The sequence below is a fragment of the Mauremys mutica genome, chromosome 4 (genome assembly GCF_020497125.1).
Source record: "Mauremys mutica isolate MM-2020 ecotype Southern chromosome 4, ASM2049712v1, whole genome shotgun sequence".
Lineage (NCBI taxonomy): Eukaryota > Metazoa > Chordata > Testudines > Geoemydidae > Mauremys > Mauremys mutica.
Window position 1 is genome coordinate 45,999,485 of NC_059075.1, and position 72,089 is coordinate 46,071,573.

Sequence of the window (72,089 nt, forward strand, 5' to 3'; positions counted from 1 at the left end):
GCCCCACTGTGCTGCCGGAGATCGTAATTGAAAGGGATAGCCTCTAGGATCGACCAGTCGATGGCGATCGACCAGTTGGTGACCACTGATCTAGACCATTCCTGACAGGTGTTTGTTTAACCTGCTCTTTAAAATCTCCAATGATGGAGATTCCACAACCTCCCTAGGCAATTTATTCCAGTGCTTAACCACCCTGATGGTTAGGAAGTTTTTCTTAATGTCCAACTTAAACCTCCTTTGCGGCAATTTAAGCCCATTGCTTCTTGTTCTATCCTCAGAGGTTAAGAACAATTCTTCTCCCTCCTCCTTGTAACAATTTTTTATGTGCTTGAAAATAGTTATCATGTCCCCTCTCAGTCTTCTCTTTTCCAGACTAAACAAACCCAATTTTTTCAATCTCCCTCATAGGTCATGTGTTCTAGATCTTTAATCATTTTTGTTGCTCTTCTCTGTACTTTCTCCAATTTGTCCACATTTTTCCTGAAATGTGGTGCCCAGAACTGGACACAATACTCCAGTTGAGGCCTAATCAGCACGGAGTAGAGCGGAAGAATTACTTCTTGTGTCTTCCTTACAACAGTCTTGCTAATACATCCTAGAATGATGTTCATTTTTTTGCAACAGTGTTACACTGTTGACTCATATTAAGTTTGTGGTCTACTATTACCCACAAATTCCCTTCCACAGTACTCCTTCCTAGGCAGTCATTTCCCATTTTGTATGTGTGCAACTGATTGTTTCTTCCTAAGTGGACTACTTTGCATTTGTCCTTATTGAATTTCATCCTATTTACTTCAGACCATTTCTCCTGTCTGTCTAGATCATTTTGAATTTTAATCCTATCCTCCAAAGCATTTGTAACCCCTCCCAGCTTGGTATCATCCACAAATTTTATAAGTATACTTTCTATACCATTATCTAAATTACTGATGAAGATATTGAACAGAACCCAACCCTGCAGGACCCCATTCGTTATGCCCTTCCGCATGACCGTGAACCACTGATAACTGCTCTCTGGGAACAGTTTTCCCACCAGTTTTTTACCCACCATATAGTAGCTTCATTTAGGTTTCATTTCCCTAGTTTGTTTATGAGAAGGTCATGTGAGACAGTATCAAAAGCTTTACTAAAGTCAAGATATACCACGTCTACCAATTCCCCACTATCCACAAGGCTTGTTACCCTGTCAAAGAAAACTATCAGGTTGGCTTGACATGATTTGTTCTTGACAAATCCATGCTGACTATTACTTATCACTTTATTATCTTCTTACAGGTGTTTGCAAATGGATTGCTTAATTATTTGCTCCATTATCTTTTTAGGTACAGAAGTTAAACTGACTGGTCTGTAATTTCCTGGGTTGTCCTTATTTCCCTTTTTATCGATTCGCAATATATTTGCCCTTTTCCAGTCTTCTGGAATCTCTCCTGCGTTCCATGACTTTTCAAAGATAATCACTAATGACTCAGATACCTCCTCAGTCAGCTCCTTGAGTATTCTAGGATTCATTTCATCAGGCCCTGGTGACTTGAAGACATCTCATTTGTCTAAGTAATTTTCAACTTGTTCTTTTCCTATTTTAGCCTCTGATCCTACCTCATTTTCACTAGCATTCACTACGTTAGACATCCAATCACCACCAACCTCCTTGGTGAAAATCAAAATAAAGAAGTCATTAAGCACCTCTGCCATTTCCACATTTTATGTTATTGTTTTCCCACACACACACAAATTGAGTAACAGGCCTACCCTCTCCTTGGTCTTCCTCTTGCTTCTAATGTATTTGTAGAATGTTTATGTCTCTAGCTAGTTTGATTTCATTTTGTGCCTTAGCCTTTCTAATTTTGTCCCTACATACTTGTGCTATTTGTTTATATTAATCCTTTGTAATTTTACTTAGTTTCCACTTCTTGTAGGACTCTTTTTTGATTTTTAGATCATTGAAGATGAAAGACTATAGTGGAAAAATAATTCTGTTGTTGGGAGGGTGCACACTGACATTTAAATTCAAAGGCAAAATGATAAAACAGGAGTCTGTGGTGGTATACAGAAGCTAGCAATTAGTCTTGGACCTACACACATGTGAGGTGCTTGGTCTTGTTAAGTAGATGTATGCCATAGACAGGGGCGGCTCTATGTTTTTTGCCACCCCAAGCAGGGCAGTCAGACGGCCTTTGGCAGCACACCTGCGGGCGGTCTGCTGGTCACGCGGATTCGGCGGCATTTCTGTGGGTGATCTGCCAGTGCCACGCCTTCGGCATGCCCGCTGCCAAATTGCCGCCAAAGCCGCAGGACCAGCAGACCTCGCGCAGGCATGCCACCAAAGCCTGCCTGACTGCCGCCCTCATGGTGACCGGCACGCCGTCCCCCGCGGCTTGCCGCCCCAGGCACACACTTGCTGTGCTGGTGCCTGGAGCCGCCCCTGGCCATAGAGACAGAAAGATAACAGAGAGCCGGATATGAAAGTATTAGTGAAAATGTAGTCACAGGAAATGTGAGCCTCCCAGTAATATACAAGATATGGTTAAGAGAAGATGGAGAAGCTGTGGTAAATGCTACATGAAAAGTTCCACAAGCCTTAAGAAAGAGGCTAGAAGAGGAGCTGCAAGACATGACAGCAAATGGCATCATTTGGAGAATGGAAGAACCAACAGATTAGGTTCACTGCTTAGTAACTGAAGTGAATCAAGGAGGGAGACTATGGCTGTGTATAGTCCCTCAGGAGCTGAACAGAAACATAACAAGAGAACACTTTCACTTGCACACAAGAAATGAATCATTGTCTGAGATGGCAAAGCCAAATTCTTCAGTAAATTAGATGCATCATCAGGATTTTTGGTAGATCCCCTTGGACACTGAGAGCTCCAAGAGCTGCACTTTCAACCCACCTAAGATTGCCTTTCAGAATATGTTCAGCTTCAGAAGTATTTCACCAGACAATAAGCCACATGCTAGAGGGTATAATGTGTGAATGTATACAATGATGACTTAATCATTTGGGGCAGCACTACCACTGAACATCAGGAATGACTGAGGAAAGTACTGGAAATTGCAAGAGCTAATAATCTTAAACTGAATAAGGCCAACAGTCAAGTTCAAACAATTAAAATGAAATACTTGGGAGAGAGACTGACTTCAAAGGGAGTCTTGCCAGATGGATCAATTCAGACAATACTGAACATGCCAAGATCTGATGGTAAATAGGAATTACATATTGAATTATGTCAGCAAGTTCACACTAAGTTGTACAACTCACCTCAGACACCTTTTCTGCAAGATCAATGTCTGGGCATGGGTGCCAGAGCATGAAAGAGTTCAATGATTTAAAGCACATTCTGACATCAGCTCCAGTGCTGCAATGTTTTGATCCATTGAAAGACATCAAGCTCTTTACATATGCCCAAAAAGAAGGACTGGGAGCAGTATGTCATATCACGGAAGTGATTGAGTCTCATATATACCTAGGGCTATGATAGCTGCAGAGATGATGCTGGCACAAATTGAAAAAGAGACACTAGGAAAAAGAGGCATATGGTGAGCAGGTGTGGAATGTGTCAGTGAGCTGAGAGCAGGCATACCAGTTGAAAACAATTCAAACTAACGTCATTATTCCGAATGAGAGTGAACAATCTGTTATAGGCAAGGACTTGCCTAAAGACGGTTTACAATACAGCAGATCAGAAAGATTGCTGAAATGTCCTAAAAGATTGATCGAGACATGTTAATGTTGTGTTAGAACAACCTGAAATGTTGTTGTATTTCTAATATTTTGTTAGTTTTATTTAATAGTGTTCCGAGTTCAGAAAAGATATTTAGAATGGGATCTAAAAATGGGAAGATGTGACGAAACCCCAACCCTCTAAACAACGATATACTTTAAAGTCAGGGAACTCTGAACTTATTTCTAAGACAGTGTCCAAGTCAAGAACTCCAGGATCCAAACTTATCCAGAGTTCTGTGGTGGGTCAGACCCGGTCCCCACCTTTCACTTAACTTCAATGGGCTTTCAGTCAGGACCTCGTTGAAGGCTAGACTTCTTGCTCAACATACCTATGATCAACAGGTTTAACAGCGTTAAATAAGTTAGATAGCTTTAAATTGAATACATCTTTGTACTTTTAAGGGGTTTCAAAAGCACTGGAGGAGGCTCAACACACAATGTTGTAGATTTCTCCCTCCCCGCTCCCTCAAGGATTTTAATCCACTTCTTAGCAGGCTGTGATAGAAAGTCTGTCTGAATAGGCTAAAGTCAGGTTCTGTACATTTGCTGGTTCTCTAGCAATTCAATCCATCATAAAAGTACCTCACATTTGATTTCTTTTGAGTTTCAGTCCAAAAACTTAAAAGTTAAATAAACCTGAAGTTAGTCCTCGTTCTTCTGCCCCAACTCAAACTAACTTCTTTCCCAAGTGGAAAATGTTGGGTAAGCATGGAATGTGTGTGATTCAAGAAGGGAATGAGAACACAGGCAAAGCCCTGGCTGGGATGATTTAGTTGGGTTTGGTCCTGCTTTGAGCAGGGGGTTGGACTAGATGACCTCCTGAGGTCCCTTCCAAGCCTGAGATTCTATGATTCTATGAAATTCCTGCTGACAGTTACACCTGTGTAGCCTTATTGACTTCAGGGAGAACAGATTTTTTGCACAAGAATAGATTTTGGTCCCTTCTGCTTTTTCATACCTGGTATAAACAGAATCTCATTCACTTTCCTCCCCTAAACTCTGAGCACTTAAGGGGGAAAAATAAGCAAGGTCTGCTTGATTTACACATGCAAATGAAACAGGAAGCTTTCCCTTCATTCTACACCCACCTTAAACAAACATCAGATCTGGTGTAACAAGGGTGTCACTACAGCAGCCTTGGTTGGACTGTTCTTTAGAAAGATCCTTAATAGTGCTTTTAATATGCTGATTTTTCAATGAAGTATTTTTGTTCAGGGGGGCAGAGAACACAACAGGGAATAGCTCTGTTTTGTCAACTCCCAGTCACTCAAAAGCTGAAAGGCTTTAGATTACGTTTGTTTAATGTTTGTACAGTGATTTTGAAGAGATAACATAGTACAGACGTGCTAAATATTATGACTGGGCAACCATCAAAAGATCTGTGTCACCTCTAGCTGTTATCTTTTTCTTACAGGAAGCTTAAAACAAACAAATGCAAACTGTAGGGGTCTGGTGCACACAGAACTCATGCTTAAAAAAATCTCATGTCAGAGTTGCTGATCACATGTTCTAGAATATATAATACTTAATCCTGCCATGAGTTCAGGGTACCAGACTAGATGACCTCTCGAGGTCCCTTCCAGTCCTATGATTCTATTCTATGCTTCTAATTTTGGAAGAGCTTGGTAACAGAATGGCCTGATGTGGTGAATCACTTGAGATTACCTACACAAACTGGGTATCATCCCACAAATAATATTTGGGTTCAATGTGAAAACAGTAATTCATTGTCCTCAGCCAGTGCAACACTGGGAGGCAGCTTTCAGAGCAAAACAGCCTAAAATACAATGCCACCCAATGTAATTTTCCCACTACTACTTCCTCTACTTCAGTGGATTTTACACCTGAGTGGTTTTCTTTTAAATAATAAAAGCTGGCTGCCTCCCAGACTGCAGTCAGAGTGAGACGGGGTATGTGATGTAGAATCCATAGCTTGGGGAAAATACCTGCAGGGCTTGGCTCAGCACTGTGCCATGTGGATAGCTGAGGGTAGAAGCACAAGTTTGAAAGAGGTGAGCAGGATGGGGAATGTTGCAGTGTTCATCCTCATACAGATGAGCACTCCACTACCTTGGAGGAAGGAGGCCTGTGACGGGGCAGGACAGCCCCGCACTGGTACAGCAGGGGTTAACCCTTCTTTACTAGCAGAGGAGGCCACGCCCAGGAAGTTCTGCTGGGCATGCTCCAACTGGCAGACCAGTACAAAAGCCTGCAGGTCTGCTCAGTCTGGGCTGGCCACTGGGGGAGAAGGACACAGACCGTCAGCTCCTGCAGAGGGAGAGCCCAGGAGCTCAGACCGGGGCGCCAGCCGAGCAGGGGCCGACCCGGAGCCCCCGGGGAGGGACGCCGGCAGTGACGGACCTACAGGGGAGCCGCTCCCACAACGCAAGCGTCCGGCTAGACAGGGTAGGAAGTGACCCAGGGGCATTGTAGTGACTGACAGCCTTAAAGCTGCAGTACCGCTCGGCGTGTTGCGGGCGGATCCCCGCCGAACGGGCGGCAAGGAGAACTTGCCACAAACAGGGCCCTGGGTCGGGGCTCGGTGGAGAGGGAGGGCCCGAGTCCCCCTACCCCACCTCGTGCTACCCCACCCCGCAGGGGGTGTTTATGGACTCAGGCCGCTAGGCCGTGCTACCCCACCCCGAAGGGGGTGTGTGGAGACTCTGGCCGCTAGGCCGTGCTACCCCACCCCGAAGGGGGCGCTTGTGGACTCCGGCCGTTAGGCCGCGCTACCCCACCCCGAAGGGGTGTTTATGGACTCCGGCCGCTAGGCCGCGCTAACCCGCCCCGAGGGGGCGTGTATGGACTCCGGCCGCTAGGCCGCGCTACCCCGCCCCGAAGAGGGCGCTTGCGGACTCCGGCCGCTAGGCCGCGCTACCCCGCCCCGAAGAGGGTGCTTGCGGACTCCGGCCGCTAGGCCGCGCTACCCCGCCCGAAGAGGGCGCTTGCGGACTCCGGCCGCTAGGCCGCGCTACCCCGCCCGAAGAGGGTGCTTGTGGACTCCGGCTGCTAGGCCGCGCTACCCCACCCCGCAGGGGGTGTTTATGGACTCCGGCCGCTAGGCCGCGCTACCCCGCCCCGCAGGGGGTGCTTGTGGACTCCGGCTACCAGGGGCAGACCAAAGGACAAGCGAGTGGTGCAGCGCTAGGCCCCCAGCCCGCCCCTGCCACAAGGGGGCGCTGGGGCACCAGGCCCATCACAAGGCCTAAGAGAAGGAGAGCATAGCATCCCTCGTGCTACCTCTTACTCAGAAGTAGCTGTTTGAAGAATTGAGTGTTGTGAGAGTAGAATAAATTTGTTAAATTTACATAAATAAATAATACATAAATATGTATGTAGATAAATGTTTTATGACTTCATAATTATTTTTGCAATATGTAATTCATATTTAGGCTCTTCCCTCCCATTAGCCTTAGGCCCCTCATAACCTTAATCCGGCCCTGCTCAGAACCAGTTCCTAAACAAGTGGCACCTGGACAGATCAGTAACAACTCAGGTGTGGAGTTTTGAAGCCTAACATTAAAAAAACCTCATCAGTTTTAATAAGAGCTGAAGTATTAAGTGCATGGATTTAAAAATCTCCCTTCTCTTAACCAGGAACTCCTGGCACTAGAAGCACTATAGGATTTGTTTCCCTTCTTCCCATTCTGTCAATGGAAGCTACTTAGTCCATCATTCCAAGGTAGATAACAAAACACCAAACAGTTGCAATCTTTGCTCATTTCTACTCTATGTGGGCATTAAGGCCCAAATTTTCAATAGGTAATAGCTTTGCTAAAGCTTTTCCATCATAATTGAATTACAAACCTCAAACAAACCTCCCATCCCCCAATTAAAAAACCCTCCCCCAGAGATTCCTATTACCAAAGAAGGGAGAATATCTGAAGATTCCATGAAGTACATAAGGGACCTCACTATGCCAATCTACTTAACCTTAACCTGATGAGAATGATGTGCACTAATCCAAAATATTCAGCAAGAAAAATAGGTGCATGCATGTGTCACATGAGAGGCACTGAGGTCTAATGAATGTATCATTGGCCATGAGAGACTGGAGACCTGAGTCCAAGCCCCAGTTCTGCTGCTGACCTGTTGTGTGACCTTGGTCAAGTCATTTCACCATTCTGTACCTCTGTTATCCTGCCCCAATTTGCTTGTCTTTTCTATTTAGATTGTAAACTCTGCAGGACTGGGACCTTTTCTTACTAAGCACAATGGGGCCCTATTCTTGGTTGGTGTCTCTAGGTGCTAGCATAAAAATAATTACTAATTATGCATGTCCACATCCACACATAAAAAATACCTTTGCAGAACTGTGCCACTAACTGCAAACATAATTTCCATAACTGTATGTGCAAATCAGACCTGCATATACAACAAGCCAGCAAGGAACCTAACCATAACCAAATCTAACCTTTCAGGCTGTTATATAGCACTTATTCCACAGGTGCTTAAACATGATGCATTTACTTGATTTGTTCTCCCAGTTGCAGGTGCATTTTGGTGCGCAGATCTCAGGTCTTCATATTTGAAATTTTGCCCATAACTAAAATGTTGAACTTTTTATAAGTGGAGGGAGATTTCCTTCCATTTTATTTGCCAACATTTCCACCCCTCCCACCATCATACAGCTTGCTGTACCTCACTTGTCCAACTAGTTGCTGCCCTCCAGTCAATGGCTTCATTTCAGTGATATAACTGGACGCTTCCAGCTGGCATAGCACTTTGGAGTGAAAGGGTCTAAATAAATGTAATATATAATAATTACTAGAATGGCTCAGATCAGCATAGTCTAAGTTAATTAAGTTTAGTCTGTGTTTTAAAGATAATTTTAATATTAGGCCTCCAGGCCCTTTAAAAATGTTCACTGCCCATTTAAAAGACACATCCTTGATTCAAGTATATTCCTATTAGGGCAACGCTAACAATCACAATGAGCTATAGTAATGATTAGAGCTGGTCAAAAATTGGTGAACATTTTAAATTAAAATATTGCACAAAAATATCAAATGTTCAAGAAACTTTCAACAGCTCTAGGAAAGTCTTCATTGATCAGCTCCCTTGTGCTATATAAAGAAAGTCTCTTGCACTATCAGAAAATGGAGTATAACATATGTGGTGGTTTTTAATTGCAGGAAACTGACTTGCTGCCACAGAGACAGATTGGTGGGTTCTTCTGGCACATATCTGGTCCCTTTTTATTTTGTGTCCAACTCACACATTTCATGAAACTGAAAAACAATGGGCAGCACTGACTTTTGTTACAGTGTTTTAACATTCTTTGAGAAAATAAACAATGTAATATTTCTATGTTATATGATAAAATATTATGTAGGTAGCATTTCCTCCATTGGATGTCCTTCTTCCTTTAAACCAAGATGCTTTTTTGTATGCTCAGAATATATAAAACTGTTTGTTCCTTCAGAGTTTTTGTCTGATTACCTCCTCCACTGAATTTCATTTCTTCTTACCTTTTGTAATAAGCTTAATTTATTATTGTATGTATATATGGCCAATTGTGCAGTAAAGTGATTTTTGGTTATTTTTTGCAAGATTGCATCTAAATATATATGCATGATTTTTCAAAGGTGCCATATTTTTTAAATTTTAGCATTCGCTTTCCCCACCCTATGGAACAAGCAAAAGGTCTTCATGGTACCTACAAGCATTTTGGCAGGGTTTGGAATGTCAATATTAAGACAAAATGGTAGTAAAAAAAAATAAAATAAATAAATAATGTAAAATCCCTTTCACTTTGAAACAAGTGATTACAGTGCTGCTGATTACAATTGGGGAGAAAGCATGCAGAGGCAAAATGCTAGCAGTAGCAATTGTAGTGAATTAACTGGGGTGCTTTGGCATGCTCTCAAGAAATGAAATAACTCATAGAATGTTTTGTAGTGGTGTGAAAACTTGCGTTCCGTTTCCTCAGCACAAGGAAAAGCAATCTACCTGATTTTCCAAAAAGCAGCAAAGCAATCAGATGTTTTAGCTGTCTATTGCCAGCCAAAGAGATGGGGAGCAGGTGGAAAGCACTGAAGTGTGGGAAAGAATCAGAATCATCTTCAACGTACATCAGTATATTACTGTAAAATATACTTATTTCTCTGAAGTTTTGTCTAAAAAATTGGACTTTCCTAATGAAAATGGTGTATTTTTTTAATGGAATCATAATTGAGAACAGTGGTCACTCACTAAATGCTGTTGGAAGAAAACACAGCCATGATTCAAACCTTACGTGTCAAAGAAAATGGAAAATAAGCATAACAATCATTCTGATCTCCATCCATATCTCAGATTAAGGGCTTGTCTACATAGGTACACTCAGGAAAGCTAATCCAAATTAATTAAAGGTATGATTTTAAAGTGAGTTGGTTAAACTGCATTAAAACACTGCATATGTCAGAATTGCCAGGTAGCCAGTTGAGGCAGGAGCAGATACAGGCTGGAACAAGGGATGGCTAGTGTGGAAACAGGTATAGGAGCAGGAATCTATTGAAACTACTGGCAATGGGGACATTCCCAGCCAGGCAGTGATGTTGAGCAGACTAGACTCTTAGGAGCCTATATACCTGCCTTGGGCTCACTTGGTTGGGTCCTCACCTGTGGATTGGCTGAACCTGGGTTGAATGTTGTGGGGCCTATCACAAGACCTGCAGGTAACTGTCTCTGATGACTCATCACACTCTCTGGCTCAGGGATGACTCATCAGGCTTAAGCAGGCCCAGGCTCAGAGGTAACACATCACAGTGTGGACAGTCTTAGGGCATGTCTACACTTAAAATGCTGCATCAGCACAGCTGCACTGATGCAAGCTGTGCTGCTGTAGCAGTTTAATAAAGACACTCTATGCTAACAGGAGAGAACTCTCTTCTCAGCATAGTTAATCCACCTCCTCAAGAAGTGGTAACTATGTTGACAAAAGAAGCTCTCCCACCAATGTAGCGCTGTCTGCATGGGGTGTCAAGTCGGTATAACTACATTGCTCGGGGTGTGCGGATTTTTCACACCAATGAGCAAGTAGTTATACTGGTACAGGTCTGTAGTGTAGACCAGACCTTTTTCAGAATTAAAGTGGCCTTAATTCAGTTTAGTTTATTTCACTTTAACTGAGTTTAGGACACTTTAATTCTGAGACTGTCCATCCAGGCTTAATGCAGTTTAACTAAGTCACTTTTAATTCACACCTTTAGTTAATTAGGATCAGGGCCGCCCAGAGGATTCAGGGGGCCTGGGGTCTTCGGCGGTGGGGGGGGCCCTGCCACCAAATTGCTGCCGAACACCCGGCACTTCGGCAGCGGGTCCTGGGGCAGAAGGACCCCCCTGCCGCGGGTCTTCGGGGCACTTTGGCAGCGGGTCCTGGGGCGGAAGGACCCCCCACCGCGAAATTGCCGCCAAAGACCCGGAGTGGAAGAAGGACCCTGCTCCACGGGCCCCGAAAAACTCTCGTGGGGGCCTCTGCGGGGCCCGAGGCCTGGGGCAAATTGCCCCTCTTGCCCCCCCCCGGGCGGCCTTGATTAGGATTAGCTAACTGAGTGTCCCTGTGTAGACAAGGCCTGAGCTTCTTGAAAATTCTTTTTATAACCAGATTCTCAGCTACACATTAGTCTTGCTTTAAACAGAAACTCAATCAGTTCCAACCTCTATAGAAGGTTCTCTGTTATAACACTCACTCCAGTAATAAGAATGATTTCTTCCCATGTTCTCATAACCAAGTGTTGTCTGAAGGAGGTGTATAATTGGGTATACAAACTCCACATGGGCTTGCAAGGGTTAACTAACTGCTCTGAGCACAGTCAGCCCTGTCCGCTACAGCTGTACTGGGTGTTGGGCTTGCAGGAAAGGACTGGAAAGGAAAGAGCTTTCTGGGAAGGAGAGAAGCCTGACTAGACACAGGAAATGAGTAGGACTGTTGTGGGTCAGAGCCTCCCTAAAGGGAAGGTGTGACGTTATCTGATTAAAATATGACCATATAGATCATTGTTGCAACCACTGTTATATATTTGCTGCAAATATTGTACAAAGGTTGCCGAGTGAGGTGTTTATGAAAAGGTTACGATTTGCTGGTTATGATTATGCTATCTGTATGCATGTATCATTTATGTATTTGAAGGTATAAGTATTGGCTCTATACTTGGATTTCAAATGTTTGCTCCTGGGGTAATGCCCACAACTTAGTTAGCCAGCACATCTTGGAGGGAATGGTTTGGACTGCGTTTGCTCTGTTTGTCAGCAGTTCGTCCTGAATTTGGCATCCTCAGTTGTGACCCACTAAGGCCTGGTCTACACTACGCGTTTATACCGAATTTAGCAGCGTTAAACTGATTTTACACTGCACCCGTCCACACAACGAAGTCCTTTATATCGATATAAAGGGCGCTTAAAACTGATATCTGTACTCCTCCCCGACGAGGGGAGTAGCGCTCAAATCGGTGTTGCCATGGCGGATTAGGGTTAGTGTGGCCGCAAGTCGACAGTATTGGCCTCCGGGAGCTATCCCACAGTGCACCATTGTGACCACTCTGGAAAGCCATCTGAACTCGGATGCACTGGCCAGGTAGACAGGAAAAGCCCCACGAACTTTTGAATTTTATTTCCTGTTTGGCCAGCATGGAGAGCTCACCAGCACAGGTGACCACGCAGAGCTCATCAGCACAGGTAACAATGCAGTCTCCTGAGAATCAAAAAAGAGCTCCAGCATGGACTGCATGGGAGGTACTGGATCTGATCGCTGTATGGGGAGAGGATTCTGTGCTAATAGAACTCCGTTCCAAAAGACGAAATGAAAAAACATTTGAAAAAATTTCCAACGCCATGATGCAGAGAGGCCACACCAGGGACTCAGTACAGTGCCGTGTGAAAGTTAAGGAGCTCAGACAAGCCTACCAGAAAACCAAAGAAGCAAACGGAAAGTCTGGGGCAGGGCCAAAAACACGCCGCTTCTATGCTGAGCCGCATGCAATTCTAGGGGAGTCCGCCACCACTACCCCACCCCTGTCCGTGGATTCCGAGGTGGGGGTGGTAATCGCAGCCATGGCTGAGGATTCTGCGGACGGGGAAGATGAGGAGGAAGAGGAGGACGAGCTTGTAGAGAGCACACAGCACTCCGTTCTCCCCAACAGCCAGGAGCTTTTTCTCACCCTGACGGAATTACCCTCCCAGCCCTCCCAAGCAACTATCCCAGACAATGAAGCCATGGAAGGGACCTCTGGTGAGTGTACCTTGTAAATATAAGACATGGTTTAAAAGCAAGCGTTTTTTAATGATTAATTTGCCCTGAGGACTTGGGATGCATTCGCGGCCAGTACAGTTACTGGAAAAGTCTGTTAACATGTCTGGGGATGGAGCGGAAATCCTCCAGGGACATCTCCATGAAGCTCTCCTGGAGGTACTCCAAAAGCCTTTGCAGAAGATTTCTGGGCAGCGCTGCTTTATTCCGTCCTCCATGGTAGGACACTTGACCACGCCATGCATGTAGCAAGTAATCTGATATCATTGCATGACAAAGCCTAGCTGCATATAGTCCCGGTGATTGCTGGCATTCAAACAACATCCGTTCTTTATCTCGCTGTGTTTTCCTCAGGAGAGTGATATCGTTCATGGTAACCTGGTTGAAATTCAGGAATTTAAGTAAGGGGACAGAGATGGCCATTCCTACTGGGCTGTTTGCCTGTGTCTTAAAAGAAATCCTTCCCTGCAGGTAGCCAAGCGGGGGGAAAGTGGGGGGCGCGATTGGCACTGAGCTTTTCCGCATTTGGCTAGCAGGGATCTTTCCTGCTACCAGCCACGTGGTTCGGGGGAGGGAAAGGGGGGTGTTTAGCAGTGATCTTCCATGATGCCAGCCACGGGGTGGTTTCTGCTGCTGCACGTTAACAGGAAAGAAGCAGCACTCAACAGTAACACCAAAGCCGCAGGCACTCAATATTAAGATGTAAAATGCGACCTTGTAGTGAAGACACATGTGCTATGTAAGGTGAATAGTGTTGTTCACCATGAAAGAGTATGACCATTGTTCTCTGAAATGTATCTTTTTAAATACTTCTCTCCCTTTTTTCCCTCCCTCATGCAGCTGCAAATTTTTCAAGCCTCCCTACTCCGTCCCGAAGGCTATCTCAGATAAGGCGGCGGAAAAAAAAGACGCGAGAAGAAATGTTTTCGGAAATCATGGAAGTGACCCGCAATGAAAGAGTTCATCTGAATGAGTGGAAGGACGTGGTATCAAAGTACAGGAAAGATGCCAGTGACTGTGAGGACAGGAGGGACCAACATGAGGACAGGAGGGACAAACGTGAGGACAGGAGGGACGCTTGAGATGAGAGGAGAGATGCTCGAGATGAGAGGTGGCGGCAGGAAGATCAGCGGTGGCGGGATGCAACTCTGGGGCTGCTGCGTGATCAAACTGACATGCTCCGGCGTATGGTGGAGCTTCAGGAACGGCAGAAGGATCACAGAGTGCTGCTGCAGCCCCTGCATAACCACCCTCCCCCCTCACCATGTTCCTTAGCCTCCTTACCCACCAGACGAGTAAGAACTCATGGGGGTAGGCTCCGTGCACCCGCCCACTCCACCCCAGTAGACAGCCCAACCAAAAGGCTCTCATTATTATGAAATTTTTTTAGTGGCCTTTTCCTTCCCAATATTCTCCTCCCAAACCCCACCCGGGCTACTTTGTCAGTTCTCTTCCTCTTTTTATAATTAAGTAATAAAGAATACATGATTTTTAAACTAGAGTGACTTTACTTCCTTAGAAAGCAAGCTGTGATCGAAGGGGGAGGGTGGCTTACAGGGAATGAGTCAATCAAGGGGGGGCGTTCATCAAGGAGAAACAAACACAACAGTCACACTGTACCCTGGCCAGTGATGAAACTGGTTTTCAAAGCCTCTCTGATGCGCACCGCTTCCGGGTTTGCTCTTCTAATCACCCTGGTGTCTGGCTGCGCGTAATCAGCAGCCAGGTGATTTGCCTCAGCCTCCCACCCCACCTTAAAGGTCTCCCCCTTACTCTCACAGAGATTGTGGAGCACACAGCAAGCAGCAATAACAATGGGGACATTGGTTTGGCTGAGGTCTGAGCGAGTCAGTACTGTGAACCAGCGCGCCATTAAACGGCCAAAGGCACATTCTACCACCATTCTGCACTTGCTCAGCCTGTAGTTGAACAGCTCCTGACTACTGTCCAGGCTGCCTGTGTATGGCTTCATGAGCCATGGCATCAAGGGGTAGGCTGGGTCCCCCAGGATAACGACAGGCATTTCAACATCCCCAACTGTTATTTTCTGGTCTGGGAAGTAATTCCCTTGCTGCAGCCGTTTAAACAGAGTAGTGTTCCTGAAGATGCGAGCGTCATGAACCCTTCCCGGCCATCCCACGTGGATGTTGGTGAAACGTCCCTTGTGATCCACCAGTGCTTGCAGCACCATGGAAAAGTACCCCTTGCGGTTTATGTACTGGGTGCCCTGGTGCTCCGGTGCCAAGATAGGGATATGGGTTCCATCTATCGCCCCACCACAGTTAGGGAATCCCAGTGCAGCAAAGCCATCCACTATGACCTGCACATTTCCCAGAGTCACAACCTTTCGTAGCAGCAGCTTAGTGATTGCTTTAGCTACTTGCATCACAGCAGCCCCCACAGTAGATATGCCCACTCCAAATTGATTTCCGACTGACCGGTAGCTGTCTGGCGTTGCAAGCTTCCACAGGGCTATCGCCACTCGCTTCTCAACTGTGAGGGCTGCTCTCATCTTTGTATTCTGGCACTTCAGGGCAGGGGAAAGCAAGTCACAAAGTTCCATGAAAGTGCCCTTACGCATGCGAAAGTTTCGCAGCCACTGGGAATCGTCCCACACCTGCAACACTATGCGGTCCCACCAGTCTGTGCTTGTTTCCCAGGCCCAAAATCGGCGTTCAATGGCTAGAACCTGCCCCATTACCAGCAGGATCTCCAAAGTGCAGGGGCCCGCGGTTTGAGAGAATTCTTTGTCCATGTCCTCATCACTCTCGTCGCCGCACTGCCGTAGCCGCCGCCTCCTCGCCTGGCTTTGCAGGTCCCGGTTCAGCATTGACTGCACGAGAATGCGCGAGGTGTTTCGTGGCCTTTTCCTTCCCTACTATTCTCCTCCCAAACCCCACCCGGGCTACCTTGTCAGTTCTCTTCCTCTTTTTATAATTAAGTAATAAAGAATACATGATTTTTAAACTAGAGTGACTTTACTTCCTTAGAAAGCAAGCTGTGATCAAAGGGGGAGGGTGGCTTACAGGGAATGAGTCAATCAAGGGGGGGCGTTCATCAAGGAGAAACAAACACAACAGTCACACTGTACCCTGGCCAGTGATGAAACTGGTTTTCAAAGCTTCTCTGATGCGCACCGCTTCCTGGTGTTCTCTTCTAATCGCCCTGGTGTCTGGCTGTGCGTAATCAGCAGCCAGGTGATTTGCCTCAGCCTCCCACCCCACCTTAAAGGTCTCCCCCTTACTCTCACAGAGATTGTGGAGCACACAGCAAGCAGCAATAACAATGGGGACATTGGTTTGGCTGAGGTCTGAGCGAGTCAGTACTGTGAGCCAGCGCGCCATTAAATGGCCAAATGCACATTCTACCACCATTCTGCACTTGCTCAGCCTGTAGTTGAACAGCTCCTGACTACTGTCCAGGCTGCCTGTGTATGGCTTCATGAGCCATCCGAAGAAGTGGGTATTCACCCACGAAAGCTCATGCTGCAAAACGTCTGTTAGTCTATAAGGTGCCACAGGATTCTTTGCTGCTTCGAGGTGTTTAAAACGTCCATGATTGCTGTCTTGAGCTCAGCAGGGTCCATGCTTGCCATGGAATGGCGTCTGCACAGTTCACCCAGGAAAAAAGGCGTGAAACGGTTGGCTGCTGCTGCTTTCATGGAGGGAGGGGTGAGGCTATACCCAGAAGCACCAGCGGCAATGTTTTTTGCCCCATCAGGCACTGGGATCTCAACCCAGCATTCCAATGGGCGGGGGAGACTGCGGGAACTATGGGATAGCTATGGGATAGCTACCCACAATGAAAAGCTCAGGAAATCGACGCTAGCCTCAGTACATGGATGCACACCGCCGAATTAATGTGCTTAGTGTGGCCGCGTGCACTCGACTTTATACAATCTGTTTTTAAAAAACGGTTTCTGTAAAATCGGAATAATCCCGTAGTGTAAACGTACCCTAAGGCACAGTTACATAAGGTAGGCCTGATGCTGAACTATTTGGGTTGATCAGGTACCTGCTGATAGCTTTTAAGCCAGGTTGTGGCAGGGGGTGCCTCACTTTAAGGGAAGCGGGGTCTGAGAGCTGAACCACGAGGATGGGTGGATGAATAACCTCAGAGGAGCTAAGAACTAAGCCCAATGAGGATAAAAGCTCCTTTATTTTGTGTTTGTCTGGGGAAAGTTACTTTGGACTCTGCTCCTCTGGAAGAGGTGTTGGTGATTTTGAACTTTTGTAGTGATCTGGCCAGATGGCTAACCCATAAGCCACCAGAGCAAGTTGGAAACCCTGATGGGGAAATTGAGGCACAGTAGCTGCAGCACTGTGCCTTGCCAACACGAGGTGCACAGGGCATGATGATGTGACAATATGGTAAAATTTTCTTCCTAAGGCCCAAATGAGTTAGGCTCCCAACTGCCACTGACTTTCAATGGCAATTGTGGCTTTGACAAATCTCTCCTCTTATAATGTTTTTGAGCCAAATTCTGCCCTTAGATGCTCACGAACTGCTGCCAATGGTTTCAATAAGGGCCTTGTCATATATCTCAGGAGAAAGTGTATGAAGTCTCCAAATACAGGTCTGCAACAGATAATCCTAGGGGACAGCAAAGTAGCATCATATAGGCTGTATTATTTGAAATAAACTAAAAATAAATAAAGTGGTAAGGAATAATACATGGAAGTATAAATCAGGAGTAAAAATCATACTTATACAAAGGACCAGCACAAGGCCTTTCTTTACACCATGTACATTCCACTTCATACCTAGAAAGGTAGATGAACAGCTGGGGACTGGGAAAGCTTCTAAATCTCTGCCTTCTCTGTAGGAAGCTCTTACTACTGCCAGGGAGCTGGTAAAAGCATCTAGCAGGTCTTTTTTTCTGCCTGTGGTGGAAGTAGCAGCTCATAAATTGTCAGCCTTCTATAACACTGTTAGAGAGCTATGCACAGCTGTTTGCTCCCCCAGGTATTAATCACTTACTCTGGATTAATAAATAAATAAAAAAGTGATTTTATTAAGTATAAAAAGTAGGATTTACGTGGTTTCAAGTAATAACAGACAGAACAAAGTAAGTCACCAAGCAAAATAAAGCAAAAACATGCAAGTCTAAGCCCAATACATTAAGAAACTGATTACAGGTAAAAATCTCACCCTCAGAGATGTTCCAATAAGCTTCTTTCACAGACTAGACTCCTTCCTAGTCTAGGCCCAATCCTTTCCCCTGGTACAGTCCTTGTTAGTTCCAGCAGACATCTTAGGTGGAAAGCAGGGGTGTTCTCATGACTGGCAGCCCCCTTTGTTGTATTCAACCCACTTTTATAGCTGTGGTACAATGCAGGAGTGTTTTGTCTCTCTGGGTCCTCACCCCTCCTCCTAAATGGAAAAGTACCAGATTTAAGATGGATTCCAGTATCATATGATATGGTCACATGTCACTGTAAGACCCCATCCTTCATTACCCCTGGGCTGGCCCACATGTCCACAGGAAGGCTTGTAAGTAAACAGAGCCATTTACAACCAATTGTCCTAGTCAATGGGAGCCATCAAGATTCTAAACCACCATTAATGGCCCACACTTTGCATAATTACAATAGGACCTCAGAGTTATACTTCATATTTCTAGCTTCAGATACAAGAATGATACATGTATACAAATAGGAGGAATATATTCAGTAGATTATAAGATGTGTAATGATACCTTACAAGAGACCTTTTGCATAAAGTATATTCCAGTTACATCATATTCACACTTATAAGCATATTTCCATAAAACATATGGAGTGCAACATCACATACCTGCCTGCCTCCAGCCACATCAATGCCTTCTAACTATGATTAGAGACTTCCACAGAGCCCTCTGCCCTTGAGTGGATTTCCTCACCTTCCACAAGAGATGATACTCCCAGCAGGAGTCCTTCATAGGCGATGATGCTTTATATCAGGTGCTTCCTCTATGCCCTCTCCAATATGGGTCAGAGTGCTCTTGTAGGGGAGAAAGAGAGAGACCTGCATCCTCTAATTCTTGATCTGCTGACACTACTTCCATTGGCGGCTTTCTAGAGCTCTTGCTGCTTCTCCCCAAGAGCTTCCTCTGTTTCGCTTTCCAGAGCTGCTACTGTCAATGCCTACTTGTCACAACAGTTTAATAGTAAGCAGAGCAGCATGAACTAATCATTACATGGGGGTGCCCAGACTGACTGGGTCCACAGAGGGCTTCCAATGTGTTTAAACCGGTCCTTGAAAAAGAGCCAGAGATGCAAAGAGAGGTACAGGCACAAGGGGAAATATCCTAATAACCCATTTACAGATCATACATTTCTGTCTCGACTCTAACAAAATAGCCAAGTGGCATATTGCATATTAATAGCCAATTTGTTTCACTTAATACATGTAATTAAGTAGCTTAAATATATAAAATAAAAGTCATGGGGCTATGTTGCCTTCACCGACCTTGGGAACTGGCACGTTAAACACTTGTGCTATTTCAGTCTGCATCACTCATGCAAAACTAGCTGTACTTTTTTCTTTTGAAGCCTGTGAGGTTTTGAATGTTCCATCATTTTATGTACTGCATAACCTGATGTGAAAGTCAGTTATTTCAAAATGTTTTGCCCAAAGCTCAGTCAGAAAAGGGGATTCCCTTAGGACTGAGCCTGCTTTTATGCACTTTTTTTTTTAATTTAACTAGCATTCTGTCGGTACCATCCATTCCCAAAAGAGGAACAATCTGGCAGGAAATGAGAACATGAGTTATTATTGTGGGATGGTGGCCAAATTGAATGCCTTCTCTCCTAATTGCTATTCAGATCAGAGAACAAAAATACTGAAATATTAAATTAGCTGGGAACCAAAAGCATTTCAACCCAATGACCTTCCTGGCTGCGCGTGACTCACGGATGCAGCAACATGTCCCTGTGGCTCCTAGGCACAGGGGAGGCCTCCACCCCATGCACCAGCTCCGCAGCTCCCATTGGCTGGGAACCACAGCCAGTGGGAGCTGCAGGGGTGGTGCCTGCGCGCAGAACCTCCTGGCTACCCCTAAGCCTAGGAGCTGAGGGACATGTAGCCGCTTCTGGGGATCCCCCCAAGGTAAGCACTGCTCAGAGCCCGCACCCCATCCGGTGCCTCAACCCCCTGCCCCAGCCTGGAGCCACCTCCCACACCCAAACCCCCTCCCAGAGCCTTCACCCTGTACCCCCCCCAAATCCCTGCCTCAGCCCAGAACCCCCTCCTGCCCCCTTAACCCCTCATTTATGGCCCCACCCTAGAGCCTGCACCCTAGAGCCAGCTGGAGCCCTCACTCACTCCTGCACCCCAACCCCCTGTCCCAGCCCAGTAAAAATTAGTGAGTGAGGGTGGGGAAGAGCGAGCAAGGGGGGGGGGTGGAGAGTGCAGGAGTGGAATCTCAGAAAAGGGGTGGGGTAGGGACGTGGCCGCGGAGAAAGGGCGGGGCAGGGCAAGGGTGTTTGGTTTTGTGCAATTAGAAAGTTGGCAATTCTACCACGCTAATAGCACTTGTGCTAGAATCACCACAGAATAAGAAATCCTGTGGCTATTGTAATATAAATAATAGCACCTACTGAAATTGGGATCCCATGAGGCGAGGCACTGCACAGACACGTAGTAAGACAGTCCCTACTGCTAAAGTTTACTCTTTAAATAGACAAGAAGGAGAAAGGGTAGGGAAGTTACTTACCACTACAACTGTAATATTCACACTTATGGAATCAAGTCACTTGCCCCATGAGCCTTTGGAGTGGTCCATAGAGCAGTACCCATCACAGCTACCCCAAAGGGTACAAAGAAGGAGGGGCTCCAACTGCTCTTCATTTATTGTGGTGCCAGGAATTAGTAAGTATTGGCTACTCAGAGGAGGTCAGACCAATCCTCACTTACAGAAGACTAGTTTATTTTATTCATTTATTTTAAAGAAACAGATCTCAGCTTGGAGACCTGAGGGAGCATAATACCCACATCAAGGCAGGGGAATGTATCTGCACCCTGAAAGTGAGAACAGCGGAGGTTGTCCCTCCCCACCAAAGAAGAGGATTGTTGCAATTATTAATTAATTATTATATGACACCAATTCAACCATAAAATTATTTTATTAAATCTAAAGGCCATATGGTATTTGTACAATTGCTTTAAACATGTCTTAAAAGCCTACATAATAAGCAATGACTACATCCATACAGTAACAAACATTCACAAGCATTTGATTAGAATACTCACAAAAGGATCAGTCCCAGGGAAAATCCTATCATCCCAACTTGTTCCAGCATGATCAGGTGGGATCTGGTAAATATCCCTAGCGAGCCTGGTTCTTTTATACAATGCAACAAACAAGTAATGTCATATTGACAGTTATCTCAGCTAAAAACCAGTTTTTGCCTGGCTTGGGATTGACTCTTTTCTTAGGGCTGGGGTAGACAAGATTTTATGAGTAAGCCCCTTCAAGATAATATTGGTATGTTAAGCATCACTATAAAGTTTATCATATCGCAAAACAACTTTACTTTGTCTGTTAGAACCAGTTTTTGATAATTAGCGTCCCTTCTTCTCTTATTAGCCACTTTTTGAGCTTGGCATTTTTGCTACTTATTTTGCCAGTTAGATTTTTTCCTCAAGGCCTTCCCATGGCTGCTAAAACCTCTTTATTTTACTCAAACTACAAAACATATTTTCTTTCATTAAACTAAGCTAACCTAACCATTTATATGCCTGTCCAAATCCTACAGGGATTGTGTTCCCAAGAGCAGGGTGCTGCTTGAGATGGAGGGGGCTGCTTGAGATGATCTTTGCTCTCAGAGGAGTGATGAATCAGGATTTTCAGTGTGTGTCCATGCTTTAAGAGCAGAGGTAATGGAGGGGACTGGAGGGTGGGAATGGGCTCAGAGAAAGGCAAGTTCTTGCACTAGTGTCACAGTAGGAAAGTGCATACACGTGAAGAGCATACAGTTCCTGTCCGTCGTGTTATCTGAGCTCAGCACTGCTGTAATGGGCAACTGATGTGAATGTACAATAGTATCATCATACTAGTTCTGGGTTCTAGCATCATGGTGATAAACCAGTACAGAAGTAGCCTAATGCCATTATTCATTAATCCTATCCATGATGCACTACGACATCCACCCCTTGTTGAGTCACTGTAGTGCCTCATGGGATATGCAGTCTGGCTGGGGAACATAGACCAGAAATAAAAATCAGGACAGAAGCCCCTGAACTGTAACTCCCATGACAAACTGTGTCATTTTCAAATTGGAAAAAATTCAGTTTTCCTGACAAAAAACAAACTTTTCAGTCTTTGAGTATTCATTTTTTTCAACAAAATGACAAAGTTTTTCCACAAAAAGCTGATAATTTTAACAAAAAAACCCTCACATTTAGTCAAAAACCCAATTTTCTACTGAATATGTTACATTTTTTGTAGAATCATAAAAATGTAGGACTGGAAGGGACCTAGAGAGGTCATCTAGTCCATATCCCCACTCTGAAGCAAGACCAAGTATACCTTCTAGACCAGGGGTCCGAGGTCCACATCTGGGAATAGAAATTGTATGGTGGGCCATGAATGTTCACAAAATTGGGGTTGGGGTATGGAAGGGAGTGAGGACTCTGATTGGGGGTGCGGGCTCCGAGATGGGACCAGAAATGAGGAGTTCCGGGTGCGGGAGGGGGAGCCGGGCTGGGGAATGGGGCGGGGGTGGGGGGTAAAGGCTCCAGCTGGGGGGTGCGGGCTCTCGGGTGGGGCTGAGGAGTTTGGGGTATAGGAGGGTGCTGCGGGCTGAGACCGAGGGGTTTGGAGGGCAGGAGGGAGATCAGGGCTGGGGCACAGGATTGGGATGCAGGAAGGAGTGCAGGATCCAGCTGGGATTGCGGGCTCTGGGGTGGGGCTGCAGATGAGGAGTTTGGGGTCCAGGAGGGTGCTCCGGGCTGGGATTGAGGGGTTCAGAGGGCTGGAGGGGGATCAGGGTGGTGGCAGGGGGTTGGGGCACGAGGAGAGACTCAGAGGTGCAGGCTCAGGGCAGTGCTTACCTCAAGCGGCTCCTGGAAGCAGCAGCATGTCCCTTCTCTGGCTCCTATACGGAGGTGCAGCCAGGCGGCTCTGCATGCTGCCCCATCTGCAGGCACCGCCCCTGCAGCTCCTATTGGCTTCAGTTCCCGGCCAATGGGAGTTGCAGGGGTGGCCCTTGGGGTGGGGGCAGCATGCAGAGCTGAGCCCCCTGGCTGCCTCAATGCGTAGGAGCTGGAGGGGGGCCATGCCGCTGCTTCCGGGAGCAGCATGGAGCGGCTCCTGACCCTGCTCCCCAGCTGGAGCACTGGACAGGGGCAAGCCGCAGACCCTGCTTCCCAGGAGCTCAAGGGCCAGATTAAAATGCCTGGTGGGCCAGATCCGGCCCGCGGGCCGTAGTTTGCCCATCCCTGTGCTAGACCATCCCTGAAATGTGTTTGTCCAACCTGTTCTTAAAAATGTCCAGTACTGGGGATTCCACACCTTCCTTTACCTATCCTTATAGTTTAAAAGTCTTTTGTAATATCTAACCTAAATTTCCCTTGCTGCAGATTAAGCCAACTATTTCTTGTCCTATCTTCAGACAGCCTGGAGAACAGTTGATCACTATCCTCTTTATAACAACCCTTACCATAGCAGACTATCTTTGACCAGCCCTAGTAGTAAGAAATTTTAAGATGAACAGATTGTTTGACCTTCAGTGATGAGATCTCTTCCCTTTTTTTCTTTTAAAAAAGCAACTTTTTTTAATCTTGTTTATTTTCTTTTAATTTCTTTTACTTATCTCACTCTTTTTTATCCCATTCGTGTCTTCTGTCATCTTCCTTTTCAGTTTTATATTGTATAATTCCTTCACTATTGTAATCCCCTCTCTGAGAGATAGGTCTCTGTTAATAGAAACAGGTCGTGCAGTAGCCTCCATGCACTACACAATAAGGTGAGGTCCCTAAGCAAGATTCAATACTCTAAGATTCGACCTGGACAGGGTATTTGCACTGCATTAGAATTTTTTCCCTTGACACAACACATACCAGTATGGCTCTCAAAGCTCCATTTACTCCGGCTTCCAATATTGCCAACTAAAGGTTGGACCATGGTTTTAATTCATTTTTTGTGGGGCAAAACAACATTTGAGAGGCAATGGGGGGAAATAAATATAATCAAAGAAATTAAATTCATTTGGCACCCAATCTAGGGGAGTGCTAAACATCCTTAACTACTTTAACTCCAGTGGGAATTGACAACACTTTGCAAAATAAAGCCACTCCAGTCCTTTTTGCCCAGTGTCTTCCTTATCACAAATTCTGTATCTAGATTTCTTCTGGAATTTAAATCAAACCTGAGGGAGCTTTGCTCTGATAATCATTTCTACCAGTGAAATTATGCAGGATGGGCACTTCTCCTACTGTTTACAAATATTCTAGATGTGGGCAAATACTGAAAAAAAAATCCACAAATATTTGCTGAATACTTTAAACAAATTGACTTTGGTCTCATACTGTTAGCACTGGCTTTCTGCAAATATTCTAGCAAATGAATTCACTGTAAAAATATTCACAGAAAGAAACATTTAAGGAGAATATTCTCTGGAAACTTGATTATAAATGTTGCATTTATCCATCAGTGAACATCTGAGCATCATTGAGCACATGTGACCTGTGGAGTCCCATCAAACCAGTTCAAACTTCGAATACCAAAAATCACACCAAAAAGATGGTGCTGGACAAGCTCCAGAACAAAAATTATTGGCAGACATTCTGCAAATAATTTAAAACATAAATAGATCTGAAAGACTCACAATTTGTTGGCAGACAATTTGTGACCAGGAATAAAAGAAAAAATTGTGAAATAAATGATATTTTTCTGAATTCCTTGCCCAGCTCTTATCTGTATAATACCATCGATGTGCCTGGTAATGCCTTGATCTTCTTATGGATAAACCATGTTAGACTGGAACAGCAATTAGAACAGAAGTCCAGAGTACCAGGAAATTTTAAGTACCAGGTTCAGTACAAGGAAATTTTAAGTTCATGAATAACATGTAAGGTCTACTGGTGCGGAGTCTTTAAATTCTGTCACTGGCAACCATGGAGCTAAAATGTCTAAAGAATAGAGATCCAAGTGATCAATCTTATTTATTCCTTATCATTACAGCAAACAAAAAAGAAGATCAAATGAAAAAAGAAACTCTAAATAAAATGAGCAGATGGCACTTCAGGCCAAGTGTCTGGCATTAATGTTATTTTTACCTAAACAGAGAATGCATGATAGCTTTCTAGTAGATTAAAATATATTTTCATTCCCAAGACAAAGAGGTCGCATCCTTTTGCATGGTGATAAATATAATCCACTAGCAATGTGTTATATTCCATTAACCACATTTTTCTTTTATTCTTAAAGTACTTGCTTTACATTCCAAACCCCTTCCTTTTTTATGTGGAAGTGAGACAGGCTTATATATGAAAGATCTTATTAAACAGTTATTGTCAGTGTCAGTGTGAAAGCTGATACATTTATAAAAAAACAACACCTTCAAACATTATTTTTATATGGCAGTACTTCAAAACTAAACTAGGTGAGGATTATTCAAACTTTTTCAAATAATTTTGAATTAATCGCACTGATTTCAGTTGTCAAATATTTTACATACTTATTATTTTTGTGGCTTTACTCTCCATTGTTTAACTCCTTTTTGGAACTTTAAAAATAGTTATTTTTTCCTCACCAATGCCCACTCATGCAATTGGATCCTGGCACCTGTGCAGAGCCCCACTGACTTCCAACACACGGGCAAGAATCCACATGTACTAATCTTCTTGCAGAATCAGGGCCAATACTACCCTGTATCAATTTGCAAACACTGATCTTTTGTCCCAGGGTGAAATTCCAATCCTGGATGTCAGGGCACAGCTTTTACCACAGCAAACTGGAGCCTCAACACATACTGGAGGACAAAATGTGAGCTTTCAGGAAAAAAACTGAAGTTAATGTTGCTGTTTTGTTAATTGTCATCAATTTATGGAGCACTTGGGGCAGGTCTACACTTAAAATGCTGCATTGGTGCAGCTGCATCAGTACAGCTGCACTGCTCTAGTGCTTAAGTGAAGACACTTCTACACTGATGGGGGAGCTTCTCCTGTCACTGTAGTTAATGCACCTCCCCGAGAGGCAGTAGCGATGGTGACGGGAGAAGATCCCCCATAGACACAGTGCTATCTACACCAGGATTAGGTTGGTGTAACTACGTTGGTCAGAAGTGTGTATTTTTTACATCCCTGAGCCACACAGTTGTACTGATATAGGTCTGTCATGTAGACCTGACCTTAGATTGCCACACCGTGTGTGTGTGTGTGTGTGTGTGTACGTACACGTGCGCGCGTGCACCAGCTTCATCAACTGCTGTCAGTATAATACTAAGAATAGTATTTATTCATTAATTACAACCTTTACTTGCAGATCTAGAAGTTAAAAATGAGTAGATTTTTTAAAATATTCATTGTGATGATCAGAGATGGAAATGGAGAACAGATTTTATGGAATCCAGAAGACTTTTTCCATCAGCTAACAGCTTTAAGATACTCTAGGTCAAACTTTGGATATAAAATACAGGGCTAATGATACTTATGTCCTTCGTAAAGCAATTTGAGATCTACTGATGAAAAGTGCTATATAGGAGCTAGGTATGTCTGGCTATGCCGGCAAAAGGACAGGAGACACTGGATGTGGTTTAATTAGACTGCAGCTTTATTCCTTAATGTCTGGGAGTACCTCACAGATAAAAGTGTACAGTGCAGGTAATTCCATAATCATTTACATATACCTGGGGGTGGACTGCTGTCAGCCCTCCCTCTTTACCCATCCTGGTCCCCAGCTAAACTGCTGCTCAGACCCTGCCTTCCCCACCCCCTGAATGAGGTTTAAGGGGAACTATAAAGGAGTGGGAGATTGACTCACTGCTGTGCTAGTCATACAAGCCCCAACCCCTGCCCCCTGTTCTGCTCCTTTAAAGAATATCTCCTTTAAATCCTTTACCAGCCCATTTTATCTGATCGCTGTATCCCTTCCCTATGGAGGACCTGCGCTGGACATCTGCCACAAGAAGATGCCAACAATTAGCTTGGCTACCACCACCACCACACACACACACACACACACACACACACACACACACACACACACCCCTCTGTCCATACCCAGCTGGGTTCCCAGACAGCTACTAATGCCCTCATATCAGCCAAAAACCTATCGGCTCCCAAGTCTGACAGGTGGACCCGATCCTCCCTGAATAATTCTGGTGCCACATGTGCTAGGTCTGGATGAGAAATTATTGACCCCCCCCCCCACATGCCATCTATGAATTTGGCCACCTCCCCATCACATACCTCCTAGCGTAGTCAATCCGACGGGGCTGCACAGCTCCACGCCATACCCTACATTGCAACATGTCCAACCAAATAATTTTTACTCCAGGGAAAAGTTCCAGGATCTGCCCCAAGTCCCTCTTAGCTCTGAGTGTGAAGTCCATCCCTTTACATGTTCCCAAATCATTTATCTTGAGGTGACAAAACCCATATCTGGTGCCTGCTCACAGGCCACCACAGTGTACAGAAGGAACAACAGCTGGTCCCATAACATGCCTCTCCTCCCATGCCAGCCCAGAACTGCTTCACCACTGAGGCCCAGCTGCGAACCTCCAGACAACTTGGAAGGCTGCCTATGCACCCAGTAAACTGTACTGTGCCTGCAGATCCACACCACCGTGTGCTAGCATATGGAATGCAAACACACACAAAAATTAACACTGATTCCTCACCTCAGGTCTCACTGCTGTTGCCTCCCTGATCCTGAATGAGTGGGAACCAAATTCAAGAGCTGGAAGTCCCAACCTCGTCAGTCCCTATCATAAAACTGTAACAAACTGGTATATTGTGAGGGGACTCCCGTCACTGTGAATCAAGAGGGTCCCATCCCTTCCTGGCCCTATTGTCATATATTCCCTCAGTCTCCACAGGGCAGATCTTGGTCTTGCCATGCTCCTGTCGAATAATTGATCCATCTTTGACCTCCTCAATGTTAATATCACTGATCACTCCTCCGAAAGTATATCCCTCAATTCCAAAGCCCTTCCAGAGGAATCCCCACAGGACCCAATTCGCTGATCCTAAAAGATCAAAAAATGTTGAGGTGTTAGATAATGCAGAGTTTTTTGTTTATTTGATTGATTGTTTTGCTTTAATGTTCGTTTTTATAGTGCTGATTATAGTTTCTGATAGACTATTCCAGTGGTTCCCAACCTTTTTGTCTGGCGGGCGCCAGACGAAGGACCGTAGCAGTGGTGGAGCATCCGCCAAAATGCCACCGAATTTCTGCGGCATTTCGTCAGCAACGTCACTTGTCAGCGGCAAGCAGCGTCATCGAGAGGCGTCGCCGCCGAAATGCTGCAGAAATTCGGGGGTGACGCCTCTTGATGACGCCGCTTGTCAGCGGCAAGTGATGTCATCGAGAGGCGTCACTGCCGAAATGCCGCGGAAATTCGGCGGCATTTCGGTGGATGCTCCACCACTGGCCAGGACGCGGGCGCATTTTGATGCCTCCGCGGGCGCCATGGCACCTGCGGGCACCGCATTGGGGACCCCTGGACTATTCACTCACAGCTTGGCAACCAACAAGCCACATAAACATGAGCTGTACCCTAACCTGAGCTCTGACTTTTAATCCAGTCTCCACTTGTTGGAAGTGAGGTGTAAGTTACTGGGTGAAGTCTTTGCCCCATTGAAGTCAATGGCAAAACTTATTTTGATTTAAGTGGATCCAGGATTTCACCCTTTGTCTGAGCAAACATATAAATATTCCAATAAAATCAATTAACAGGTAAGAAATTTCACTGGTTGAATTTTTTTTTAAATATTTTTTTAAAAATGATAGTTTCAATGTTGGTTGAGATTTCCAAAGCGGTGCAAGGAATTTAGTTACTCATCTTCCAAAACCTGAACCATTACATACACTCTCACATAATATAACACTCACATTATAAGATCCTCTTTTATAAAACTCTTTCCAATGTGACTTAACTCCCATTTAGACTGACCTTTATTATGGTTTCTTTTGCTACAACACTGTAACACTCAAAATGCTATACTCCTGAAGAAGGGAGAATACACAACTTCTAATAATCTTTTATTTCTCATGCCTGCAACTGAGTAATTTCTCAGCTAGAAAACTGAAGCTTTGCTTTGAGTAAAACCTACCAAGTTTCCCTCACATCTAGTCATTTCAAAGATCTATATCTTTTCAACATTATCACTGTTATAATCTTTATTAAAATCACCTATTATTCAATAAATATTTGTCAGATACTCTATTTATCTTAGAATTAATGGCTACTTTGATGAACTGAAGATGGACTAAATCCTCAGCCATTGTGCAGAGGCATAGTTCCATGGATATGGAGCTACACTGATTTATACAAGCTGATGATATGGCTCTAGGGTTTACTTTATGAACTGGATTTCCTGGAAGAAGAACACAGTGGAGGCTAATTTATTACCGGAGACTAATTAGATGTTATTTCATGCATTTGTTTTATCTCCATTAGGAAAAATATTGTTTCTAAGAATAATTTATCTTTACAAAACAGTGTATATCAGATTGTCTTAAGTAAATGCTTAATGATATGCCAAGTGGAATGGCTGAGCTAAAATTCATTTAATAAAAGTATCTGGGGTTTATTTATTCCAGCTATGTGCAAAAAATGTTCATTTTGAGCAGTTATAAGAGGCATATTTTTGAATTTCGGCTAATGTGACTGACTGGTGACTGCCTAATCTCTGGCAAGAAGAGATTTATAAATATTTGATTTGAGCAGGCAGGGGGATTAATTTAAATCAAAGTTATTTAAACAACTGATTTAATCATAATTTAAATTGGCAAACAGGAAAGCTTGATTTAAACAACAGATTTTAATCTTGCTTTAATGGTTACCAACCAATAAGATTCAACCTTCTTTAGAAAAAATAACTAAATTTATACTAAATCTCGTGTTTCTTTTTGCTAACTGGGAAGATACCTCGTATCTAGACACATTTATTGGGGCATTTATATAGTTTAACTTACTTTATTCAGATTTTTTATTTCTACATTTTATTATGTTAGAAAATGGTGAATGGTGCATTTCTAGGTAACAATCAGTTTTTTGTGGGTGATTTGTGTCAAGCTTTATTTGGATGGAAATTCAAATTCAATTAAAAATGCACAAAACCAGCATTTTAAAATAGTTTTATTTATCTAATAAAAACATCTTAATTCTGCTGGCTACGTATGAAGAAATTTTGTTAAAACTTGTCCTTCAGGATCTTAGAACTATTAGATCTCCTTCTCTCAAAGCTAATTTTTATTCATGGATTAGAAGAGGAAACACGTTTTTCTGCTTTTTGAATTCCCACTGGTTTCTTAGCTTTGGATGAACTAGTCACTGAACTGAAATTGTTGAATAAACTGAAATAAAGAAAATATTGTCTCTGCACCTGCAGGAGAGACTACAACGATTAAAAGCTGGCTTTGCACTTCAGCTGACTGTGGTTCCAGGTGCTTAGCCAGTGACTTGCATCAGTTCAAAGGCTTGACTTTCTTTAAACCTTGGGAGCAAATTTTTTTATTTAACTTAAATGATTTGAATACATTATAGTACATTGAGGCCTTACCATAGGTGGCATAATTTCAAATTTAATTTATTTTAAATAAAAAATCCTTTATTTAATTTATTTCTTTATTTATCACTTTTTATCCACTCTGTGAGGAAGAGACGATATTTCCAAGCAGAATTTATCTCATAATTTGCCTGGCTGTGATTCCGCCAAGTTTTGTATCCCAAACTTTGAGCTAAAAGATGAAGAACAAACTCAGAAACATGGAAACAAAGTTGGGGAAGAGAGCAGTGAAGAGAAAAAGTACTTTCTCAAGGGCACAGGGCTTTCATTGCTTCAAATCCCACTCTTAAACTAACTAAAGCAAAGGTATGGGATGTTCATGGCATCGATTGCAGATTGAATGCATTAGCACACACATCTGGCATACATTGTTCACATCTTTGTAGCAAACGCCTACTGATTTAATAATGGAGTACAAAAGCCTATGGAACAATAGGATGTGAATAAAAACTAAAGCAGGAGAGACACTATTGCAATATGGGATAACCTGTCCATAAATGTATTCATATGACCCTACTGCAGTAATATTGAGTAGTCTGCCAAAAGCATACATAGTAAACAGCCTTGAAAAGTTCTATTCACCCAGGGTGAGTAATTCTTTTGATAGGCAAGTAAAAATCGTATTAGTTTGCCATTATCACAGTAAACTATGGATGAAAATATTTTGTGCCTGGGTTTATACATTTTCATGACAATTTTGCAAAGCAGCTTTAGGTCAAGGATATCTCCATATCTGGAAATTCAACATTATGAGGCAGGAATGAAAAAAAATGCACTTGTTTTTTTTCATCCACAGGCATCAATGAGAAGTGTTTGATATCCTACAGGAAATGAGGTTGGTGGTCTCAATCTTGCTAGTTGTCCATATCACAAAAACCACTATACCAAGCAGTAGTTAGTCCATTTTGGTAGCAGTCAGCAGAGAGACAAGGACTAAAAGGTGATAGTCTCTGAACTGCCCTCTCATCCCTGGAGATGGTCCCTCCAGGTAAGGGTTTAAGCCTATTCATAGGACAGTATAGAGAAACTTGCATTAATGGTGCCTGTGATGGACATTTTCTGTGGATCTACAGAAAACTTCAGTGTCTGACACCTTTCATAAGCACTAGAATTCACATTAAAAACCATTTCCCCCTTCCTCGCAGTCACAAGCAGGTACTCAATCCTTCCGCACACAAATGTAGTTGTCTCTCCAGAACACACTTGGAATATATTACTTTTAAACTATTTTGTACATTTTTCTCCTTCCTTTGCTGAATTAGCACTTATTTTTACCTTGCTCTGCCAGCTGTGCAGATATAAAATAAAAACCTTCACAGCTGAAGAAACCTGAACTGGTCACTAGGACGATGTCATTGATATACTGTATCAATTAACAAAAGGAGCAAGCAAAGGACTTCCTGTGTGACAAGGTTTGCTTCCATGTCATTTTATATCAGATGGCACTACTCTGCCTTAGGAGATAGTCAGTACACACTCTGCAGGAAACTCACTCTAGTATAGAAGACCAGCACAAGTTTTAGGAACCACTTGAATTCTACATAAACCCCATTTTGAGGGCTAAATGGGACTTAAGTGGTTCATAGGACTTGTGCTGGCCTTTCACATAGGAGTGAGCTATACCCATAGTGAATAAAATACAATGGGTTTTTACAAAGTAATCATTGGATACTTTTTTCTATTTCTTTTCAGATTCCCACATATGTGAGAGTGGGCTCCCATCACCTCAGTGACCACAGCCCAGACATACTGTTAAACCCTATTAAACCTGCAATTCACAATATTCACTCTGTTTGAACAAGAGTCAAGGAACCTTAAACCATCCTTTTCTAGGCCCCAATTCAGCAAAGCATTTGAGCATATCCGAAAGAGTTTTGTTGAAAAGGGATGACCTGCTGAATCAGGGCCCTAATGACTCATCATTCTCCACATTTCAAACATCTCTGCCTTTCTTCCATACGCCTCAAAAAGCCACTACTAGACACAAAGGCTAATATGCACAGCGAGTAGGGAGAATATATATGCATTTTGCACCCTCTTTAAGACATCATTGCTTCAGCTGGGTGAAGGTTTTCATACAAAACATTTTTGGGGTGAAAAATGCAGGTTCAGAGATACTAAAATGTTTCACAAATTCATTTTTGTTTCACCAGATCGTTTGTCCAAAAATCCCCAAAACCAACCAAATAAAACAAAACAAAAAAAACCCCTCAAACTACTGAAAAAATCAAAACACTTTGTTTTGAAATTTTTAAAAAGACGTGTTTTGATTTTTTTGGTTCACAATGGCTTTGCTTATCAAAATTTAATTTAAAGTTGTTTAAAAACAATACGAAATGTTTTAAAAATGCTCCAAATCAAACTGAAACATTTTATTTTGGATAGAACAAAATGTTGTTGTTCAACCTGAAATGATTTTTTTTCTTTTCGATTTACCAAAAAATTTTAAAAAAAATTGTTTTCAGTTTGACCCAAAATGATTTTCTTTTTTCTGAACTTGCCAGAGAACTGAAAATCTGTTATTTGAATAGCTCTAACTACCACCTCAGTACTCCCAGTCCCTATTTTGACCTGCAGCTCCACAAAGCAGAGTTTCCTAAACAGCCACACGCTGCTCCATTGCCATGGTGTTGACCTACAGAAAATCTTGTTTAAAAAGAAAGCTAAACAAAACAGAATATAGGTCTCATTAAACTGTGGTTGCAAATCAGGAGCTAAGTAATAAGCCTATTTCATTAAATTAGTGTTGTTAAACCAAAGACAATTAGCCTCCCTGTGTTGCGTGCGTATGCAGGTGCATATCCTAAGTATGTTGTTCCATCAGGAATCCAGGATACCGTCACGCATCAATCTATAATAATCTTGCTGCAGATCACGAACAGAATTACTTGAAATATCTTAACTTCTCCAGCAGGTCTCTGAAATGAGAAGACTCCCAAGAATGTTGTGTATAAGGTATTCAGAGAGAACCATGAAATGAAATGCAATAAAATAAGCTTATTTGGGACAGATTGCAGCTTGGAAATATATAGATTTTTAATACCAGCTAATAAGAATGCTTTGTGGATGGGATCTATGGTGGACAGTTAAACTCTTCTACTTCCCCTGCATTCCACTTTTCATGCTATAAAAAATTATTAATCAGAATTTTAAAAGCTGCCACCAGTTCTTTAAGAAAACAAGGATTATATAACATAATATTTAAAATTTAAGGCAACACATAGATTAACTCAGCAGTATTTATTATAATATATTCACTTGGATTAAAAGGGATACTATCAAAGTAAAAGTCTTGTGTCTAGAAAATATGTTGCCTGTGTTACTAACACCTACAATTACTGAAGGTGAACAAGGTTTAGAACTCTAATTTACATTTTGTCATTTAAGCTGTTTATTTACTTTTGAAGACGGAAGGATGGTCTTGTATTTAATGCAAATAACTGGAAGTTTATTGACTTGGGGTCATTTATTTATTGTCATTTCAATGGCACTCACCATTGTTATCTGAGCACTTCACAAATATGATTAATCTGTTCTATTAAACATTAATCTATAGGTCCTAGTCCTGATTCTACTCAGTCATCCCATGCAATCTTTGACAAGTCACATATGCCCCAGGCATCACTTTCCCCATCTGTAAGTTCAAGGTATTATCCAACTCGCTATGGTTACCTCACTTAGACTGTAAGCAGTTTGGGAAACTGGCCTTTGTTCCGTGTTTGTATGTTGCCTAGAACAATGGGGTTTTGGTCCATGTGTGGGATTCCTAGGCGATACCATAATGCAAATAAATAATAAGGTAGGATGGGTCCTTATTTTCCTGGAATTGTTGCACTTATCCCTAAATGAAGCTGCATTCAGCCTCAAATTAACTTTACTACATTTTAAAAAAATGTTTGTTTAAATAAAGTATCAGAGGGGTAGCCGTGTTAGTCTGGATCTGTAAAAAGGAACAAAGAGTCCTGTGGCACCTTATAGACTAACAGACGTTTTGGAGCATAAGCTTTCGTGGGTGAATACCCACTTCGTCAGACGCATGCCAGATGCATGTGTCTGACAAAGTGGGTATTCACCCACGAAAGCTTATGCTCCAATACGTCTGTTAATCTATAATGTGCCACAGGACTCTTTGTCGCTGTTTAAATAAAGTTAACGGTGAAGCTACAATTCCACCGTAGATAGATCTCCAGATGGATGAAAACGTGGGACTTGTCCTTCATTCATCAGGGTGATACATGTCTCCAAACGGACAAGCTGAACGCTTGGGCATTGCAGGACACAAATCCAGGAGGCACAAGACCCAAGGTGTGGGATTTGTTTTTGTATAATCTTTTCTTAGGCAAATAAGTCCTACAAGTCCTGGCTCTTTGCAGATGTCTCTGTCAGGCAGAAAGGAGTTTTTCTCCCACACCTAAACCTTTGTTTCTCTCTACATTTTTTAAGCCTGGTGAAATCATGAATTTGCACCAGTTTCTCCAGTGATGTGAATTGTTTGACAGATCACCATTTGGACATTTGTGCAAACCTGCTAGGCCCTAATCCAGCAAAAGTACCTAAAGCACATGCATAACCCTACACACATGAGTAATCTCATTGGATCTAGTAGGACTACACACATGTTTAAGTGCTTTACTGGATTGAGGCCATAACCTTAAAGTGTGGCATGTTTGCTCTTCAGACATGTATATCAATTTAATGGAGCATACACATTTCAATACACACGTTCCCTGACACGTTTGTGTAATAATCAGTGTTTGTGCCGCCTGCATAAAATATTTCTGTTTTAATTAAATAATAGAGCCCCATATTCTCAGCTGGTGTAATCAGTGTAGCAACACTGACACCAGCTGAGAATCTGGTTCATTAAATGGTAATAAGATTCATTCCATTTTAGATCACTGGTTCAAATCCAGATCATTTCAGTACTGATAAAAAAAATCATTGCTATCTGAAGGCTGTTCTGTGGCCTGCGTAATGAAAGTTGATGGGTCCAGCTTCTAATGTACAAATAACCATATCACAAAAATCTACCATCATTGAAATTAAGTTGCACACTTGTGTCAGTTCTTAGTTGAGAAGCCAATGACTGAATGGCAATGGAGAGTGAACTAATCTCTGACCAATCATGGTGGTTGCTTTCATGTGAAGACTGAAGCATACTGATGGGGCAGCATTGGGGACTAGTATTTATACTGGTTCTGCTGTGCGTTTCCCTAGATAAACAGAGGACTTCAGTTTCCAGGGCTGTCACTGAAACACCTTTTACGAAACCCTAAATTGACACAATTTGTTTAAAGTTTTATTTAAAACACATTTTAAACAGCTCAGTTCTGCAATGAAAAGAACCTCTGTGTTGAGACAGTCAAGAGTGTTCAGGTCAGGACAAAAGTATATATGACAAGCTTACGTTAAGCTGGCACTGAACTTTCCAGCAGTTTGCATGTGTCTGGCAAGTGCCTTCAGTTCCCAACTTCCATGATGATTCATTTGCACCCACTCAGACTTTAAAAAGGTCACTAAATAATGCCTAAGTTTGTTCTTTCCTATTCTATCAGAAACCAAGGCAACATTGTACATAGAAAGATACAGTAAATACCAATATTCTCCAGGGCACAGCATTGGTGAATCATAAGTTGTTACTTTGCTCCTGAATATTCATATATGTTTATTTCTTCAGAAAAATAACACTGGATTTTAGCAGATGGTGCTTGAGAGAATACATGTCAGAATAGTACTTGATCTGTCCTTGTAAGACACAAGTATGAGGCAAAAAAGACTACTGCATAACATTTATATGTGGTGCTACATCACTGGAATATAAGAAAGGAATATCATATTGCTTGGCTGGGGTGAAGAATACTGCCTAGAAGAAAGATAAAGGACAGATAACATAAGAACATAAGTGATCTCTCTCCTGACAGATGATTTGCAAGTCTCTCTCTTAACTTTAATTAAAAAAACAAACCCTGAAACCCACATAAGTCAAGACACCCTCAAATAAATCTTCTTCATTTTTTATTGCTATATCCAAGAACGTGGAAAGTAGCAGAGCATTTTCATAAGCTAAGATTTCCAAAAGTGCTTTAGTGACTTAGAAGCCTAAATCTCAGAATTGACTTAGGCCCTTAAGGAAAGACCAAAGGTATTTAGGCACCTACAGATGCAGATAGGTGCCTAATGAGATTTACAAAATAACCTAAGCAGGTTAGATGCCTAACTCCTATTGGTTTATGGCCCTTAGGTATATCTACACTTGGAACACTACAGCAGCACAGCTGCAGAGCTGAAGCTGTGCCACTGTAGCACTTCAGTGTAGACACTACCTATGGCATAGGTAATCCACCTCCCAAGAGGTGGCAGCCACATTGACTGAAGAATTCTTGCATTGACCTCGTGCTGTCTACACCAGAGACTAGGTCAGTATAGCTATGTTTCAGGTGGAGAGAGGGAGTGGATGTAAGTTCCTAGTGTAGACCAGGGCGTAAGCACCTATGAGCCAGATCTTTAATGGTCTTTAGGCACCCACTAGGCGTCTATCTGCATCTTTAGGCACCTATAGACCTTTAAAAATATGACCTTAAGTCCCAGATCCTCAAAAGGTATTTAGGCCCCTAACTCCCATGGGCCTAAAATTTTATCTAATCTCTAATTCCAATTGGCTAATTTTTTTTTAAAAGTAGAAAATTGCTATAAATCAATAATGAATTCTTTTTAACACACCGTAATAATATAACTGATCTTACTGAAACCTGTAAAATAGGTTATGTAGTGTAAGAACAAACTATAATTGGATGAAGTGACAATAAAAAAGTGCAGGTTTATGTTCCCCCAAACACTAATACTCTGCCAAAGCACTTCATTAAATCACAGGTACATGCCAGAGTTGCACCATGAAATAGTGGGGTATTCTAAATAATTATGTACTAAGCATTCATCTATATAGCCTCACTTCACTTCCTGAAAAAAAGTAAAAGTGATTTTTGTGAGCCTAAAATTCCATATCCACTAGATATTTATAGATCAGATGAAGGAAATATATTTGGTTTCAGGATCTCCCTTGTGTTCTTTCTACATAAAATATTTTCTCAGACTGCCTATGAAATCAGTGAAGCGAAGGCACAGCGGTTAATAAAACCTACAGCTAAAAATAAATAAAGGATAAGAAAAATATACCCTGTGTTTCTTTATGAGAAAGTTGGAAATATTTGACCCGTCTTTTGCTATTTCAGTAATTTGACCAAGAAATATCAGCTGAGCAAGGTATAGTAATGAAAAGCATGGAGATATTTAAGTTTGTAAAGCCAAATACAAAATAGAATTCTTCTCTAACTTCAGTTATACTGCACAACACTCTACCTTCCTAGGATACACCACAAAATTAGGACACTGGTCCTGATCTTTCTACAAGCAGAAATCCTAAAATCAATTGAAGTTTTGCTTGCAAAAGAACTCTATTTCAGTCTATTTTGAGCCTGTCCCCCCCACCCCTGCCTTTGCGAAGATTACCAGAGTTCTTACAGAGCAAGAGTTAATTTCTTTCCTACCATAAAAGAGATTTTTCATTAAACAGTTTTTAAGTTCAAACCACATTATCAAACAGGATTTAAGTAATTTTAACCCTCTAGCTTAATGCAAGTAAAATAAAATTGATTGCATTATTTACAGATGGTTTTATTCAGCTCCTCTGCTAAAGAACACTCAGACTGGATAATTGGCTACCTTATACATGCACAGTCGTAAATGAAGCTTAAAACATGGTCCTTTACACTGAGCATAATTTGGAGGAAAAAGCATCCTAGACAGATGTCTACTCCATGGTTTATAAGGGTATGTGATACCATCCGCACTTTTCACAACTAACCCCTTGAAAACTGGGAGATTGACAAAAGGCCCCAAACGTGAAGAGCATTCATTAAAAGATGTAAATAGCCAAGATCCATGCTGTTTTGTTTCAATCTTCTTTATCCTGTTGAAAACAGGAAAGCCTCCTGTCATGCAGGCTCAGGGATTCTCAGGGCCCAATAAAGGTTAGTGACATTTTCAATTCATGTTTGTTTTCATTCTTCTAATCATGAACCCTGTGTCAGCCTGAGAAACCAGCTGAGCTTAATCCATAACCTTTTACAAGCGAAACATTAACTCACAGCATGTTCTGTTGTCTTTTTAAAGCAATACAAAAGGGGGTGGGGGAGCCACAATATACATGATAAAACACAGCAGCCAAATGTGAAGGATATTTGAAAGACGATACATTTGTAGAAAGCAGGATATTTCAGTAATTGAATTAATCATATTAAGATATCATAACTGCTACCCACTGCACAAGACTATCTTCAGTACAGATAGCAATTGATTATTATTGACAAAAAACATAAAACATCAGAGAAAAGCTATCATATCTGCTTCAGAATTTCCCATATCAGACTTCCATATGTCACTCCAATATTTCTGTACAATGTATCCATATTTGATTAATTATGTATATACACATATATATATAGTGAAAATACTTGGTGAGTTTTTTCTCTTTTCTTCTGTAAATTAACCACACTTTTTTTTCTTAAAGCTTCACTCTAATAAATGGGAAATAGTTTTGTTTTGCACAGAAATACTGTATAATAATCTAGATTTTACACCAGACTATAGACTGCATATTGCAGCACCTCCTTCCCCACTGTTAATACTGACTTACTTTATGCAAATCTAGCAGGATGAACAGCATACAGTACAGGGCAAACTTAGACAAAGATGGATAATTATTTCTCGAACCTGGATGAAACATTATGAGGAGATTTATTTACCTCCTGTATCACAGTTGGGTAACAAATACAGGCACATATGTATTAAGAAGGTTCTCAAGTTACAAAGGACAGTTTTATTACCCAGTGCAAAAAACCTCCCACCAGAGGACAAACCACTCTGGATCTACTTGTTAAGGAGCAAATGACTCAGAATGTTAAAATAATAGGGAACTTTAGGCCAGTAACCACAAGCTATTTGAATCAGGCATAGTAAGGAAGATAGAAATACAAGTGAATTAGATTTCAGGAAAGCAAATTTTTGGAAATTAAGAAATCTAGTGACTAAGAACAATGGGATGAATTATTAGAATTTGTAAGTGTGGAAGATGGCTAAGGAACATTATCATTATAATACAGACATTACAATTAAGGTTCAACAGACATTTATTCTTAAAAAAGAAAATGCAAAGAACAAGCAGGAACCTATGTGGCCTTGTTAGTTGCTGATCAAAGATCTGATGTTAAAAAGGAACCTATAAAGGAAATGGAAAAGAGGAAAGCAACCAAACAAAAATACTCAGAGTCCATTACACAGTGGGCTACATTGTCACAGCCCTTACTTGGCTGCACAGGGGAGTGAGAGGGAGTAAAGCCTTCATTACTCCCCTGCTCAGATTGTGACCAGCTATGGTGTGGAGAACAGGATCTACTCACCTGATACTCCTCACTACCACCAAGTCAGCAAGGAGAGGAGCAGCCCTAGCTCTGCCCTACATCATCATCTCCCAATTGTTGGTCAAATTAGCCAGGTTGTTGCACAAGAGGTTGTAAAATTATGCAACAAAAATACTCCTCTCTCAGAGTAAGGGAGAGCAGGGGAGGAATTGTGACGGATCTGCAATTCATTCTCTGGTCTGTTCCTGGGTGATGCAGCTACTTTCTCTGGGCAGATTATAAATTGTAATCTCACAATCAAGCCCAGAATGAGTCAAAAAGACTAAGGGGAATAAAAAGGGCTCTTATAAATAAAGCAGGAAGAAAATAAGTACTAAAGAGAAAGGAAGTCCATTAACAAATGAGGAGGATGAAATTAATGATGACTCAAAATGAGTGAGATAATAGATTCTTTTATTTAAAAAAAAATCTGTTTTACTAGAAGAGTAGTTGGAACAGTAGTAAAGAGTAGTAAAAGTAGCTACTGATAGGAACAGGTAAAAGAATACATTAAATATTTCAACATATATATTAGCTGATCTACATGGTATGCACTGTAGAGTGTTAGAGTAAACGTGTTACCTAATTCCCTTATCATAGACTATCAGGGTTGGAAGGGACCTCAGGAGGTCATCTAGTCCAACCCTTGATCAAAGTAGGACCAATCCGCAACTAAATCACCAGACAATTATAATTAATTTACTCTATCACTGACAATTATAATTTAAAAATCATAAATGGGGAAGGTACAAGATAACTGAAGAAAAGCAAAAGAAATACTGCACTAGCAATAGCCTGCTCTGAAATCTAAATTCCATCTCTAGAAAAAGACCATGATGGGCCAAATTGTGGCCCATCCTGCACACCAGCACAAGGGAGCAGAGGAGATATAGAGGCTCTGTAGAGCCTGTTTCTGCCTGTGTGCAGGAAGAGATGCTATGTATCACTGGCACCATCTCCCCTTATTCAGGTGGTCAGGTACCGGGTAGAACATAAGAGCGTCCATACTGGGTTAGACCCAAGGTCTATCTAGCCCAGTATCCTGTCTTCCAACAGTGACCAGTGCCAGGTGTCCCAAAGAGAATGAACACAACAGGTAATCATCAAGTGATCCATCCCGTCGCCCATTCCCAGTTTCTGGCAAACTGAGGCTAGGGACACCATCCCTGCCCATCCTGGCTAATAGCCATTGATGGACCTATCCTCCATGAACTTACCTCAGAGGTGTGGGTTTTTTTCACATCCCTGACTGACAAACATATGCCAAAATACCTTTCAAGTGTAGACCAAGTCAAAGGATGTAAAGAGGAATAATTCAAGATGATGCAAAAATGTATGCAGCATAGTCACAATTTGCAAAGATAGAAACTTAAAGTTAGGCTCATAAATCTATACTTAGACACATAACTAGTTGGCCTGATCTTCAGAAGGGCTGAGCATCCAGATGCTCCTCTCGACCTCAATAGAAAGGAAAAGTTTAGGCTGAATGTCAGGGAAAAACTACTGATAGTGAGAGGTAGTCAGTTGTAGGACAGCTTCCCAAGGGAAATTGTGCAAGCCCTGACACTTGGGGAATTTGAAACTAGACTTGACAAAACACTAGAAAATGTACTAAAGGAACAATTCTGCAATGACACAGAAATTATTTAGATAATCTATCAGGTCTTTTCTGACTCTAACTTCTGTAATTATAGGCTTTTATGTCTGGATTCCAACACAGACCCCCATTTACTACTATTTGTGATGCTACAAAGCTGGGAATATTGATATGTCTTTTAACAGGCAAAGATATACAAATGTGAACTTTCCGAAATTCTATTAACTATTCCACTTTATGTTTTCATTTAAAATTTTAAGATGATAAAATGCATGAACCTTACACATCATAAAACATACAATGGAGAGAACACAAGTTGTTCTCAGTACAAATGCCCACCAGGGGAAAATATGAGCAGCAATCTTTCAAATACATTTTCATGGGAGAAACTAAAATTGACATAGAAAGGAATATTTCAAAAATGATTTTCTCCCATATTAAAGTGATGGTTTGTAGTCCATTTTCAAAAAGACTGAGACAGATGTGAAGAATTCCCTTCTGCTCTCAGAATGGAGGAGCTGCATTGCTGTGCATCTCTGCCTTGATGTACATCACCTCATTTACCATATAGTCAAGCTGGATAAAGACTCTGCTGAGTGGGGACTCAGCAAAATTCACTCCTCCCCCAAAAACTATAGCCCTCCACTGAACAGCCAACACTGTGGTTCATGCATGCTGTTCAAGTCTGAGTCACAAGATTCTCATCTACTACCCCTCACACTCATCCTGAGAGGCTGAAGGGGGACACCATAGATGGTGGCTACATCTTCTCCCCAGTTCTTGGTAGCCAACCAGCAGCATCACTATGCCATTAGTTGCTTCCTGACTCCTCTGACTGCTGAGCTCTCAAAGATTCTGCTTTACTTCTCCCCTCCTGCCATACCCTTGAATACAGGAACATGTTTTTAAAGTGATACATTTTATATACCTGGGAGTAAGCTGAGCTCAAAGGCAGAAGATTCTCCTCACTTGTTAGAACAGAATGGGGGCTGAAGGATGTGGGTAGCTCTGGTCTTTAGCATACCATTTATTTCATTACACCTAATTTGGTTGATATTATCAACATTATTACACTGATAGTTGTTTCAACTCAGACTAATTTAATTGATAGAATTCTGTGTCCTTGCTATTATATGAGACAATTAGCTCTCATTAGTTCACATTTCACTCATTTTCTACTGACTGATTGCACTACATACTGATACTTGCTAATATCAATATGTAATGCAATCAGTCAGAGGAAAATGTTGGTACAGTACTGTATCTCTAAAAACTATCACACATCTTTCTGATTGTCTTCAAAGTACCAATATTTTCCCATAATTTAATGGTTTCATAATCTAATATTTTGTATTAATAACAATCTTTGTAAGGTCACATACTTAATCACATATGGATTAAACAGCATTTAACTAATGAGAATTGCCATTTATTAATAAATTGCAGATGATACATTTCTGTTATCCAGCATGACCTTCAAATAGAAATGAGACTGAGGTTTGACTTAAAGACTTTTTGCTTCCCTTTCCCTATTTCCTCAGTTTTCTTCCTGAATTCTAAGCTTTTTTGTATTCTATTGTTAAGGTCCTGCTGTAACCATATGGAGAGCCTTAGCAAAGCAAGAACTTGCAGCTGATGCTTTGTAGGGGAGGTGAAGAGGTTACTCGAATTGTGCTACTGTTAATTTGCCCTTTAAGCATCTACAGCAGGGAGTCTATAATGGCAAGAACCAAAGCACAGATTTGTCTATCAGTTTATTACGTCAGAAATACTAAAGATTCAAAAGGAAAGAAAGGGGCAAAAGGCTTTTTGTAACCAATTTAATATAATCCACTGAGCTTTCATTGGGGCCCATTTGTAAATGCTCTAGCTGATTCAGATAAAATGCAAATATACATGCCTACATTTTTTCCTATTTTTATATTACAGATGTGAATTTGTAGGTATGTTTTGTAAACAATATACTTTGAGTCCCTGCATTTTTCATGAAGTACTAAACCCATCAATACTCTACTAAAATACAGATCATTTTGAGAAAAATAGAATAGTTCTGTACTATTCTTTAGTGTTCAGCTCTTCAATAATAAACATATTTAACAACCTGTACAGCTAGTCTCAAGCAAGATCATAATCTTTAAAAAGAGAAGTGTTTAATGTTGGAATGTAAAGAAGAATAAAAACAAACAGTTCACAATTTTAAAAATTCAGAATAATCATTTTCTAAAGAGCTCATCCAAATTAGTTTTGCTATGCGATCTTCTACACTGAATAATGACAGAGGACATTTAAATACCATAGTTACTATAATAATCCCTGTTTGAATCATGGCTTCCCTGAACTGGGCTAAGCCTTTAGATAGAAACTAATTGCTACAAACACTAATTTTCAAGTCCCTTTTGTTTCCTATTGCAGGCACCTCTGGATGCAGAAGGTATCCAATTAGCAGAATTCATGGTCCTGATTGTGTATTGTGGGGCTAGTGTGTGAAAAGTATAAATACTGTTGATAACTATTCCACTGTAATGGTTGATTTTTTTGATTGCTTAATAAAGCCATCTATTCTGCATCAGGCACTGGCAAGGCTATTGGTGAAATCAGATAGGTCACTTTTTCTGGTCATAGTAGCAGGAGGAGCCTGGTGGATGGTAACAGATGACTAAAGACATAATTACAGGCTATTTAATCACATCTGTTTTCCCACTTAACATTGTTTGCTCAAGTTACATGTAGTTAAAGAAATCAAAAGGAAAATAATGGCAAAGACAGTAAAAAATTACTATTAGGTGGTTAAAACTCTAGGGTTTGTTATAATTACAGAAAACAGAGTTTACAGTGATTTTTAAAGGTATTAATTTATATTAGTGAGCTTCTATATACACACACACTCTGCAAGGCTGGTTGTTGCTGGTTGTATAGTCCATGTCATTTAAATATCTATTTGTGTAGTAAAAGTGGATGAATTTTTTTTTAAAAATCATAGCAGGATTAATATTGTTTGTATATTAAAGCTATTTGTATGTGCTCATCCAATATTATAATTATATGTCAAGTTAAGTAACTCTTTTCATGGTTTGTGATTAACAACTAATCCTATAAATACACCTTCTATTAAATGGCAATCAGAATAGCAGAAACCAACTGAGAATATCTGTATGCCACTCCATTCATTCTGGGATGCTATTTTCAACCCTTTATCCCTCCAGGTACAGTTCCCGCAGTCAGTCAATAATGTACCACTGCTTCACAATCAAATAGAGGGATAGAACTAAAAGATACATAACTGCCTATGAGCTGTCAAACACAATCCATATTGCATGTGTACATATAGTCAAACCACCTGTAGACATAGGCACTGCTGTATCTGTTTGCCACCCATATATTGTATAGTAAATGTAAAATGTATACCATGTACAGTAGGTAAAAAAACATATACAGTATACACTTCAGCTTCTTATCAGTATAATGTAAGTAATTTACTACGTATCATATAGACATTATTAAATGTTACTGTGCATGTTACAAAATAATCTGCATTGCTTTTTTTAATATACAGTAAAAGTGGTCTAAAGTAACAAACCATACACCAGAAACAACTGATCAACCAATAGGATTCCAATACTGATTGGGAGCACTCGGTACTACTACAATATGGATATTAGATAATAGTCCCATATTTGTATCTGTCAGAAAAAGAAGAAAGTTGAGGAAACTTAAGCTGTTTTTTTTAAAAACATGAAAAAGAGGCAATGAGGAGAATTTGATGAGCTCCCAAATTAAGCTTAAGTGGTCTTTATTAAAAAAGACATTTAAGAGTCTCGGAAAAGAAAAGGGGAACACAAAGGACTTAAAATGAGCTACTAATCAGAGGGATTGTCCCAAGATATCCCAGCTCCAGTTGTGGTCTTCAGAGTGCCCACAAGCCAGTTAGACTTCCATGGAGAATGAGAAGATGTAGTATGATTGCAGTAAGTGTAAAGGTTATTTTCCAAGAAATCTCATGACACCTCTAACTGATGTCCTTAAATATCAACTCACTCTTACTCAAACCCATCCCATCTATTCCCAGATCAAAACTGAATAATGGCTAACCGTCCTGCATTGCCATACTTTCATGCTGCAAGGCTCTGGATAAGAAGTCAGCTATGCACATCTCAGTCATTTTCTTGTAAATGTACATCTATAGATTGTAGTATTGCAATCTCAAGCAGCATGCAAGAAGCCATTTTGGGGCCACAGCAGTAGCTTTTCAGAAATATTCTCTCTTGGCTTATGGTCACTTTCTACCCAAAAAGAGTCTCATCCTTGAACATACCGGTCAAACTTTTCATATGCAAACATTATTTCAAGACATTCTGTAACAAGTCCTCTGTGGTTCCTCCCTCAGAGAATGGGAGAACCTGACCATGTCCAGTTATCTACACTGGGTGGTTCCAGAACAGGCCCCACTTCCTTACTATTTTTAAGGGGCCACTCTCAACCTGTGGCCCCAGCAAAGGGGGAGAGAGGCGAGTCAACGCTGCTGCCAACAACCCAGCGCCATCATAGTAGGTTTTGGGAAATTACTCTGGCTGGGCCTCTGAGTCAGGTTCATTCCATCTGTCTTACCCTCTGAGTCCACTCCACTCTCCTCAGTGTTGGGGTGAAGGTCTTCTGGCTGGGAGTTCACTCCATAGCTCCATGAGTGACTCCTACAATCTGCTACTTATGGTAATCCTGTGTTTTCCCCCTCTGCTGACCGCAGTCTCCTTGCTTTTAGAGGCCTCCTCCCTATCATACATGTTTGACAGGGCCACAGGAGTGGGGCTAGCCCTATAGTCAGGCCTCGTCATGTGTGGTCTATACAGCCATCACATACTCTTCCCCTCAAATACTACTCTGGGGTGTCATTCCTTGTGGTGGGTATGAATCCACAAGTAGTATTCATATTCTATTAAAAGAAATCAGCACCGGGAATCAATATGGCTGGAGGACCAGGTACCAATGCAAGATCCCTGTGTTTGTGTCCTTCATTGTGTGTAGCCATTAGTGGGGTGTGTGGTCCATCTTGAGCAAAAAGGGGTTGTCCAGCAGGTAGCAGAGCAAGATGTCAATGGCCCACTTCATGGCCAGATCTCCCTTTTCTATTACAGAGTACGTTATTTCACACGGGAAGAGATTTTGGCTTAAATACAATATGGGGTGTTCCTCTCCCTTGAAGGTCTGAGAGAGCATCACCACACGTCCTATGTCTGACGCGTCTGTATGGAATATAAATTCTTTTGATAAATCTGGGATGAAGAGCACTGGATCACCCTCTTTTAGTGCTTAAAAGGCTGAATCACACTCATCTGACCACTGCACTTTTTGAGGTCTCTCCTCACTCATCAGTTCTGTAAGAGGAGCTTAGATGGTGACAAAGTTAGGCAGAATCGCCTGTAGTATCCAGCCAAGCACAGAAATTGCCTCACTAGTTTTTTGGCTGTGGGTATTAGATAGTAGACCAAAGCCTGCATTTTGTCCATGACCAGGTGAATATGCCTGCCTCCACATATCCACATATCCCAGGTACATGGTTTTACTATTCCCAAATCAACAGTTAGCCGGTTTGGTAGTCAGGCTGTCTACGGAAATCAGCTTTAATACTGTGATGACATGGTGCAGATGGCTCCATGTCTGAGCAATATATCTGAGCAATATATTACTATCTCCTCTAGATAAGCTGTAGCATAGTGTCCATGTGGAAGGCGCACATGACCAATTAACCGCCGAAAGGTTGCCACCACTCCATGCAGCCCAAACAGCATTGTCAGAAAGTAGTACAGTCCAAAGGGCATGTTGAATGCTGTGTTTTCCCTGGATTCTGGAGTCAACAGAATCTGCCAGTAATTTTTTGTAAGATCAACTGTGGACAGGTACGTGTCTGCCCCAAGCCATTCCAGTAGCTCATCCACCCAGGGCATGGGATATGCTGATGATAATTTTCAGTGACCCATTTTAGCTGCCACTCTAGAGCTCATGATGGATTTTACAACCCCGGGCAACCTCTTGTGTTTTTTTTCCCTCCCTTCTCAGCAAAGCTCACCAAATGCCTGCATTCTCCACCACTTGTAACGCAGAGACCACTGTAGTTCCCCCTCAGAGGGTGGAAGGCAAGTCTATGCTGCTGCCAACAATCCAGTGCCATCGTAGTGGGGTTTGGTAAATCACTCTGGCTGGGCCATTGAGTCAGACACCTTCTGTCTGTCTTACCCTGGGAGTCCACTCTACTCTCCTCAGGGTTGGGGTGAAGGTCTCCTGGCTGGGAGTTTCCTCCAGGAGTGACTCCTGCAGTCTGCTCCTTAGGGTAATCCTGTGCCTTCCCACCCTACTGACTGCAGTTTCCTTGCTTTTAAAGGCCTCCTCCCTATCATACATGATTGACAGGGCCACAAAGGTGGGGCTAGCCCTACTGTTAGGGCCTCTCTTGTACCTTCCTCTTCCATGTAGCCTATACACCCCTTCACACATTCCTTTTCGATTTGGGTGTATGTTTGTTCCATTGGCAGACATGACCTTGATCCAAAAGCTAACAGATGTTCCTTTTGTAGAAGTAATGTGTCAGTGACTGTCTCACTGGCATCACATTGTATGGTTGCCTCTTTATTTGCATCGTAGTATTTCAGGATAGGGTAGGTGGTCTCCAGCATCTTGACATGTTTGATGGCTGCATCATGTTGAGGTAACCATGTCTATATTGCATCTTTGTCCACTAGTTGCCTCAGGGGTTTGCACACATGAGAGAAGGTTGGAAGATATTTTGTCAATTAGTTTACAAATCCTAATAGTCTCTGAACTGATTTAATATCTTTAAGTTTGGACATCTGCTATATTGCTTTTAAGCTTTCAGGTTCAGGTCATAGCCCATCTATGTTACTGTTTTGTTCAGTTTTAGATTTATCTCCCTAGCTCTTTCTAGCACAGAGATGAGGCTATGGTCATGATCTGCCACAGTTTCCAGCATGTTGTCTCTATGTCCATACACCAGAAAGTCATCAGCTTTGACATTGTCTCCAGTGACTCCTTTTAGTATGTCTTGCTGATGGCATTGATAGTTGTCTGCTGCAGGTTTGATCCTAAATGGCATTCTCAACCTTATGCATCTACCTACTGGTATCTAGAATGTGGTGAGGTAGCTGCTTTCCTTATCCAGTAGCACTAGCCAATATCCATCTTTGGCATCAACTACTGAAAATATTTTTTCTTTGCCATGTCAGATAATAGATTATATCTGATAATAATATGTTCATAGATTAAAAGGCCAGAAGGGACCACTGTGATCATCTAATGGTCTCACCTCCTGCATGACACAAGTCATAGGTCTTCCCTGAATTAATTCTTGTCTGAACTAAAGCATATCTTTTAAATCAAGATTGGATGTTTTTCTAAAAATTGCTAGTGATGGAGAATCCATCACAAACCTTGGTAAATTGTTTCAGTGGTAATTACCCACAATGTTAAACATGCACACCTTATCTGTAGTCTGAATTAGTCTAGCTTCAACTTCTGTACACTAGATCTTGTTATACCTTTGTCTGCTACACTGAAGAACCCTCTATTATCAAATTTCTGTTCCCCATGTAGGTACTTATAGACCATGATCAAGTCATCATTTAACTTTCTCTTTGAAAAGTTAAATAGATCATGCTCCTTGAATCTTTCACTGTGAGGCAGATTTTCCAATCCTTTAATCATTCTGATGACTTTTCTCTGAACTATTTCCAATTTATCAACATCTTTCTTGAATTGTGGGCACCACATCAGACCAGTGCCAAATACAAAGGTGTACTAGAACCTTCCTACTCAATATTCCCCTGTTTATACATCCAAGGATTGCATTAGCCCTTTTGGAAACAGCACTGCACTGAGAGCTCATGTTCAGTTGCTTATCCACATGACTCGCAAGTCTTTTTCAAAGTCACTGCTTTCCAGGTGAGAGTCTCCCATCCTGTAGTCTGGACTACATTCTTTGTTCCTAGATGTATGATTTTACATTTGGTTGAACTGAAACACATACTGTTTGACTCCATACAGTTTACCATGCAATCCAGTGACCTGTCCACTTTATTATTTATCACTCTCCTGATCCTTGTATCATCTGCAAACTTTATCTCTAATAATTTAATGTTTTCTTCCAGGTCATTAATAAAAATGTTAAATAGCATAGGGTCAAGAACCAATCCCTGCAATAACCACTAGTAACACACCCACTCTGTGATGATTCCCAATTTACAATTACATTTTGAGACCTATCAGTTAGCCAGTTTTAATTCCATTTAGTTTGTGCCATATTGATGTTGCATCACTCTAGTTTCATAATCAAAATGTCATGCAGTACCAAGTCAAATACATTTAAGTTTAAGTATGTTATCAACCAAACCTGTAATCTCTTCAGAAAAATGATATCTAGTTAGTTTGACAACAAACCTATGTTGACTGGCGTAAATTCTGTTACCTTCATTTAATTCTTTATTAATCGAGTCTTGTGTCAGTCATTCCACTATTTTGGTTGGGACTGATGTCAGACTCTCAGACCTGTAATTACTTGGGTTGTCCCATTTATCCTTTTCAAATATTGGCACATTAGATTTCTTCCAATTCTCTGGAACTTCCCCAGTGTTCCAAGACTTACAGAAAATCACTAGTTTTACACTAGACATAGCTCTTGATGGAGTTAGTGTGGGGTCTTTGAGCATTTTCACTGGAGCTCCTGCATCTTTCATCCCAAAATACCTCCTCTTATAAGATTTGATAATTGCACAAGTCAGCCATTTTGCACAGTTTGGTAATACATTGAGCTATTGTTTCTCCAGATTCTTGATCACACTTTTTGAAAAGATGCCTTTTGTATATGACATCTTCGTGGGTTGAAAATGATTTTGGAGGGTTTCTAGAATTGTACATGTGTCCTCCCATCTACTACTTGTATATTCAGATGCTGATGGAGCATATGGCAGCCTTTACCCATTACACATAATAGTGTGGCTGCTCTTATTTTGTCTTCCTTTTTTTCAGCCCAGTTGCAAATTCATAGTTTTCCCACTGTGATCTACAAAATGTCCATTTGCTAAACACATCCACTTTCATGTCCACCTGCTTGGGAAAAGGAATCGGGTATGCTGCCACAATTCGTGACTATTTTTTCCTCTCCCCACCTCAATATTCTTAGTTTCTGAATTCAGGTACCTGCAGGAACGAATTTACTCCTGACAACATGTCCAAAGTTGAAGCATAAAAAGTGAGAGCACCAAGACAGTGAAACATTCAAGCTTTATTCCCTTCCTTCACATGTGCTGTTCTCTCTCATCAAGAGGTGAATATAGCTGGACCACTCGGTAATAGTGACCCTAATGTAATTAAATTGAATATCCCTGTGGCAGGAAAAGCACCACAGCTTTTTTTTTTTTTGCCCAACACTACAGCATTTAATTTCAGAAAGGGGAACTATACAAAAATGAGGAGATTAGTTAAACAGAAATTAAAGGGTAAAGTGCCAAAAGTGAAATCTCTGCTAGCTACGTGGAAACTTTTTAAAGACGCCATAATAGAGGCTCAAATTAAAAGTATACCCCAAATTAAAAACATAGTAAGACAACCAAGAAAGAGCCACCGTGGCTAAACAACAAAGTAAAAGAAGTGGTGAGAGGCAAACAGGCATCCTTTAAAAAGTGGAAGTTAAATCCTAGTGAGGAAAATAGAAAGGAACATAAACACTAGCAAATGAAGTATAAAAATACAATCAGGAGGCCAAAAAACAATTTGAGGAACAGTTAGCCAAAGACTCTAAAAGTAATAGCAATTTTTTTTTAAGTACATCAGAAGCAGGAAGCCTGCTAAACAACCAGTGGGGCCACTGGACGATTGAGGTGCTAAAGGAGCACTCAAGGACAATAAGGACATTGCAGAAAAACTAAATGAATTCTTTGCATCGGTCTTCACAGCTGAGGATGTGAGGGAGATTCCCAAACCTGAACCATTCTTTTTAGGTGACAGATTTAAGGAACTGTTCCAGATTGATGTATCATTAGAGGAGGTTGTGGAACAAACTGATAAATTAAACAGCAACAAGTCATCAGGACCAGATGATATTCACCCAAGAGTTCTGAAGAAACTCAACTGTGAAATTGCAGAACTACTAACTGTAGTCTGTAACCTATCATTTAAATCAGCTTCTGTACCAGATGACTGGAGGATAGCTAATGTGACGCCAATTTTTAAAAAGGGCTCCAGAGGTGATCCCGGCAATTGTAGGCCTGTAAACCTGACTTCAGTTCCAGGCAAACTGGTTGAAACTATAATAAAGAACAATATTGTCAGACATATAGATGAACATAATTTGTTGAGGAAGCATCAACATGGTTTTAGTAAAGGGAAATCATACCTCACCAATCTACTAGAATTCTTTGAGGGGGTCAACAAGCATGTGGACCAAAGGGATCCAGTGGATATAGTGTACTTAGATTTTCAGAAAGCCTTTGACAAGGTCCCTCACCAAAGGCTTTTATGCAGAGTAAGCTGCCACAGGATAAGAAGGAAGGTGGTCTTATGGATTGGTAACTGGTTAAAAGATAGGAAACAAGGGGTAGGTATAAATGGTCAGTTTTCAGAATGGAGAGAGGTAAATAATGGTGTCCCCCAGGGGTCTGTTCTGGGACCAGTCCTATTCAACATATTCATAAATGGTCTGGAAAAAGGGGTAAACAGTGAGGTGGCAAAATTTGCAGATGATACAAAATTACTAAAGATAGTTAAGACCCAGGCAGACTGCGAAGAGCTAGAAAAGGATCTCTCAAAACTGGGTGACTGGGCAACAAAATGGCAGATGAAATTTAATGCTGATAAATGCAAAGTAATGCACATTGGAAAGCATAATCCCAACTATACATATAAAATGATGGGGTCTAAATTAGCTGTTACCACTCAAGAAAGAGATCTTGGAGTCATTGTGGATAGTTCTCTGAAAACATCCACTCAATGTGCAGTGGCAATCAAAAAAAGCGAACAGAATGCTCGGAATAATTAAGAATGAGACAGATAATAGGTCAGAAAATATCATGTTGCCTCTATATAAATCCATGGTATGCCCACATCTTGAATATTGTGCAGATGTGGTCGCCCCATCTCAAAAAATATATATTGGAATTGGAAAAGGTTCAGAAAAGGGCAACAAAAATGATTAGGGGTATGGAACAGCTTCTGTATGAGGAGAGATTAATAAGACTGGGACTTTTCAGCTTGGAAAAGAGACAGCTAACGGGAGATATGATTGAAGTCTATAAAATCATGACTGGTGTAGAGAAAGTAGATAAGGAAGTGTTGTTTACTACTTCTCATAACACAAGAACTAGGAGTCACCAAATGAAATTAATAGGCAGCAGGTTTAAAACAAAAAAAAGGAAGTGTTTCTTCACACAACGCACAGTCAATCTGTGGAACTCCTTGCCAGAGGATGTTGTGAAGGCCAAGACCATAACATTCATGGAGGATAGGTCCATCAATGGTAATTAGCGAGGATGGGCAGGGATGGTGTCCCTAGCCTCTGTTTTCTAGAAGCTGGGAATGAGCAACAGGGAATGGATCACTTGATGATTACCTGTTCTGTTCATTCCCTCTGGGGCACCTGGCACTGGCGGAAGAGAGGATACTGGGCTTGATGGACCTTTGGTCTGACCCAGTAGGGCCATTCTTATGTTTTTATGTTCACTTCCTGAAAGTAAAATTCTCTGAATAGCAAGACAATCATACTATAGCACCCCTCGTTGGGAAGCTATTTATCCTAACAAGACCCACTGAGTGACTAGAGTTCTACCAAGATTTAGAAACACTAGACATTTACATAAGGTTAATAAAGGCACAAATTAAACTGATGGACTCCAATTTACTGTGATTGAATATTCAAACACAGTTGCATAAAGTATACAAACAAGTCACCACCACAAAAATATTGGATTTCAGATTTAGTCTAGTCAATCTTAGGAGGCATAATTTACTCTTAGGAAATTAAGTTAGATACTATTGACATGGATATTTTTGTGAAATTTACCTTTTTTAGATCAAATGATGAAATATTAACCTTCTAGGTCGCAGTTAAGTGCAAGATTTCAAGAGAGAAGAGTAAATTTTGGTTTGCTGTTTTATTTAATGTTATTTAAAACCATTGAAAAGATACATCATTGTGCCAAGCAGTGTTACACTAAGCAATCAAAATCCTGCAGCACACAAGTATCATTAAAGACAAAACATATAGATTATTATTTTTTTGAAAAGTATTTTACCCTTTTATGTGAAAAATGTTATCCAACAAGCTTGTTCCACCAAAAAAAAAAGTCAAATCAGCAGAGCTGAATCCCTTCAAGAGATGAGATACTCTGAGTAAAATTGAGATGCTGACTATTAGCAGGAATAGGTTGGTATACTAGTTAGAGAGCTCACCTTTTGCCTTTGGATCTTGGATCTGATTTCTACCTGGGACTATATGAAAAGAATTCCGTTATCTCCAGCTCCCTGGAGGATTTTCCACCCCATTCATCTTCAGAAAAACACAAATAAAAATTGAGAGGGACAGAAAAAACAGTTGAATGCCCTTAATTAATTACTGTAGATTGCTACTGTCTTTGGTTTGGTTTGCACTTCTTAAACCCTCTACTTAGATTCCTGTGGGTAAAGTAATAAAATGAAACTTCCCAACTTTTGAGACACAAATATGTATCTGTTACACATGCAACAGCAGTAGACTCACAGACTTTAAGGTCAGAAGGGACCATCTTGACAATCTAGTCTGACTCCTGCACGTTTCAGGCCACAGAACCTCACCCACCAACTCCTGAAATAGACCCCTAACCTCTGGCTGAGTTACTGAAATCCTCAAATCATGGATTAAAGACTTCAAGTTACAGAGAATTCACCATTTACATTAGTTTAAACCTGCAAGTGACCCATGCCCCACGCTGCAGAGGAAGGCAAAAAAGCACCAGGGTCTCTGCTAATCTGACACAGGGGGAAATTCCTTCCCAATCCCAAAGATAGTGATCAGTTAGATGCTGAGTATGTGGTGTGACAAAGTTCCTCCTCTACCTTGGTGGGTCCTGCACTTATTTGGCAGATTTGCTCACCTCAGTGATCTTCCCCACAGTCTGGGTCAACTTCTCCTGTGTCTGATCAGGAGTTGGGAGGTTTGGGGGGAACCCAGGCCCGCCCTTTACTCCGGGTTCGAGCCCAGGGCCCTGTGGATTGCAGCTGTCTATAGTGCCTCCTGTAACAGCTGCATGACAGCTACAACTCCCTGGACTACTTTCCTATGGCCTCCTCCAAACACCTTCTTTATCCTCACCACAGGACCTTCCTCCTGGTGTCTGATAATGCTTGTACTCCTTAGTCCTCCAGCAGCACACCCTCTCACTCTCAGCTCCTTGCGCCTCTTGCTTCCAACTCCTCATACGCACTTCCTCTCCTTTGGCTCCCCCCTCCCTGACTGGAGTGAGCTCTTTTTTAAACCCAGGTGCCCTGATTAGCCTGCCTTGATTGGCTGCAGATGTTCTAATCAGCCTGTCTGCCTTAATTGATTCTAGCAGGTTCCTGATTACTCTAGTGCAGCCCCTGCTCTGGTCACTCAGGGAACAGAAAACTACTCAGCCAGTGACCAGTATATTTGCCCTCTACCAGACTCCTGTACCCCACTGGCCTGGGTCTGTCACAGGGACCAACTGTTTAAATTAAATCAGTTTTTATGCACCATAACTTTAACAGCGCCTTCTTAAAATAATTTACTTCATTTCCAGGGCCGGCTCTGGCTTTTTTGCCACCCCAAGCAGCAACAACAACCAGACTCCTGTACCCCACTGGCCTGGGTCTGTCACAGTGGGCAAGACTGACCAGGCAGATACCTGGGAAAGAAGTATCTGAAGTAACTCAGAGCCTTTCCCCATCTATTGTCCTGTCTCCAGCCATTGGGGATTTTTGCTACTGGCAATCGCCAACGGATCACATGCCATCGTAGGCAGTCCCATCGTACCATCCCCTCCATAAACTTATCAAGCTCAGTCTTGAAGCCAGTTAGGTTTTTTTGCCTCCACTACTCCCTATGGAAGGTGAGACGGGGCTCCAGGGGTGCCACATGGAATGTGGGACCACTGAGCCCTCTCTGTCCCAGCAACCTGGGCTCCCTCTCACACTGTAATGCTGTTAGCAAGTTACAAACTTCTGGCAGGTAGTGCACTTACTCAGACATCCACAGGCAGGGACACACCCAGATGAGTTACATGAATGTTTCTCCCAGCCATTTATGAACCAACAATAGAGAGGCTTTAGCCAATTCCCCCCAGCTCCTCAGCCTTGCACCCCAGACTGTACTGTTCTGCCCTGGTCAGAAGCCTGACCAGTTAAGTTCATTACCCAGTCCACCCCTCCCTCAACGTGAAGAGGACACACTAGCCTTTGTAAACTGAGCTGAAATTTCCCAAACACTTCAACCAAAACACACTGTTTTAGGTAAAATATAAGATAGATTTTAACTGATTATAAGTAGTAAGTGTAGTGATCAAAGTTATTTACCTAAGAAATAAAAGTAAATTCACAATCTGAACTATCTATGAACTAAACAGGATTTGAATCAATCAGTGTCTCACCTGGGCAGATGGTATAGTTCCTCAGTACACAGGCTGGAACTGCCCTCCAGCCCAGGACCACCCTCCCGCAATTCAAAGTCTTTGTCCTCCAGATATGCTTTCAGATGTTGAGTTGTGGGGGTAGTGAGGCCAAGTCATGTTATCATTTCCCCTTATTTTATAGTTTCTTCCAGCTTGCTGGAAAGATCTATGTTTGTGATATGGAGGTCCGCCCCCATTGGTCAAGCATTGGTCAAGCTCTCGCTGAGAAGTCTTCTGGGATGGCTGTTAGGAAAGTGGATTCCCATTAATGGGCCATCAGCATGTCTGGCTACTCCATTGTTGTACCCATTGTATGTGTTCCCAACTTCACAACATATTTCAGTAACACACACATAGCAAAATTTCATAACTTCACATACAATGATAGCACATACAATCCAACAGGATATTAATGTTCAACAGATCAAGACATTCAAAATGATACCTCACAAGGCATACTTTGTACAAAGCATATAATAATTATATGACAGTGGTGAATATAGTGGTTCCAGGGTGCTGCTTTGAGGTACAAAGTGTCACAGAAGGCTGTTCTAGAACTTCGCTCCTCTGATGGTTAGAAACCTTCACCTAATTTCGAGCCTAAATTTGTTGATGGCCAATTTATATCCATTTGTTCTTGTGTCCACATTGGCACTTAACTTAAATAACTCCTCTCCCTCCCTGGTATTTATTCCTATGGTGTATTTATAGAGAGAAATCATACCTCTCCTTAGCCTTCTTTTTGTTCGGCTAAACAAGCCAAGCAATTTGAGTATCCTCTCATAAGACATCAGATCATCCTCGTAGCCCTTCTCTGCATCTGTTCCAGTATGAATTCATCTTTTTTAAACGTGGGAGACCAGAATTGCACTCAGTATTCTAGATAAGGTCTCACCAGTGCCTGTATAATGGTACTAACACTTCCCTGTCTCTGATGGAAATACCTTGCCTGATGCATCGTAGAACGGCATTAGCCTTTTTCACGATCACATTGCATTGATGGCTCAGTCATCCTGTGATCAACCAATACACCCAGGTCTTTCTCCTCCTCTGTCAATTCCAACTGATAAGTCCCCACCTTATAGCCAAAATTCTTGTTCTTAGTCCCTAAATGCATGACCTTATACTTTGAACTATTACATTTTATTCTGTTTCTATTACTTCAGTTTACAAGGTCATCCAGATCTTGTGTGATATTCCAGTCCTTCTTCGTATTGGCTGTATCTCCCAACTTTATGTTATCCACAAATTTTATTAGCACACACTCACTTTTTGTGCCAAGTTCAGTAATAAAAATGTTAAATAAGATTGGTCCCAAGACCAATCCCTGAGGAACTCCACTAGTAACCTCCTTCAGCCTGACAATTCACCTTTCAGTATGACCTGTTGTAGTCAACCCATTGAGCAGTTCCTTATCCACCTTTCAGTACAAATCCCCATCTTCTCCAATTCAACTAATAATTTCCCATGTGGAATTGTATCAAATGCCTTATTGAAATCCAAATAGATTAGATCTACTGCATTTCCTTTGAGTAAAAAAGTGGTTATCTTCTCAAAGAAGATAAGGTTGGTCTGGAACAATCTACCTTTTGTAAAACCACATTGTATTTTTTTGCGATTACCGTTCACCTCTATGTCCTTAACTACTTTCTCTTTCAAAATTTGTTCCAAGACCTTGCATACAATTGAGATCAAACTAACAGGCCTGTAGTTTCCTGGATAACTTTTTTCCCCTTTTTTTAAAAATAGGAAAAATATTAACAATTCATCAGCCATAAGGTACAACCCCCAAGTTTACAGATTCATTTAAAATCCTTGCTTTTGGGTTTGCAATTTCATGTGTTAGTTCCCTTTAGTATTCTTGGATGGAGATTAACTGGGCCCCCCCATTTAGTCCCATTAAAATCTTTGAGTTTGACTTCCACCTTGGATGTGATAATTTCTACCTCCTTATCCTTGTTGCCATTAGCCACCTTGCCACTACCCCTAAACTCTTCATTAGCCTCATTAAAAACTGAGGCAAAGTATTTGTTTAGGTGTTGGGCCATGCCTAGATAAACTTTAATCTGCACCCCATCTTCAGTGCTTAATGGTCCCACTTCTGGGATTATGTACATCCCACAGATTCTACATTTGGTCATCTTCATGTCTCTTCCATGGCTTGGGTCACTACTACTGCTGCCTCTATACCTATCATAGCCTTCCCACCTAAATTCCTGTCAAGGGGGAAAAAAATCCAAAGACCTGAACAGCACCAAAACAAAACCAGAACACCACACACACCCAAACTCCCCTTACAAACTCCCACTCAAACTTTCCTGTTTACAGCTCTGTTTGCTGCTCCTGTGCTGCTGGCTGACTGTTTGGCTGCCTTTATAGGCTCCCTAATGAGGGAAGCCCCTCCCTCTAATCAGGGCTCTGCTTCTCTCTCAACGCACTGCCCCCTACAAGCTTCTACAAACCTATGGGGTGGGAGGAGGAACACATCATACAGAAAAAACACACAATACCCACAAAAAATCACTCACTGCCCCACTCACTATACATCTTGTGATACAGGAGGGCCAGGGAGCAGTGGGAGAGGAGAAGTATATAAGCCAGGGGTCGGCAACCTCTGGCACGTGACTCACCAGGGTCAGCACCCTGGCAGGCCAGGCCAGTTTGTTTACCTGCCACGTCGGCAGGTTTGGCTGATCGCGGCTCCCACGGGCCGCGGTTTGCCGTCCCAGGCCAATGGGGTGGCGGGAAGCCACGGTCAGCACATCCCTCACCTGCGCCACTTCCTGCCACCCCCATTGGCCTGGGACGGCAAACCGTGGCCAGTGGGAGCCGCGGTCCACCGAACCTGCCAACGCAGCAGGTAAACAAACTGGCTCAGACCACCAGGGTGTTTACCCTGACGAACTGCGTGCCAGAGGTTGCCGACCCCTGATATAAGCCCTAGGCTAATTAAGGCATGGTTCCCTGTAGACTAGGGAGGATTGCTACAGGTTAATTGGAGCACCTGTAGTCAATTAAGGCCCTGTTAGCAACCTAATAAAACCCCCTGCTTCAGGCAAGCAGGGAAGAAGGGGGTTGGAGAGAGGACTGGGACTTGGAGGTGTGCTGTGAGACTTGGAAGATCAGAAAACTGGAGTAAGGGAGACCCTGCTCCAGCAGGGGAGGGAGACTCCCTCCCCCAGCACTTAAGGACCAAAGGTATCCCACCCAAGAGGGAAGAGGGTAAGAACCTGTAGGGGTTGAGAGGGGCTGGGGCTCAGAGTAAGGAGCAAACCCAGACCCCTCCCCCACTTCCCTCCTTTACCACCTTTCCAGGCCACTAGTGGGGCCCTCGGTGCCCCAAGAGCAGGGGCAAGGGGTGGAATCTTAGCCCCACACCAAGAAAAGTGCAGAACCCACCATACTACATCGGCCATCTTGTCATAATCTCTATATATTTAATCACTGAATTATGCATGTTTTTCCTCGGTTTCTCAACATAGCTTCAAAGTGGTGCAAACTAAATATACATACAGCACATAAAAAGATAACTGCAATTTTATTCAAAGCACTTACAAATGCTTGATTCCTTATGACAGAGTTAATTTCAATTTACTTTCTCCAGTAAAGTGGTTCATGATTCTTTATTTCTCTGTGTCCTACGCTAAGAGTTCATCATCTTAATCTTCAGAAGTAGCCATAAGAAGGTATTTATTTATTTAGTATCACTAAAGTTTGCTTTCATAGTGTTAGCTACATCAAAGCACCCATCTTAGGAACATACTATACTTCCATTTAGTAAGTAAATGAATTGTTCTTCATTTGATTTATTTACAGTTTTAAATGCAAGAATTCCAACTCATAAAAACACCAAGTACTTTCCTGAAGATGGGAAAATATCTGAATATGCTAGCTTTGCTTTGTAAATCAATAGGCTTGTGCATTCATCCAGTTAATTAGAAAGGACTTTCCTGAAGAAAAAGCATCATCTGAGACCATTTTGTTTCTTTCCATACAGTAAACACAGTAGTCCCTACACACACAAACACAGTGTAATAGCAATGTTGATATCTCAAGTGTAGACCAGAGGAAGACAATAATCCATTCTATAATAAAGATGTCTAATAAAGAACAAAAGAATGGGAAAAATACTGGAGAGAGCAGGGAGGCCAGGGGCTGAATGAGCCTCGAGTCTGAACTAGCCTCTCAGCCCTAGAGGAGGTCCTTCCAGTTAAGGTTCAAAGCATATTATCAGAGCAATGCACAGAAATTTCTGTGTGCTGTACCCTGTTCTGTGGCTTACTTCAGTCTTTGGGGCTGTCAGTCACAGGATTCTTGTAGGCAAAATTAATTAATGATTGTAAAGTATTTCAAAATCCTCAGAACAGTAAAATGCAAAACTAAAAAACACTCTAGTGGGATAGTGGAGTCGCTGGATGGGATAGAGCAGTAAAGAAGAAATTCAAGACATTTGCACATATCCAGTGTTGTGCATAAGTGTACAGGTGCTGTATTGCACCACACAATTTTTTAAATCAATGAATAAAAACCTTTTTTCCACCTAGGGAAGACAAAGCAAAAATACCAAACCATATGTGAAACTGAGAAAATAGAGACTCCATTAAAGACATTCTCATAGAAGAACACAGTAGGCCTTCTGTTCACTGTTTAAGGGCTTGCAAATTTTATAGCTACCAAGCAAATCATGGATGAAGGAACTTAAAATGTTAATGGAATTATGTATTTCTTTGACTTCATTCTATTTTACCATATAAAGGAAATTGACCTCAAAATATCTAGGATATCAAAGGATTCTGGGGCTGATTTCTCTTCTCAGATCAGTTTTACACCAGCATAACTCTAGTTACTTTGAGTAATTTCTGATTTACTCCAATGCAAGTAAAAGGAGAATCAAGGCCCCCTATCATTTCCTAATTACCGAGGATAGGTACATTTTGTGATCCATCCTCTCTTGGCCTGTAGCAGGTCCCTGGTATCTTAGATACTGTGAATAATTCTTTTCTTTGGTATATATTATTTATATATTATATCCATGTCCCCAAGTCCTTTCTTTTCTAAAGAACATATATGTAGATCTCTTAGTCACTCCTCATGTGTCATTTTCATTGTTCTTCTTATCTTCTCTAGCATTTCTACATCTTTTCTAAAGTGGGGGTTTAACAGAGTCTCATTCAATTCTTCCCCCACATGGTGAGAGTTCCCAACCATGCCCAGTTATTTACACTGGGTGGCTCCAGCACAGGCCCCACACTTCCTTACTACTTGAAAGGGAGCCCTGTCCCTAGTGGGCCTCCTTAAGTCTCTCCAGATGGGGGATCAAGAGGAAAGTCACAAATCCCAACTCTCTTCCTGGGGGCCCTCAAAGACGGGGGGGGGGGTGAGGGGAGGCGGGAAGAGTCCACAGTGCTGCCCATGATACAGCGCCCACACAGTGGGTTTTGAAAAATCTATCTCATTGGGCTTCTGAGTCAGGCTTACTCTGTCCGGCTTACTCTGAGATTTCACTGCACTCTCCGTAGGATCTGGGTGAATGTCTCCTCCATGGTTCAGGGGTCACTCCTGCAGTCTGCTGTTTAAAGTTCTCCTATTCCTTGATCCCCTCCATCCCAGCTGAGCACAGTGTCCTCCCTTTGAAAGGCACCTTCCCTATCATACATGATTGACAGGGCTAGAGGGGTAGAGTTAGCCATGCCCCCAGGGCCTATCTGGCACCTTCCTCATCTCTGTGAGGTTGATACTCCAGGCACAGATGCATCAATGTGGTTATATTACCTCCTTAATTTTGTGGGAGTCCCCACACACTGCTAAAAATAAGTGACTTCACTTCATGTGAGATTGATGCTGACTTCTAGGGAGCTGTCCTGCAATTGTTCTGTTTATTCACTTTCCACAGATACATGTATGATTTTATATTTATTGGAACTGAATATTATTTCAATGCATAGGACCCACTGAGCAAATTTATTGAGGTCAACGTGCAGTTTGGTTCAATCCTCCTGCGTCTCCTAAGTAGGGTGACCAGACAGCAAGTGCGAAAAATCGGGACAGGGGGTGGGGGGTAATAGGAGCCTATATAAGAAAATGACCCCAAAATTGGGACTGTCCCTATAAAATTGGGACATCTGGTCACCCTACTTCTAAGCCTTATAGACGTTGCAATGTTGTTTTTACATTTAATTTTTTAACTTATTATTAGCCTTCATATTTTTATTTTCTTTGCACTTAATTCACTATTTGTCAAAGATCGTATTTACCAATTTAGATAGCCAATAACCCTTTAAAATTATGCTGTGCAGATATATATGCTTAGACATTACACATATTACATATGCACACTATGGCGCTCTCTCTCACGCTCAATCTCCGCTGCCCCTTTTCATTTATAATCTACATTTCACTGTTAAATATGGTGCTTTTTAGATAATTCATGTTTACTTTGGATATGTCTGTGCTGCAGCTAGGAGCAAGGCTCCCAGCCTTGGTATGCAAACTTGCCCTAGCTCTGCTCAAGCTAGCATGCTAAAAATAAACGTGTGAACTTTGCAACAGGGGCAGTGGCTTATGCTAGTCACCTGAATCCAAGCCTGCCCACCCCCTGGGGTGTCTAGCCCAAGCTGCCACCTGTGCCGCAATATCCACACAGCTATTTTAGCATGCTAGCATGAGGGTGTTTGCCCCATCCGGGAGGTGCACTCTCAACTGCAGTGTAACCATACCCGTTAGATTCTAAGCACCTTTCTTCTGGTCTGCATAATAGAAAACTAAGATTAAGGGTCTAGAATTCATAATTAGATACTAACTAAAACATTATCTGTTACTGCTTGCTGTCGGTGTTTCTCTTTGTCTTCTCTGCATGCAACATTCCAGCACTGGAGCCAACATATTTGCGCAGTCATGGGCTGAGCGTGTCAGCTTTAGGACCTAGGTGCCAAGCTCTGGAATGTATATTCACAGACACAACACTGGTCTCACAGTTAGTCTTTATGGTAATCTTCTGCCAGATCAATGCTGGCTCTTATGACCACTGTGAAATTATACACACTTGCTGAAAAGTGTCTTCTCCAATTAAATGCAAATTTCTTCCATACCCAATCAACATTTTTCTCCATTATAGATTGGGTTTTTACATTAAAATCTAGTACAATTCTCTTATGACATTCACAAAAATATTTGTTAATGGGAAACTATGTTTCCTTTGTCTTCATTATGATGCTTTGCAGACATAAAATCTTTTGTCAGGGCTAGTTCATTAAATATTTTGGACTCTCCTACTTCGCTTCCTTTGCAAATAATTTGCTCTGGCTTGTGGGCTTCTGTATTTATTGTTTCTTTCTAGATACGCATATATTTTAACATTCAAATCTACTATTTTGGCAAAAAACTTTTTTAAACTGTTCCAATATGTGTAGTTTCATTGAAAATGTATTCCTAGAGCCCTGTTTGTCTGCTTGCCTTTATTAACCTGCTATGCTTTGTTGTTGTTGTTATATGCTCTCTCTCTTCTCTCTGTCTTCTTCCTGTTTCCGTAGCTAGAAGATATAACTAAGCTAGTTATTGAGACAGTATCATTTATTTCTGTTCTTTAAGCAGACTGCAGCAGAGCCAGGAGATAATGGACACCTCATTTATTCAGGCTTTGAATGATCATATTTAATTCCCAGTGACAGCTGTCTTCACCACATTAGCATTGCAAATCAGCTCGGTTTTGTAATGGCCTTCTATTGAACATGATTCAATTATGTGTGGTCCATAGTGAGGCCGGATACGGTCTTAGTATCTATAGCAATATTTCTGCAAGCTGCTGCTCTTTACACTGCTCACATTTAAGCTGTCTGTTTACCACAATGATTTCCTTGAACTATACTGAACTCTGTGCACTTTGAAGCTAAATAAGGAAGAATGAATATAATTTGTAAAAGCAGTTATCTGTGCAGACATATTATATACCTCGTGTTCTTTACATATGCAAGGAGCCAGGAAACACTTGTCAAAATAATTGTCTGTTTTTATACTTTAAACATTTATAATATAAAGTCATTAAAGCAGATTTAAATGATTATACAGTGTTAAATGGTACCAAGTACTGAGGCTCAATGCTGGTTTAAAGACCTATCGTGATGACATATCACAGAAGTGTTTTCCTGAGTTAATCTACCTAAACTTAGTGACATTTTCCTGAAAAGAGTTGAAGAGTGGCATAATGTTTGTGAATTGAGGTAGAAGAATATAAGACTGGTAAAAATATATTTTTTAAATAGTTCAGATTTCCTATTTAATTTGCTGTGTAAATTATCCTGTGTACAGTATATTTCAGGCCTCCTGTGTTTTGGAAAGGTACGTGCAAATTAAATTTCATGCTAACTTACCCAAGGCCATGGTCATCTTATTATGTTTTATAGTGTTCATAATACTACTACCATGTTCTAATAATAACAATTCAATAACACAATAACGTAACAATTGTCTTTTAAATTCTGGATCCATGTCTCATGTAGCCTGTCCTCGCCCCAAAATCAAGCAGCTGCCACAACCAGCCAGTTTCCCTCTCTATCGGTTCTAGCTAAGAGACAGTCTTCACCCTGGGGGGAGATCTTCCGACCACTCCCACCGCTTTATGTCAGGCGTCAGAGCTGGAGCAGCGTAAACGGGTTTGAATGGCCCCAGATCTAGGCAGGGGAGAATTCCCACAGTGAAGGAACTGAAGTAACAGTCATAACCTTCCAAAGACCCCTTTGCAAGTCCTGGCATGGGGGTGTGCCATGGCCAGAGCCTTGATTTAGTTGGGGACTGGTCCTGCTTTGAGCAGGGGGTTGGACTAGATAACCTCCTGAGGTCCTTTCCAACCCTGATATTCTATGATTCTATGATAGGGCAGCAGCACATAGCCCTGAGGAGATTCTGAGCAGTGCTGAGGCATGTAGGGCAGCCAAGGGCTGCTGCTGTAACTGGGAAAACCCTTCAGGGAGCCACTTTAGCTCTCCCTCTCCCATAGCTGTGAATTTTGTGCTGCACCTCTCTTAGGGTACATTTTCAACTACAAATAAAGGTGTGCTAGGCATACCTGCACTAAGCATTAATCTAGCTGGCATGGGTAACAGTGATGGTGAGAATGTGATGGCGCAGGCTTCCACAAGGGCTAGCTACCCCAATACAAGCCCTCCAAGGAAACTGAGTCTGTACTGAGTTGCTGGCCCGTGTTAGCATGTCTTGACTGCTACCGTTAGCCACGCTAGCTAAAGTGCAATCATGCTTTCATTTGTGGTATAAACATACCTTTAGAGAGACAGCACAAAATTACTCCTTCTTTAGGTATTTATTAGGTCGCTCATCACCATGGTATCTAAGCATCCAACCCTTGAAGTATTGCTACAGACACTAAAACTGTATCATGCCTCACTATGGATCACACACAATTCTCTCCTTTCCACACCCTACATCCTGATGATCATACAAACACACATCAGAAATCTGATGTGTGTCCCACAGGCTGGCATAAATGACCACGATGTACTATAGGATGTTATATCAAACCCAGATTTGGAACCCAGATAGTACCTTGAATTATTTAGAGAACCTCTCTAGATAATGAAGGACTCTTCTGTCTTTAGACTATTCCTCTTGCTTCTCTTTCCACAGTGTTATAATGTGGAGTATGGACAATTGCCCTCTCTGATTGAAAGGTAGAGTATAAGCAGAAGTTTGAGAGCTTGGTGAGATTTGGTGACCCAGAATAGCTGAGGGTAGAGCATGTTTATGAAGACTCTTGAGTTCTGAGGTGTTTTTTGTTTTGCTCTTAATTTTCTTTTTTCATCAAAAAGTCACTTATAAGTCTCTCTTCAGGAACCTCTAATTGAAGCACCTAATAAGACCCAGATTTTCAAAAGTGCTTAGCACCCAACTGCTGTTTGTGGAACTTATGACAATTTCTTGAAGGTTTGATGGTCAATATGCTGAACTCTTTTAAAAATCTGACCAACAGTATGTTAGTTTGGCTGAGTTTTTTGCTGCAGTAGCCCTGAGGGTGTGTGTAGAATTAGTTCTTCTTTGATGCTTCTCTGTCCTTTCCTGACCACATATTTGTAAAAACTTGTTTTAGTTTGTCCCTTATCAAACTTATGTTTACAGCCTTCTCCTTGCTCCCATATTTCCTGTGTTACATCCCCTTCTGTTTTCTTCGCTATTCTCTTTGAGATGGGTCGATGTAATAATGATGCCTTTCTTGTGTTTTATAATGACTTAAAAATAGGATTCCTTGTATTTTTCAGTTAAGAGCTTTTTTTTTAAATGGCTGCAGTGTTTGCATGCATAAAATTGCAAATTCACCTATTTGGGAAGCAAACTTACATTGATAGAAGCAACTTGACTAGATGAAGACATCACTTAATTTGCACACCAGTGATGAACTTGGAAATACTTGTATTGACTTTTTTACCAGTACAGTGAATGCCTCTATTTTTATTTATGATTGGTTATTTTTTATGGACTTAGATCAAAAGGGGTTGTTAAAGAAACTGAGCAGGAAAGGTAAAACAATAGCCTAAATAAGCAGCATCCCAGTAAACACTCAAATGCAACAGCCAGGTTTATGGCCAAGAATAAGCAACTCCTCAGCCCCAACCCTGGTGACATAGCTGTTCTGCCAAGGCTCAGAAGAGAGAGATCAAAGGGAACACTAAGCCATTACATGACCATGGGCCGAGAAAGGGAGGGTGTTTGAGAGAGCTGAGAGAGGCTGCCCTGGAACAGCCAGCCAAGCCAACTAGTCTGGGCTAGTGCTGTGATCTGTTTGCACAGAGTCAGTTGCAGGACTGGGGCCTCAGTGGCTAAACTGTGGCCAATGAAAAATCTAGCTGTAAATTTTAAAAATAAATATATATATATATATTATATTTTTAGAAATCATCACCAAAAGTATACTGGAGATGAAAATATACCCTGCCCAGAGTATGTGCTGAGAATAGGAATGTGTTTCATGTCCAATGTGCATATAAGCTGGATGGTAATGTACAGCTGCAACTTGAACCTCTCTGCTGATTAAAAATAGTCTATAAAGAAAGTAGAATACTTGATAATGGAATAAACTAGTATGAGGAATATATTATCTGGCACTTTAGAGTCAGATGCTCTAAACTCCTCACTGACAATCAGATGATTTTTTAAAATGATAGAAGAGAGTTGTTCAGGTATTTTTCATGTATTTTTTCTTATTTTTCATAATAAAAAGTTATATCCATGACACTGGTTCAGTATAGTAAGATTTTGCTCATGAGTGATGAGCAATGGAAGTAGAAGGAATAATAGAGTATGATTCACATGGTTTGGTGGGAAACCCACAGAAATATATGGCTTTAACAAACAGATATAGCAGGTAGGGGGAAGAGAAAACAAGGTGGGTCTTCCAACCTAGACCATAACCCTTAATCAACTTGTTCTGTTTAAAGAAAGAGAGGAGAACAGTGTAAAAGTTTGCTAAAATGTGAATTTTGAACCTGTTAAATAAACAAGTCTACTATGGCATGCATTAATTAAGACAGACGTGAGAGAGAGAGAGAGAGAGTGTGTGTGTGTGTGTGTGTGTGTGTGTGTGAGAGAGAGAGAGAGAGAGAGAGAGAGAGAGAGAGACTCCTTTATCTCTAATATGCATATAAATCTAATATGCATATAAATCTATTTTGGTATATAAAAGTTAGAAAATAAAACATCTATATTTTAACAGGGTTTTGACTACTGTATACTCTCACAGTATGGCATTACAAATATAATCAGACTAGGCAATACCTTTGATATGTGTTCTCAGATTAAATTCATGAATACTATTTTTTCTACAAAACACTTATTTCAATATACAGAAAATATTTTTCACATAAAAAGCACTATTAATCGCCCACTGGGAATAGATTGTTATGTAAGATTGTGTATATTTACTGTCAATTAATAAGGGAAACTAGAAAATTTGTTCCTATATTGCTTTATGTAATGGATACTAATGAAAACTTATGTCATGTGTAATTTGATTTAATTAGAGTAATTTATAGCATTTGTTCTGGTAATTGTGAAAAGGTCAGGACTGGAGTTCATGAAATATGAATCACTTCTACATCCTGTTTCAATATTTAGCATCCCACACTACCCAGAGATACCATTAATGCACAAAAACTAAATTGTGAAACAATTAAGGTTGCTAGTGCTACATGCATACCATACCTGACACAATAAACACAAAAGCAAGGAAATGAAAAGTTAAGATACGTAAAATCCTCTTACTCTTCCACCCTCAGACATATCCTTTACTGCTACCACAGCCTTAAGTCTGATCCCTTTGTATCTACACTGCAATTTGGTAAAGAGTATGTTGGAAGGCGGGTACGTCTACACTGCAGCTGGAACAGTGTTTCCCAGTGCAGCTAGACAGACATGCACAAGCTCTGCTGGAGCTAGCACACTAAAAATAGCAATGTAACCAGGGGCAGCATAGGCCAGAGCTCAGGCTATCTGAACAAGTACATAACTGTAACCCACACACCTTCTGAGTGTGGTGTTCTGTCCTATCTTGTGGCAATGAGATCACTTAAAGAGAGAGTTAAAATGAGTCTGCTTTTAGCTCATGCTGTAGAGCACAGGTGGGCAAACTACAGCCCGTGGGCCAGATCTGGCCCCTCAGGGCTTTGGATCTGGCCCCCAGGATTGCCACCCCCAGGATACCGCGGGCCCCTCGTCGCTCCCAGAAGCGGCCAGCACCATGTCCCTGTGGCCCCTGAGGGAGGGGGATAGAGGGCTCCGCACGCTGCCCTCACCTGTGGGTACCTCCCCCAAAGCTCCCATTGGCCAGGAACGGGGAACTGCGGCCAATGGGAGCTTTGGGGAAGGTACCCACAGGTGAAAGCAGCATGCGGAGCCCTCTGCATCCCCCAGCGGCCTCAGGAGCATGGTGCTGGCCATTTCCTGGAGCGGCGCAGGACCGGAGCCGGGGCAGGCAGGGAGCTCCAGGTAAGCGGCACTGGGCCAGAGCCCACACCTTGAACCCCTCCTGCACCCCACACTCCAACGCTCTGCCCTGAGCCCCCTCCTGCACCCCAAACCCCCTCCCACACTCTGGACCCCTCCTGCACCCCAACACCCTGCCGCACTCCACACCCCTCCCTGCACCACTGCCCTGAGCCCCCTCCTGCACTGTGCACCCCCTCCTGCACCCCAACCCCCTTCGCTGAGCCCTCTTGTACACCCCACACGCCTCCTCTGCCCCAACCCCTTGCACCGAGCCCCTTCCTGCACACCGCACCCCCTCTCACACCCCACACTCCCTCCCGCACCCCATCCCCTGACCCAGCCCTACATTCATGGCCCTGCATGCAATTTCCCCACCCAGATGTGGCTCTTGGGCCAAAAAGTTAGCCCACCCCTGCTGTAGAGGCTGCACTAAGCTCCAGAGGTCCCCGGTTTGATCCTGCCCGTTGACAACAAGTGTCTGTCAGCATGACATAACCACAAGGTCTGGGTGGGCCTGAGCTGCCACCCATGCTTCTTCTGGCTCCATTGCTATTTTTAGCGTGTTACCTCAAGCACAGCTTACGTGTGTCTGTCTAGCCACCATGGGATGCACACTACCAACTGCAGTATAGATGTACTCTTAAAAATGCCAGCCTTCCAACAAACTACTCCCTCAAACTAGCCCTCCACTCTCCCTTCTACACACTCCATTCACCACACTTCTCTCGCCCCACACTGTTAAATACCAAACTATCTCCTCAGCTAACATGCCTCCATCTACATCTGCCACTGTACCAGGACACACTAAATTGCTTGAACTGACTTGCTGCTATGTGTTTCACACCCACTTGTTTGCCCTTGATGTGATCATGACCTCAGACTTTTCCTGATTCATCTTCCATCTTTTACATCTCATGAAACATGCTGACAGTGTTTGATTGAAATACTCCACCCTTTTAGCCCGTGATGATCCAGCTGGGGAATATTATGTAGATTCTGATGACTCACTAAGGAAGGCAGCTTTTTATCTCACATGCATATAATAGAGATGGGAGAGCCGCACAAGAGAATGAGGATCCAGGTTGTTGGCTGTGCAGGCTTGAGATGGAGAAGATGACTGCAAGGAGACAGTTGGAGATTAACTTTGCTGTTTTATTAATTTCTCAGTCAAGCACCAGAAAAGGGGTGAACGAGTGGATTTTAAATAGAATCTGGGAGTAGGTTGGGAAAGACCCCAGCTTACCCTTTCTATTTCATACCCTTTTTTATGTCACACAACTAACTCTTCCTCAGTAGTACAAGGTCATTTGCATTGCTGAACTACCACTTTATTTCTATCGTGATGATAAACAAAAGCAAAGTCAACAACAAAGCCCTCCTGCAATCTTACATTCACTTCACTGCTTCCAACAGACCAGTCTCCTGAAATGAGGCAGTCTCTCTCTGCACCATGACTCTGTTGAACCCCACGCCACTTCAAACTATTTTTTTAAAAAATCTAAGCACTTTGCTGTAGACATACTCCACTCCAATGAAATGTCATTACTAAAATACATCCCTTCGTAACTAGCATAGGTAATGAGGGCAATGGATTCACTTAGCATCAAAGAATTAACTGCATTTGAAAGTAACAAGTGATTTGCCAGTTTTGTAGTTTACTGGGAAGGATTCTTGATATAATTCAGCATTAGATTTCAGGATTTTTCTATACCCCTAGTTAAATCCTAAATTGTAATGAAGCATCTTTTGTAAAATGAGTCTGGAAGTATTAGAGCCGTTACATTATTACAGTTTATTATGTAAAAAAACCCAAAGCAAACAAAAAACAAAACCCACCCACCTCCTCATAACCCATACAATAAAAGAACAGGCGGCTGGTTTATGATTCCCAAGTTCTCCATTTATTACGTTAGTTAGATCAATCTTTTTGAAGTTCTGACCAATAAAGCTAGAACATATTGGGCTAAGCTATCAAATAACTGTTTTCTTAATGTTAAATTATAAGGATTAATCATTTCTCTCTATATATTTCTTTTATATTTTATATAAAATATGAAAATATGCATTTTATTCTGATTTGCATGGCCCCTTTCCAAATCTCAAATGAATGTGAAACATTATAAAATTCTAGCTTAAGGGAATAATAATGTTGTGCAATTTTTTTCTGGAATCAGGGGCGGCTCTATGTTTTTGCCTGCGGGCGGTCTGCTGGTCATGCAGATTCGGCATCGTTTCTGCTGGTGATCTGCCAGTCCCGCGCCTTTGGCGTACCCGCTGCCAAAGCCGCGGGACCGGTGGACCTCCCACAGGCATGCCGCCAAAGGCTGCCTGACTGCTGCCCTAACAGCTGCCCCCTGAGGCTGCACTGGTGCCTGGAGCTGCCCCTGTCTGGAATGCAATTGATTTTCCGTTATATTCCTTTCATTAATATTAACTTTCTTCATTTGAAATTTGGCAATTCACAATCGGCAATTTTTAAAAGGCCTTTAGGAGTACTCCAGATAAAATGAAGCGAAGCCATTCTAATTTCAAAGAGAAAGTTCCCTGGTCTTTTTGTGTACAGGGGAGTCACATTACCAAGATTCCACAATGGAAAGCAGATGTCCTTCACTTTCTGACATTTTTTCTGCTTGCTTTAAAATTAATAGGGGACAACCTAAAAGAAAGTGAAAAACATTTCTGGAAGGAAACTGAAAAATAAATGAGAAATAAAATAATTCAG